The sequence below is a fragment of the Triturus cristatus genome, chromosome 7, assembly GCF_964204655.1.
Source record: "Triturus cristatus chromosome 7, aTriCri1.1, whole genome shotgun sequence".
NCBI lineage: Eukaryota > Metazoa > Chordata > Amphibia > Caudata > Salamandridae > Triturus > Triturus cristatus.
This window is the reverse complement of record NC_140590.1, coordinates 1,795,743,334-1,795,815,422: the sequence shown is the minus strand read 5'-3', so window position 1 is coordinate 1,795,815,422 and position 72,089 is coordinate 1,795,743,334. Positions and strand designations below refer to the sequence as shown.

At 43.5% G+C, this 72,089-nt stretch overlaps 1 protein-coding gene and 1 long non-coding RNA gene across 2 annotated transcripts; one reads left to right on the top strand and one right to left on the bottom strand.

Moving 5' to 3' along the window:
• Positions 1-23,711: 23,711 nt before the first annotated feature.
• LOC146813177 (olfactory receptor 8U9-like) lies at positions 23,712-24,638 on the bottom strand. The gene has a single exon (XM_085614729.1). It carries the CDS (start codon positions 24,636-24,638, stop codon positions 23,712-23,714), a length of 927 nt encoding a protein of 308 aa, XP_085470855.1.
• A 13,592-nt stretch (positions 24,639-38,230) lies between these two features.
• LOC146813176 (uncharacterized) lies at positions 38,231-51,435 on the top strand. The gene is made up of 4 exons (XR_014966018.1): positions 38,231-38,421; positions 50,173-50,334; positions 50,454-50,541; positions 51,159-51,435. It is a non-coding gene; the product is annotated as an uncharacterized LOC146813176 (long non-coding RNA).
• The last annotated feature ends 20,654 nt before the right edge of the window (positions 51,436-72,089 follow it).

The following is a 72,089-nucleotide window of genomic DNA, read 5'->3' as shown; positions in this document are numbered from 1 at the left end:
CCTTAAGGATAAAGTCAGGCAGAAACTCACCCCACTTTTTTCACGTCTAGAAGATATGGCTAACTAAATAACAGCTTTGAATAATCAGTTAAAAGAAGGGCAGATAACACATAAAGACATGAGATCCTGTTTAAATCAAATATCCCTCTTTGGTCAAAACAACTAGCAACCCTCTTCAATTTCACACTGAGGAGTTCAACTATAACTGATTCCTGGCGAGGTGCAATAATCCACCTAATTCATAAATCTGGCTCTCACCCGTCCCCAAATAATTACAGGTTGATAGACTTACTGGACAATGAGGCAAAGTACTCGATGAACTAAGCTCCTGGGCTGACCTGAAAGGTCAGATCCCAAAAAATCTAACCGGTTTCACTGCAAACTCGGGCACTATGTCTAATTTATTGGCATTATCAATACTCATCGATAAAGCACTAATCTCATCCAAGGTGTTTTTTTGTTGTTTTGTTGATTTTAAAGCTGCTTTAGACCGGGTCCCTAGGGCAGCACTTTGGGCGCTGCTAATGAAATGGGGAATCCTGATCAAACTTTTGGAGGCCATTGTCCAACTGCATACTAACACCTGGATACAAGTTAAGCTTGGCACCGGCTCACATCTGTCTCGAAAAATCAAGATGAAAAGAGTCAAACAGGGATGTGTGCTAGCTCCATTGCTCTTTAACTTGTTAATCGCTGATCTTTCAGTGGAACAAGATGTAATAAACATCCATCCCCCTAAGATTGGTGGTGTTCAGTTAAGCAACCTTCTGTACGCCGACAACCTTGTCCTATTCAGTCTCACTCGAGGAGGGCTGCAACGACTGTTAAATAAACTACACAGTTACACCATTACGAACAATTTAGAGGTTAATTTAAAGAAAACCCGAGTAGTCATATTCAGCTGAAAGCACTATGGAGGTGGTGGTTGGACGTATAACAACTCTGGACTCGTGATAGGAAAATCTTACAAATACCTGGGGATTAACTTCGACTCCGGGGGCAACCTTGCCAAACATCGCAGCGACATCTCAATGAAAGCTATGGCTCTCCATGTGAACCTTTTAAAACTTTCAAGCAAATTGACAGGCCAGAGCCGAACCCCAATTTTGGAAGTCATGAAAGCCAAATAAGCCCCACGTTGTCATATGGCATTGAAATATCCCGGGGTAAACTGAGTACAACATCAAACCAACATGTGACTAAGATCTATGAAAGAGTCTTTCAGATGCCAAAATCTGCTTCTGCTCCACAGATACAATTAGAACTGGGCCTTTTCAATCATGAAATGCTAAGCGCAGGTGCTTATTTAAAACGGTGTCACAAGTTAAGGCAGGCCAGAGCTGGGCCCCTTAAGTCACTGTTGTGTTCAGATATTAGCCTTAGTAATCCAGGTGGGTCCTATAGTCAGTTCTTCCATGAATGCATACAACAATTATCAGAAAGCGATCTCTGGAATCTTAACCCTAGTAATATAGTGTTTAAAACAAGTATCAGAAAGCGTATCCGTATGTGGTCTCATAACACCGACAAAGCTCTTTACGCCAAATGCATGATAAGTAATCAACTCTTACCAGCTGGCTTCTCTTCCACCATACCTGCCCTGCACATACCCCCTGTACTTAATTTTACGGTTTATGGTACTTAGATTGGGGGAATGGCATTTCCTGAAACATCTACCTCTTTGGCGCCGTCCATCAAATGAGCTACGGTGCAGGGGCTGCGGGGACTTAGTGGAGTCCTTGAAGCATGTTGTATGCCTCTCCCCTGCATTGCTGGCCCAGCGCAGATTAAAACTGAGGCCAGAGTGGAACAGATTGGGAGTAGGGTCCTGTAGGCAGGCAATTATTGCGGCATTGAATCCCGAGAATACTGCTTTAAACTTAAGCCTCACAATCTTTATTCACTGTGCATACCGTGCATATTGCAAACTCAACCAACAAATGGCAGGCCCGGTACCAACCTCGAGGAACGTGCACAGGTGACTAAAACAACAGCAAACCCATGAAGCACTATTCCAGTAAAACCTGTGTACTCTGCCTCTGCAATACTATGGAACGGAATAAACAGGGTTCAGATTTAGATTTGAGCCCTCAAAGGAGGAAAAAATGCAGGGGCTCAACTAGAGGCAAAACTAGATTCAAAACTAAAGTGAATTCTAAAATGGTAAAAATTCATAGGGAAGCCCTACAGGACCATCTTTCAGCAGCTATTTGTGGGCAGGAAACAGACACTGGGAGGGTATGTCAACCTATATCTGTAATTACGTCCAAAAACCCTGTGTTAGACCTGGCACCATTGGCGTGGGTCACCCTTCCATTTTTGTCTGTGCCTCAATGTGTTTTTGTGTTGGTGTTAGCTGCTCAGGGCGCTGTGCCACTGCCATCCAGTGCCACAGTGCAAGTGCTCCCTATGGTAAAATGTATTATGTGAATTGACTTCCACGTTTGGTTTATTTGGTTTACTATCAGTCCCTAGTAGAGTGCACCAGGGGTGCCAAGGGCTTGTACATCCAAATGCTGCTAGTGGGCTTGCAGCACTGGTTGTGCCACCCACCGAAGCAGCGGGGTAAAATGTGTCTAGGGTCTGCCACTGCAGACCCTGCGCGCGGTCTGGTACCGTCGCGCTGACTGAGCAAGTGTCCCCACTTACCAGTCCCTAAACCTTCCCTTAACTACATGTTAGTCACCCCTCTGGTAGGCCTGAGCGCAGGGTGCATTGTAGGTATAAGGTAGGACATGCCCTGATGGTGTGGCATGTCTTAATAGTGAATTACAGCCCTTTTCGTTTTTCACTATTGAAGGCTACCTGCTCTCCATAGGCCAGAATGGGCTGCTGGGATCGCTACACGCTGTGACCCCAGTGGACTCAGAGAGCATGGTAGAAAGTCATGTTTAGTATGCCTGAACTCAGGATAATAAAATACGTCTTTTAGTAAAGGTTATTTTAATATCCTGGGTTTGCAAATGCTACTTTTAGAAAGTTAGCCTTTGCGTGCCTAACCATCTCAGTCCGCCTCTGCTGTGTGTGTGTGTTCTGCCTAGCAACAGTACAGGAGCAGGGCTGGGGGATTCCAGGAGACAGGTTGGCTGCCAGGTGGTGGGTAGAGAGATTACACCAGGATGGGTGGGAGGAGTGCACCCTGACTCTTGAATAGACCTGTGCTCTGCCACCACAAAGCCGGCGCCGCCCCCTGTGGAGCGGCTGATGTCTCTGCCCTGCTGCTGAAAGGAACAAGCCGAGTCACCACAACAGAGTGCTCCAAAACTGGACTGAGCCAGGCCCCGGCCCCCTGGCGCTAAAGAACAAAAGAATCCCTGTATAAAAGTAGGAGCCTGGCTCCTAAGAAATCAGATCCAGATTGAACCACGAAGGAACTCTGCCTGACTAGAAGGACCTGGAAGAAGCTGAAGGAGGAGTAACTTTCCCTGACCTGAGGGACTGGCCTGCAGTAGGTGCCTTGCTAAGGAAGGAGAGGAAAAAGACTGAAAGAGACTTTTGCACTTTGTTCTTCAACTATCTCCAAGGGCTTGGGAAGAAGAGCTTGCCCCCTGAACTGAACCCCAGGACCAGTGGGTTCACCGTGTCTCCGCTCGTCTGAGAATTCGAGCCGTGTGCTTTCTCCCGCCGGAGTGCCCTGCGCACCTTCGCATCCCTCCTAGGGCCGTGACACCCAGAAGCCTGGCCGCCTCCACTCGCCGAGAGCCCCGCTCTACCTGAGTCGCTCTGGACCCATCGAGTCTGGCCGTCCCGCTTCCCTGTCACCTGCCTGCTACTGGAGCGCGCTTGGTGCCCTCTCGCCCTCCCGCCGGATTTCTAGTGGGGAAGTGAAATCCAGCCTCGGACGGCCGCCCGTACGTCGTAACGTATCCGGCCGCCCCGCTTCACCTCCCAGCCTGAGTCTGACCGTGCCGCCCTCCGCAGTGACCTCCCGCACAGTCCGTGTCGGAGGCCCTGGGCCGCACCTGTCTACCGAGAGCCGCCCGCTGAATTCTTGATCCGGAAGACCCATGAGGTGCAGAACCTGCATCTCTCCTGAAGACTCGTCCAAGCACATCGCACGTTCCCAGGTACAGTGAACTCTCTATCGGACTCGGGGTCCGCAACGTTCTGATTTCCCCGTATCACTGTACCCTGGGTGCACTGCGCATCATCGTGACTGGACCGACTCAACCGAGCCCTGTGAAGCGCTCGTGATCGAATAAGTTACCAAAGACAAGAACAGTGCCTAATTATCATCTTGTGGCTTCCATTTCGTAACCGTTATTGATGGTCTTGTACATGCCTGCGTAACAAAGAATCTTTTATATAAAGCATCCGTATTTTTGATACAACTTACGCCTGGTGTCCGTTTGTGGGGATCATTGTGGTTTACTGTGTGTGATCATAAATGCTTAACTGACTAGCGCCCTGAAGTTTAGCCCTGACTGCTCGCGCCACACTACCTATAGGGTGAGCAGGGGTTGTTCTGAAGGGGTAATTCCCTCGCCCTGAATAGAAGAAGGGACCGCTGCTTGTCACAAGTACCTACCTGTGCCAACCAGAGGTTCCCCATTCTAACATTGGTGGCAGCGGTGGGATTTCGAATTTGCATTTATGATTTACATACAGTGAATTATTGATCACCACGTAGAGCAGACCTATAACGCAGCCACAGATTGAGTGACAGTTGTTGCTAAAGAAAAATCTCCACCTTAAGAAACCATGCCTAGCTCAGTCAACGGAGGCGGAGCGCCCTCTGTATTCTCTGGAGTGGATGACATCGATTGGGAGCCCGAGGCACTGAGGAAGTGCACAAATGATGTCCTGAAGGGATATCTCTCCAAGTACAGAATCAAGCAAAGTGGACTAAGCAACAAGGATCAGTACGTGACAGCACTGAGAGCCTGGCACGAATCAAAGTTCCCAGAGAATGCCCGGGAGGTGATACCCCCCGAAGGTGTGTTTGAGCCTAGCAGAGGCCTGTCGCCAGAGGAGTTGGCCGACAGGAGTGCCGCCCGAGCACACGAGGTGGAGATGGCAAAACTGCAAATGGAGAGAGAAAGGCAGAAACTGGCCATGGAGCATGAGGTAAAAATGAGGGAGTTGGATCTCAAGGCCAGGAGTTTAGACAACTCACCCTCTGGTGGCAGCAATTCAACAGAGTCAAGGGTGCACATTCCTAAAGATGTAGTCAAAGAATATTATAAGCAGGATGATATTGGGCAGTGGTTTAGGGCCTATGAAGTAGCCATGTCCTCCCACCGGGTCCCTGAGAAGGATTGGGGAGCGGGGTTGTGGGGAAGGTTCCTGAGTGAGGGGCGGGACACACTGCTAGACCTCCCCTCTGATGTCCACACATCCTATCCACACATGAAGGAGGCTCTTATGACAAGGTATGGGTTGACTCCTGAATTGTACAGACAGAGATTTAGGGATTGCACCAAGAAACCTGGTACCACTTATGTAGAATATGTGACCTTTTTTTGCAGAGCGCTGGATGGTTGGGTGAAGGGTAGCAAGGTGGATGATTACCAAGGGCTGTTTGATTTAATCGCATGGGAGCACTTGTCGGATAATTGTTTTCCTGAGCTACGCCAACACCTGATCGATAGCAAGCTGTCCAACCCGAGGAAGCTTGCTGAGGAGGCGGACCGCTGGATCAGCACCAGGGTCCACAAGGGTCCCGTGGGAGGCCCCGCCAAGGGTGTTCAGGGTCCCCAGCAGAAGAGTGGGGGGGACAAGGGTAAACAGAGGGAGTTCTACAAAGGGCCCCAAAGTAATTCCCAAGGGAACCAGGGGAAAGGTTCTCAGCCACCCCCACCCCCGAAGCAGACCGGGGCCCCGACAGGTAACCCTGTTCAAAGAGGGCCCCTCAGATGTTACAAGTGTAACAACCTGGGGCACATTTCCGTGGATCCCAAGTGCCCCCTGTATGGTAAACCAGCACCCTCTGGTGCTCCACCCCCCAAGCAGGTGAATAGTGTAGCCTTGGGGAGGGAGATAGACGTCCAAGGGGCGGGGGATCCCGTACAGATGACCCTAGTCTCATTAGGAGACAGTGAGATGGTCACTGAGGCCCAGCTGCCCCCCAATACTCAAAAGTATGGGCAGTGGGTGACCATAAATGGCAAGAGGGTGGGGGCTCTTAGAGATACTGGAGCCAGTGTGACTGCTGTCAAGCAACACCTGGTGTCTCAAGAGCAGGTTGTCCCGCACGCATTCTGCCGTGTTGTCAACGCTGACAACACAGAGAGTCAGTGTCCAATGGCTCAGGTTCCCTTTGAGTGGGGGGGGGTCTCTGGTACTCTGCAAGTGGCTGTGAGAGAGGCCATGCCTGTTGATTGTCTCCTAGGTAACGATTTGGAGAGCTCCCCTTGGGAAAAGGTGGAGAAGACAACTCACCTGCGGATGGTGGGCTTGCCTGATTGGGCGTGCGTGACCACCCGGTCGAGGGCAGCCAGTAGGGGTGTTGAAGGAACCCTGGAGCCTGAGGGAGAGGCCCAGGAACCGGCCTTAGAGAGAGGGCAAGGGAGGCACGGGAATCCGGCTCCTGAAGTTCCCACGGCCCAGGAGGAAGCAGACCTTGAGGGGGATGCCCTGGAGCCTACCGGGGAACAGATAGCCGAACTGGGGGACCTGCCTGAGCTGACCCATTGGCAGCAAGAAGGAGGCCCCACCAGGGAGGAATTCTGCAGGGAGCAGAAAGAGTGCCCCTCTCTGGAGGGTATGCGGCAGCAGGCTGCAGCCCAGGCCAATGGTGATCAGTCCGGAACTCACTTGATCTACTGGGAGAACGACCTCCTATACTCCGAGCCTAAGGTTGCTGAACCTGGGTCAGCCCGTGCGCTGGTGGTACCCCAGAAGTTCAGAACCTTCCTACTGGGGTTGGCTCACGACGTACCGTTAGCAGGACATTTGGGGCAGGACAAGACCTTTGAGAGGCTTGTCACCCACTTTTATTGGCCCCAAATGCGCAGGAGCTCTGACACTCACTGCAGGACATGCCAGACTTGCCAGGCAAGTGGCAAGAGTGGAAGGAAGCTGAGAGCTCCACTCCAACCTTTCCCTGTGGTCAGTACCCCATTCCAGCGGGTGGGGATTGACATTGTGGGGCCACTGGACCCCAAGACAGCCATGGGCAACAGGTTTATCCTGGTCTTGGTGGACCATGCCACCCGGTACCCTGAAGCCATCCCTCTGAGGACAGTGACGGCCCCCGTGGTGGGACGGGCACTGATGGGAATTTTCTCACGAGTAGGATTCCCTCTAGAGGTGGTGTCTGACAGGGGGACCAACTTCATATCGAAATATATGAAGTCCCTTTGGCAAGAGTGTGGTGTAACCTACAAGTTCACCACACCTTACCATCCCCAAGGAAACGGGTTGGTTGAGCGCTTCAACCGAACCCTGAAGGGCATGATTATGGGTCTCGAGGAACCCATGAGGCGTAAGTGGGACGTCCTCTTACCATGCCTTCTCCTTGCGTACCGCGAGGTGCCACAAAAGTCTCTAGGGTTCAGTCCCTTTGAGCTTTTGTATGGCCACCCAGTACGAGGACCTCTTAGTCTGGTCAAGGAAGGCTGGGAGCAATCTCCCAGGAAACCTCCCCAGAATGTATACAGTTACATGCTGGCTTTCCGGAACCAGACTAGGCGTTTCAGGCAACTTGCTGAGGCAAACCTGGAAGCCAGCCAGGAGGAAATGAAGCGGTGGTACGACCAGAATGCCACTCTGGTTGAGCTTCAACCTGGCCAAAAAGTGTGGGTCCTGGCCCCTGTGGAGCCTTGTGCACTCCAGGACAAGTGGACAGGACCCTTTGAGATTGTGGAGCGCAAGAGTTCTGTCACCTACTTGGTGGACTTGCGGTCTCCTAGGAACCCCTTAAGGGTCCTACATGTCAATCGACTGAAGCCCCACTTGGAGAGGTCCGAAGTGGGCATGCTCTTGGCCACCGATGATGGGACGGAAGAGGAGTCCGAGCCTCTTCCTGACCTCTTGGTAGCCTCAGAGCGAGACGGGTCAGTGGATGGGGTAAACCTCTCCCCCACCCTGACCCCTGAGCAACAGGGTGACTGCCGCCAGCTGCTGGGGCAGTTTCCTGACCTGTTCTCCCTGGTTCCCGGTATCACAAATTGGTGCGTCCATGATGTGGATACGGGAGACAGCTTACCTGTGAAGCACAAGGCCTACCGGGTAACTGACAGGGTCAGGGCCTGCATCAAAGAGGAGGTCTCGAAGATGCTTGCCCTAGGGGTGGTTGAGTCCTCCAGCAGTCCTTGGGCCAGCCCAGTGGTCTTGGTCCCAAAGGCTGCAGCGCCGGGTGCCACGCCCGAACTCCGGTTCTGTGTGGACTACCGAGGACTCAACTCAGTCACGAAGACTGACGCGCACCCCATCCCCAGAGCTGATGAGCTCATCGATCGGTTAGGGGCTGCACGGTACCTCAGCACGTTTGACTTAACGTCTGGGTACTGGCAGATCGCCTTAACTGATGGGGCCAAAGAGAGGTCCGCATTCTCTACGCCAGATGGGCATTACCAGTTCCGGGTGATGCCCTTTGGGATGAAGAATGCCCCTGCCACCTTCCAGAGGTTGGTCAACCAGGTGTTGGCTGGGCTGACCGAGTTCAGCGCCGCCTACCTGGATGACATCGCAGTGTTCAGCGGCACATGGGAAGAACACCTGCAACACCTCTGGGAAGTGTTGATGGCGCTGCGCCGAGCAGGCCTCACGATCAAGGCAAGCAAGTGTCAGATCGGGCAGGGTTCAGTGGTGTACTTGGGACACCAAGTGGGGAGCGGCCAGGTGGCGCCCCTCCAACCCAAAGTTGAAACCATCCTGGCTTGGGAGCCCCCAAAGACCCAGACGGAGGTGAGGGCCTTCTTAGGACTCACCGGGTACTACAGGAGGTTTGTCAAGGGGTATGGCAGCATCGTTGCCCCCTTGACAGAGCTGACTTCGAAGAAGCAGCCCAGAAAAGTGATATGGACTGACACCTGTCAGAAAGCCTTCGACACCCTGAAAACTGCCATGTGCACGGCGCCCGTGCTCTTGGCTCCTGACTTCTCCAAAGAGTTCCTGGTGCAGACGGATGCATCAGAGCATGGTGTAGGGGCTGTTCTCTCACAGATCACTGAGGAGGGCTTTGACCAACCCGTAGCCTTTATTAGCAGGAGGCTACTTCCCCGGGAACAAAGGTGGAGTGCGATAGAACGAGAAGCATTTGCTGTGGTCTGGGCGCTGAAGAAGCTAAGACCCTACTTGTTTGGGTCTCACTTCCGGGTTCAGACCGACCACAGGCCCCTCAGATGGTTGATGCAAATGAGGGGTGAGAACCCAAAACTGTTGAGGTGGTCCATCTCCCTACAGGGTATGGACTTTACGGTGGAGCATCGCCCTGGCACAGATCACGCCAATGCTGACGGTCTGTCCAGGTTTTTCCGCCTTAGTGATGCAGAACTCCCTGGGGTAGGGTAGTTCTCCCCACTTTTCAGCTGGAGGGGACACGTGTTAGACCTGGCACCATTGGCGTGGGTCACCCTTCCATTTTTGTCTGTGCCTCAATGTGTTTTTGTGTTGGTGTTAGCTGCTCAGGGCGCTGTGCCACTGCCATCCAGTGCCACAGTGCAAGTGCTCCCTATGGTAAAATGTATTATGTGAATTGACTTCCACGTTTGGTTTATTTGGTTTACTATCAGTCCCTAGTAGAGTGCACCAGGGGTGCCAAGGGCTTGTATATCCAAATGCTGCTAGTGGGCTTGCAGCACTGGTTGTGCCACCCACCGAAGCAGCGGGGTAAAATGTGTCTAGGGTCTGCCACTGCAGACCCTGCGCGCGGTCTGGTACCGTCGCGCTGACTGAGCAAGTGTCCCCACTTACCAGTCCCTAAACCTTCCCTTAACTACATGTTAGTCACCCCTCTGGTAGGCCTGAGCGCAGGGTGCATTGTAGGTATAAGGTAGGACATGCCCTGATGGTGTGGCATGTCTTAATAGTGAATTACAGCCCTTTTCGTTTTTCACTATTGAAGGCTACCTGCTCTCCATAGGCCAGAATGGGCTGCTGGGATCGCTACACGCTGTGACCCCAGTGGACTCAGAGAGCATGGTAGAAAGTCATGTTTAGTATGCCTGAACTCAGGATAATAAAATACGTCTTTTAGTAAAGGTTATTTTAATATCCTGGGTTTGCAAATGCTACTTTTAGAAAGTTAGCCTTTGCGTGCCTAACCATCTCAGTCCGCCTCTGCTGTGTGTGTGTGTTCTGCCTAGCAACAGTACAGGAGCAGGGCTGGGGGATTCCAGGAGACAGGTTGGCTGCCAGGTGGTGGGTAGAGAGATTACACCAGGATGGGTGGGAGGAGTGCACCCTGACTCTTGAATAGACCTGTGCTCTGCCACCACAAAGCCGGCGCCGCCCCCTGTGGAGCGGCTGATGTCTCTGCCCTGCTGCTGAAAGGAACAAGCCGAGTCACCACAACAGAGTGCTCCAAAACTGGACTGAGCCAGGCCCCGGCCCCCTGGCGCTAAAGAACAAAAGAATCCCTGTATAAAAGTAGGAGCCTGGCTCCTAAGAAATCAGATCCAGATTGAACCACGAAGGAACTCTGCCTGACTAGAAGGACCTGGAAGAAGCTGAAGGAGGAGTAACTTTCCCTGACCTGAGGGACTGGCCTGCAGTAGGTGCCTTGCTAAGGAAGGAGAGGAAAAAGACTGAAAGAGACTTTTGCACTTTGTTCTTCAACTATCTCCAAGGGCTTGGGAAGAAGAGCTTGCCCCCTGAACTGAACCCCAGGACCAGTGGGTTCACCGTGTCTCCGCTCGTCTGAGAATTCGAGCCGTGTGCTTTCTCCCGCCGGAGTGCCCTGCGCACCTTCGCATCCCTCCTAGGGCCGTGACACCCAGAAGCCTGGCCGCCTCCACTCGCCGAGAGCCCCGCTCTACCTGAGTCGCTCTGGACCCATCGAGTCTGGCCGTCCCGCTTCCCTGTCACCTGCCTGCTACTGGAGCGCGCTTGGTGCCCTCTCGCCCTCCCGCCGGATTTCTAGTGGGGAAGTGAAATCCAGCCTCGGACGGCCGCCCGTACGTCGTAACATATCCGGCCGCCCCGCTTCACCTCCCAGCCTGAGTCTGACCGTGCCGCCCTCCGCAGTGACCTCCCGCACAGTCCGTGTCGGAGGCCCTGGGCCGCACCTGTCTACCGAGAGCCGCCCGCTGAATTCTTGATCCGGAAGACCCACGAGGTGCAGAACCTGCATCTCTCCTGAAGACTCGTCCAAGCACATCGCACGTTCCCAGGTACAGTGAACTCTCTATCGGACTCGGGGTCCGCAACGTTCTGATTTCCCCGTATCACTGTACCCTGGGTGCACTGCGCATCATCGTGACTGGACCGACTCAACCGAGCCCTGTGAAGCGCTCGTGATCGAATAAGTTACCAAAGACAAGAACAGTGCCTAATTATCATCTTGTGGCTTCCATTTCGTAACCGTTATTGATGGTCTTGTACATGCCTGCGTAACAAAGAATCTTTTATATAAAGCATCCGTATTTTTGATACAACTTACGCCTGGTGTCCGTTTGTGGGGATCATTGTGGTTTACTGTGTGTGATCATAAATGCTTAACTGACTAGCGCCCTGAAGTTTAGCCCTGACTGCTCGCGCCACACTACCTATAGGGTGAGCAGGGGTTGTTCTGAAGGGGTAATTCCCTCGCCCTGAATAGAAGAAGGGACCGCTGCTTGTCACAAGTACCTACCTGTGCCAACCAGAGGTTCCCCATTCTAACACCCTGCATCTAACCCGTTTCCCCAAACCCATTTTGATCCTTTTAGTGTTGAAGGAAAAGAACTCCTTAAGGATAAAGTCAGGCAGAAACTCACCCCACTTTTTTCACGTCTAGAAGATATGGCTAACTAACTATCACTGACTATCAACAGCTTCTTCACCGAACTGTTCTTATCTTTTGGGACAGTCTGCAACTCGGTGTCTTACTTGTAGTTTTTAGCAGAAACATTTATTTTCTATTTATATTATTAATTGTTTTTAATGATATGCTGCTGCTATGCGGTTCCATGTAAGTGATGGTTACTTTGCATTAGAAGAAACCCTATAACAATCACCTTACAACTTGAAGATAATCAATGTTTGTCATGTGTTTTTCACCTTTATATGCCATGAGGAGCTTGTTTTTCCTTAATCAAAGGTTCCATTAAACAAGGCCCACTATCACCCAGGCTCTCAGCTTGGTCCACTCTTTCTGCTACCTCCAACTAATTCCAGTCTGATCCAACCCTACTCTTACTTTCAACCAATTTGTTATCAAGGATTGTTTAGGCTGCAGGGAGTGTTTAAATACCCCCTGGTTGCCTCACATTAAAGATGTTTTGGAGGTTCTGGGGAAAGCTATACCATTCACAGTCCTAGCTAATATTTGTAAATAGATTATGCATAATTTAACGGCCCAGTTCTTGAACAAAAGATACTTCGAAAATGAAGCTGTGGACCTACTTAAACCACTCTTTAGACCTTATATCATCCTGCAGTTATGCTTAAGTACTGAATCTGATTCATCGATGGTGGCTGGGTGTGTGAATATGTCACTCCTTACGTATTGTCGGACTGGTATTATTCATTCCCAAACCTGCTTTCCACTGGGTTGGAATTACCACTTTGTGTGTTTGTTACTGTGATGGGGTCTCCGTTCAGGCATTTTTACTTTTTGACTCTTTCAACAAATTGTACTGTATTCATTCAAAAAGTTTTTTAACTCTTACATTCAAAAGATATAATTCTATTCAGCATGGAATAGCTCTTTGCTTTCTACCCTTGTTAAAGGGGGAGATTGTTTGGTTGGCTGTAAGCCTCTTTCAAAACCTCTCCTGACATGCCGAAAGATAATGTGGTTTTAAATTTCGCAGTCTTATCATATTTTGGTCATTTTAATCTCTCAGTTTTGTATATGTATGGTATGTATGTTTTGCTTTTATGATTATAATATTAATCAAATAAAGTACCAATACAATTGTGAAACAAGACATGAGAATTCCACCCCTATTAATGTCCCTGCAGAGGTAAACCATAAAAGGATAGAGGAACAGAGGAATCTTGAGGCCTAGAATAAAGGAAAACATCATCTACGTTCACAGCCTCCACATTTCGTACCAGTATGTAACAGCAATACAGCAGGGAAAAATAGATGGGAGGGATCAAAATTATGATAAAGGATACTCTCACCTCCCCCCTGAGTGTACCCCATATGCAAATATTTTTAAAGGATATGCCAACACTTTTAGAAGAGGGTAGGGAAGACTACCTTACTTTACAAAATAAAACTATGCTTTGGTTAAAATCAAATACGGGTTGGGTGGGGGACCTGGCGTGGGAGGTGATACACGTGAAGAGGACACCCTAAATAAACTACAGGTGATTGTTACCTTAAGAAGACTGCATATTGTTGCAAACCTATTTGATCATTTAGCACACAGACCTTCTGGGCAAAGTAAGATTGAAGCTCTTCCACTAGGATACTTCTAGAGACCTTTTAGGGAAAGCAGAATAAAAAATCTGGCTCCATGTTCTTTTGAAAGGACCTGTAATAGAACATTGGAAAATCAAGAGAGGTCACTCAGTTTCACTATGTTAGCATGTTGCCCCATTCACTAGTCTAATAGAGACTCCCCATTGTTACAATTAGATGACTAAGATTGACAGAAACAGATTGGACCGTTAGATAAGGGGACTGAAGGTCTCTTGTCCACTGAGCCATATCCACTAAAAGAGAGCGATCAAGGAGGAGTGGTATCTTCAGATGCCTTAAATCAACATCTAACTATCAATTGTTGGAATGTGTCAGATGTGAGAGCGAACTTAGAAAATCCGAATTGGTTAAAGCTTGTTACATCTGCTCAGAAAACATGTTTACAGGAGATCTGGAGCAAGGGGGACTTTTATATAAATGGCTTTTTATGCAATAATAACTCCAGCTACTCCTTCTGTAAATAGGCGATCTAAAGGAGGTTTGGCAATACTCATTTCTAATCAATTTCCTATCACTGTGAAGAAAACACTGATCACTTCCCCTTATTATCCAGTGATTCATCTTTGAATAGATAAAAGGTATGATTATTTAAATCAATTAGTGTAATACTATTTTGAATAATTCATGTGGCCAAATTATTAATAATTTGGGAAATTATTTGGTGGCCTTTTTACCCAGGATGGATGTGAATCATATTTTTCTTTGGGTAGGGGATTTTAATACTGGTAAAAGACAAGCTAAGTGTAGTACTGTATCTAGCTTTTTGGATTGTCTTGGAGCACAACAACCCCATTTAATACACAATTGTTATGGGGATGTCTTAAATGAACTTATATATATAAATTGAATCTTGAAATTATAGATCAGGAATTAGATGGAAACATCCTGGGTCTGCCGACCTTTTTTGGAAATGGTCTTTTGTCTACCAATGATAATTTTTGGGTATCAGTGAAGGACTTTCATTTGATTAATTCCTTCACAGTAATAAGCACTGTGCTGAGCGACCATGCGCGTTAACTCTTTTGCTGAATATTGTCCGCCACAAAAATCGTGAGCAAATGGAAGTTGTGCATCTAATGAACATCTGTTGGACAAATGGGTTCTCCCTTAAATGGGTAGGGGTAAACCAGTCCAAAATACTTAAGGCTATCATTATAGAGCAATGGAAATATTTTGTTACTTGTGTGGAATAGGGATGGACCACTATATGTTGGTTAATGCATTTTGCCTTACAGCATTGGCAATAGCATCACATTTACATAGATCAGTTAAAAGTGGGGGAAATAGAAGTTCTGTACAAGGGTAGTCTGATTCTCACTGGACCAAAGCTAATCAGGCCTCTCAAAGGGCTATACAATAATCACCTACAGATGGGACAAAAATAAAGAAATTAAAGAAGGATTATAGGAATATTTTAGACAGAGGAAAGAAGGAACTACAGGAGCAGGCCTTGGTAGAATTAGAACAGGCAGCTGAAACTGAGAATAATATTCTCTTGAAAACAATACATTTCCCCTTTCTTAAAGAGAGTACTTCCCCTACTATGGACTGGTCAGTTTTGCATGATGTCTGTATTATGTACTTTGGATGCATTTTTAACCCATGCAATCTATTTATTGGTTAGCAAGTGAGATGCACAAACATAATTAAGTATGGCCCTCAGGAAGTAGTAACATTAGAGGAGGTCAGTGAAGCTTTACAAGTGAGATCCCAAGGAGAAGCACCAGGGCCCGATGGGGTACCTGTGGATATTTATAAAACCCATTCTTCCTTATGGGTCCCAGTATTGACCCATATCTTTAATGCAGCAGCTCATGGCTATTTCCCAAAATCATGGAGTGAAAGTGTGCGTGATTGTCCCTATATTTTAAAAAGTTGATAGGGGTGATACTAGGTGGGTGCTACCACCATAGATCCCTCTTGGACTCCACCCTGAAAGTCATGGGGAGGGTGATTTTGGGAAGGCTGGAATCATGGGCCCAGGAAAAGAATATAATAATGGATTTCCAATACAGTTTCAGGAAGGAAATAGGGACAATAGAACAGGGAATCAACTTACACCTTATTGTTAGCAAGTGCACTAAGGCCACCGAAGGTCATGTTCATTTACATTTTGATGACTTGTCTAGTGCATTTGACTTGGTGAATCACGCCAAGCTATCGCAGGTGCTATTAGATATGGGCACTCTAATAAATATTGTAAGTCATCTATGCCGGCTGTATTCCTCCCCCCTCCCTGTGCGCTATGAGAAAGACAAGGAAAGAACAAGTGTTTTTCAGGTAACCCGGGGGGATTAGGCAGAGATTCATATTCACACCATTATTATTTTCATTGTATATAAATGGCGTTGAAGATTTGTGCAAAATATAAATGCCCCTAAGGCTGAAATCAGCCTACTTAAAATATATCAGGGTTATTTCGGCAATATCCAGCTTTACTAAAAAGTTGGGAGTAAACCTTTGACAGAGAACTAAACTTTATTGCTCTAAATGTCTCCCAGTGGTTTTTTATGACTCCCTAGTATGGGGTGGAGAAAAGACTAAACTTCTACAGGTGCAATAGAACAATTATTTACGTAGGCAATTGGCGGTGCCTAAATCAATGCCAGCATTTATTTTTCATAAAGAACTGGGATTAGAGTTTATGGAGGATACCATTGACCTTAATACGCTAACAAAATTGTATAGTATCTGGTCAAAACAGGGTGTTAAGTTCACAACGGATATTGTCAAGGATTGTTAGGAATTCCACAATTTTGAAAAAATGCCTTCAGAATATAAGATCTCTTTTGTTAGAGCAGGGTATAACGTTTAACCCCCTAGACCCCCAAACTATTCTGCAACTCAGTAAAAGAGAAATTAAATACATTTTGTTGAAAAAAAGGGCAGCCTTTGGGAACTAGAAGAAAAAATGAAAGCTACAGTTGCTAGATGCTGTGTGCATACAAATAATGAGGGTACACAGTTATTTGATTGAGGTGAAGAATATTTATGACAGATTCTTCTTGACGAGAATTTGTCTAGAGAGGATCCATCTCTTAGTGTTTTTTCCCAAGTCACATGCATGGCTAAAAATTTTTCCTAAGTGGCAATGTAGAGGACAGGCAAGACCGACAACTACGCATTTTTTATTGTATTGCAGATTTTGTAAGGATAACAGGTCATTGACATTGCGCCCCCTCTTTTTATCTCAAGGCATTATTCATTATGAGGTGGCACTTAGCATTATGAAAAACTTCTCAAACCTACACAAATGTAGTGCTATTCTTGATTACATCAAAAATGCCCTGCATATCCAGCACTCTTTATCCTATTTGGATGATTTGAGATTTGAGGAAATTCATGAGGATCTCTGAGAATGTTTTGCACTGTGTTTTTATGACCACAAATGTACAGGTTGAAATCAATGGGAATGTTGGGCAATTTCTGTAGAATGTTATAAAAGGAGATGGACATGTGAGTTTATTTATTTATTCTGAATTGTTGCTTTGCTAATCTACATCCTCCAATTCGTTTTTTTTCTTTGAATGTGTAATTAAGTATGTTTTTTAGATAAATAATGTGTATTTTATATTTTTATAGAATATTTAAAATTTATGAAATTATGATTAATTTATTACTGCTCTTTTATGGATTTGATTAGAAATGTGAATAAGGAATTGAATTGAATAATTAATAGTCTTTAAGAAGTCTAAAACATTTTGAGGTGAAAGAAACCATTCTTGAATGAAGAAACCAACTGAATGACAAGCATTGTTCTTCTGTAGTTGGAATGTAATGTTAGGTTAGACTAGAGGAGGGAGGGATAATATTCACCTCTGTGTTTTTAACAGAATCTAAATCTCCTATCAGTTTAGTGAGGGAGATAGCCATTTTATTACAAGACCGGAGGCTCGGTTATGACAAGTTTAAATCTTGCAATGACATTGCAAGAAACATGGTTGTTTTGTTAATAATAAAACAGTTTAAGGCAGATTCTATTGACCAGTCTCCTGCTTTAAGATTGTAATCTAAACATTATGCTGAAATATATGCTTTAGAGTCCCTCTAACTGAATAGGCACCAAACAAAGAAACATCTATACCTGCATCAACCATGATCCATCTCGCTAGGGTAGACGATGAAACAAGTCTCAAAGGATTATGGTAAGAAATTAACAACTGGAAAGTTTCATAACAACAAAGGAATGAAACAATGTACAACTTTTTACAATCTTGAAAGACGGGGAAAAAACTGAGAAATAATTAGGTTTAATGCATCTTTGTGGCATAGAAAGTAGCAGCCTGGGAAGAAAAAGATTTGTTATCAACATCTGAATACTTAAAATCAAAAACTCTTCTAAATCATAAAGGACACAAAAGGATATTCAATTTGGTTGACAATTGTTTTAATAAACGTAATTAGTTGTTTGGGCAAGATAAAATGAAATCTAATACCACATTTGCATCCTCAATTGCTGAATACTTTGGTGGAACTTTAAGTCGATAAATTGTGGCATATGCCACAATTGATTGCCATGGTTGAAGAAATCCACTTCTGGATCCAGTCTCCAGCTTACGAAGCGTGAAAGGTTGCTATTGAGACTTGAAGCAAAAAGATTAATTTGAAGAGGACTGTTTAGATGGATACTTGGAGTGGAGAGCCCAATCTCTGCTGTTTAGGAGAAAACTGGCTCCCCAATCTGCTACTGAATCAGAAAGACCTGGGAGATACTCTACTTGAAATAGACTTCCTCTGTGAAGACAATCGTGCCAAAGGTCTGGTGCTAAATGTGCCAATGCCAAATCTTACTGCTACTAATATATTTATATACCGAATGCCAGAAAAATCGCCAATTTGGTGTGAATACAAAAATACAACCATTTATTTTGGCTGGAGCTAAGCTTTTGACTGGGAAGGTACCTGCAAGCAGTTACAAGCAGTTTATGTGATACTAAGATTCCTCTCTGGACCATTTTTCCCCTACTACTATTTGATCACATCATGAACCCCATCACATTCTGCTGGTTCTGATTGAAACATGATAGCTGGGGCCCAGCCAAAAATGGATTTTCAATTCCAGGCTTCCATCTGGGAGAGAAACCACTTGAACTCTTCCTATCCCTCTAGTAAAAGTGAAATTATAGCTGAGTAAAGGAGACCTTTGGAGAGATGAAGGGCTTTTGGATTTTTTGACCCACTGTAGGGTACACCTCCATACACATGTGCCCCACCTTCATCATGCCTACATGTCCATTTTAACATTTATGTGACCTAAAATAGCTCACAGTACGTCTGGTTACATATGGGTCTGCAAGGCTGGTAAAGTCATAGTTACCATCCCTAGACTATGATAAGAAATAAGGCGCACATGCATCAAAATAGTCAATAGCGATTCTTTAATTGTGATTTTTAAGGAATTGCAATTAAAGAATAGCTATTGCCTATGCATCTAGGAATCTCAAACAAAATTGCGATTCCTACACATTCCTTAATTGTGACTCGCAAACTGTGAGTCGCAATTAAGGAATTGCTTCCCATTCATTCCTATGGACTTAGAGGCCCATAGGAATGAATGGGAATTGCAAGCGCAATTTGCAAGCACCCAATAGGTACTCGCAAATTGTGCATGCAATTTCAAGGGTGCTAAAAGGATACCCCTGAAATTTCAATGTATCGACATGATGCGCACACACATGCCCCAAGGGCATATGTGTGTGTAAGATGGGACTTTAAAAAATGCACTTTAGTGCATTTTTCAAAGAAATCGCAAATTACCATGAACTTGTGATTGACGGTAATTTGTGATTCCATTTTGCGAAATTGCTAAATTTTACTGGTTAATGCATTGCATTTAAGGAATCACAATTTGCCATTACTTAAAAGTAATTGCAAATTTAGCGATTACTTAAATTGTGATTTTTGCATTTGGAATGATGCATCCCAAATGCAAAAATACCCATCGCAAAAGGGCAGATTCTGCGAATCTGCCTGTTTGCAACTGTTTTTTTCCTTGATGCATGTGGCCGAAAGTGCTTTCTTGGAGATTTGCTATCTGGGGGGTCCACAGAGTTGTATGTATTGCATTTCTGGCCCTCTGATGCAAGGACTCATTTCAATGTACACACATTGAATTAGCGAGCAGTTTGGACAGCAGCACTGAAACAAGCCCACAGCTTTATCTTGTGCAAGCTGTGTCAGGCCACTGTCAGTCCCTCTAGATGAGTTGGGGAACACAGTGGTAATCCAAACAATCTTTTGTTTATGAATAACACAACCAAAGATAGCATTGAGAAATGGTGATATGTAGTTTAAAATTTTTATTTTAAAATCCTCAGTCTAGTACATGAAATATACACTGTACACAAACAAAATGCAAATATAAAAGCAGTTACGCATGTAATGGTAAAAAAAAACAAGCTGCATATCTGTGACATTGTTAGTGATTTTCTGACATAATAACATCCCAAAGCTATTTCTGAACGATATGCTACATTTTAGATAAAACGTTAACTAAGAAGCTTGCCTTTATATTTATATATTCTATGTTGGTGGTTGGCTTTATTTACTTTAACGCCTCTCTCTTTTGCTAAATGAAATGCTGTTTTGTTAAAATATGGTATTATGTTTCCCAAGATATAACTGTAATGAATTGTTAATTTTTGTGCAAAAAATAAAATAATAAAAAAAAAAAAAAGAAGCTTGCCTTTGAATTTCTAGTTTATTATGGTTTATCACACAGCATACATTTAAATAGCAGATTTCTCAGCTGTGCTTTCAGAGGACACCTCCTGCACAACTTCTAGAACCAGCCCTCCGATTGAGAGGAGCACTCTCAGCAATCTGGTGTGATCTCTGGTGATCATTCTAGGTCAACAGCCTCTCCTAACCAATTGTCAATCCCTAGGGATTATTGACCCTTTGACCACTGGTTTCCTCTCATGTTTTTAAAACAAATCAGGATTTGGAGACAGCAAAGCTACTTTAGGATTGCGCTAACATGGCACAAAATGTGTCCGCTCCATCCACATTTTGACATTTTCCTCCTTCCTTGTAAACAATAGGCTCACACTGTAAGGGTCCCTCTTCTAATGGCTTCTAGTATTAATGTATTAAGGCTGATTATTTGGCCTTAAGAACCAGATACGATGACCTGTAAAAGCTGAGTGTAAAAACAGACATTGCAGTCTGCAAACCTGGAACAAACAGTACTGTAAGGGTGAGTGTGGGGAAGAGCCTGCCCCTTCCACAAGGAATCTGCATGCACCCTTTACCATGGTGGACCTCCACTTAGTCATAACAAGTACCTGTTCATCTCCTTCAGAAGCTTGCACTGCAGAGCGTCATCAGTGAACCAATCCACAGTGCATACTCGGGAATGATTATTACAATATGTAAACATAGGCAATAACTATAAATAGGCATGAGTTCTAGGACTGGTAGACAACGTTTGCATACAGGATGAAATGTAAAGCAATGCATAAAAAATGCTGGCTTGTAATCTCTTAAAAACCAAAGGCACTTAAAAATGAAAATGAAAGCCTTTGGTACGCAACACATGCGTGCAAGACATACCATAATTTGATGTAACCATCATCTTTCCTTTGCCAGTGTGGTCGGTGAACTGAAGTACAGCCCTGTTTTAAAGCATTTTCAATGCCTTTTACAGCATGGCATACTGCTCAGCTGCAAAGGCTAGCGCGTGAACCCCAGGGAAATACTATCCTAAGGAATACATCCCAAAATGACCCTGCAATATTGCATCAGAAGGGTCACCTCTCAGACAACCACAGTCCAGTACCAGCAGGAAATACTAATTGATGTTGACATTGTAAATACATTATGAAAAAGAGATATAAGACTGTGCAGCTTTGCTATATGATGGAAAAAGAAACTAACATGTTGATGTGTGACCTTATACCCTAAAACACCCCTCGATTCCAAGCACCCAACATTTTTGGAGAAGGACAGACACTGTAACAGTACCAAATAAATAATTGCATCACCAGGTTTCATGTACAGTACTACATTTATATATATAGTTAATTTTCTTTTTGTTTTGCTATTTTTCTAAAGCATACTTAACCTCTTGGAGTGCGTCCATTGTACATTTAAATGAAATAATGCACAACACAGCATAACACAGCATAGCATTTTCCACAGAATAACTATTACCTGTCAACACACACTGAGGACCCCTGGAATCACTGTGACAGCAGGGAAAGGGATAGAGAAGGCACAATGGAGAGTGTGGAGAGTAACTAAAGGGAGGAATAAGGGGAACAGAAGGTGTGGTTGGAAGATGTACTCAATATTCAAATAATCATTTTACTACAGATGAGGTTTCAGCCGATATGTATATCACCACATTGCTTTTGAACTACCTACATGCATTCATGAGTACATACATACATTCATTCATGGATATTTCCAGGAGAAATTTATCACTTGGAAAATACCAAATACATGTGGATTCTGGGAAATCACAAAAAAAATCTTAGACATCCAAAAGGAAAATTCATTGCAAAATCATTGCCACAGTAAAATGTGTTTAGAGAAAATGGGTATATGCATTAGAGATAGTTTATGTAATTTTATTGTCCTGTTTACAATATTCATATATTATTGATGTAGTGGTAAACTGAACACAAATCTAGTTATAGGCAGAAAACAGAGAATGAACATAATAAAAGTTGGTGAAATTGGAAGAGGTGTAGTGAGTTGTATTTTTAGAAGAATGTTAAATGTTATTCAAAACAATATAAATGTCATAATATTAATACAATGCTAAACAAAATACATACACAAATTGCCTTAATGTTAGCACATATACCAATGGATACCCTAATATTTAATTGTGTAGCAATGTAAATGCTTGCAGATTTTCAACTGACGACGTGTGTGCTACATTTTGTCAACTAGTATTTCTTTGTCTTATTTACAATTTTGTATGATTTACTTTCCTTTTTTGATATGATACAATACGAATGCTCGCAAAAAGAACAATTGATGGACAGAATGCAGAACAATGTCATACATTCACCCCAGTACGGAGAACCAGGCCTAAATCCATCGTTTTTTTGCTCACCATGCCATTCCAGTTTTGACCCAGCCATATGCAAATCAGTCTTGACCCGGCGCCCAATGGAAACAGTCCAGCCTGAACTGCCAGGCCAGGTCATCCCTGAACTGGAGACAAGCATCCTAGGACCGGTTTCGGGGTTTCAGCCCTCATCAGCCAGGATAACTTGACTCCAGTGGCATGGAGTGGGATGGGTGTGCCCAGAGGTGGGTCCCTTGCTCACTGTGCCACTGGATTCAATCTAGCCTGGCTGATGAAGGGTAATACCCAGAAACCGGTCCCAGGATGCTTGTTTCTGTTCCAGGGAGGACCTGGCTTGGCAGTTGGGTCTGGACTGTTCCCAGGAGGCACAGTGTCAAGGCTGATTTGCATATGGCTGGGTCTAAACTTGGGTGGCATGGTGAGCAAACGAACAATGGATTTAACCCAGATCTCTTGACTGGGGAAGAATGTATGATTTATTCAGCATTCCGTCCATCATTTGTTTGTATAACAATAAGAACCCTCAGCACAATTTCAATCGTTTCAGGAATGAAACATTCGAAATTATTGTATCACTAAGAAATAAAAGTCAATATTCACAATCAAAATAATCTTTTGGAGCAAATAGCAATCATGCAAATAAGATTGCACAATGATTGCGGCAAGACCAGTATCGATCCCTGGCCACTATAACAGGGGTTTCCCTTTTTACATGTGGAGGAGTGTGGCTCAATGGTTAGAGCGGCAGACCCTGAAGCAGAGTTCTGGCCAGGGACCAGGGTTCGTTTCCCGCCTCGGCGGGGCTCGGGCTCAATTTCCTCGGACCTGTCTATTCTCGCCTCGGTGCCTATTCTAATCATGGGCCCCACGCTGCAACTCTGGGCAATAGCTTGCTTAGTCTCCACACCGGCCCCAACAGCGCTAAGGATGCCTGGCTTCACCCTGGGGGGTGCCCAGGAGTGGACACTTCACAGGGAAAGCCAGGAGGGGTTCCGCAGCGGTATGAGTATCAGCGCCAGGACACCACAAAGGCAACACCGCAAGGTGTCCGTCTGGTGACAGTGCACTCCATAAGTACCTTGACATTTACATTTACATGAAACAATGGCTGGCCAGCCCAAAACAGTAAGTGAGCTCTTCTCCCAGAGTCTACAGTGTATTTGTTGTTTTTCTCAGAGCATTTTTAAACTCGGTGTTTTTCAGGCTATATATGATGGGGTTACAAAGTGGAGTAAGAGCGATATAGGACAAAGAAGAAATCTTGGTGTCTCTCATTAAGTATGTTGATGTGGGCCGCAAGTAGGTACCAAAGAGAGAACCAAAGAATATGACAACTACAGTGATGTGTGATGCACACGTTGAGAAGGCCTTGTGCCTACCACCTTTAGTTTTAATTCTAAGTATGGATGAGGCAATGTTGACATAAGAAATAATGATTAAGTTAAAGCAAAAGAGTGCCACTATAGCACCCATAATGTAGGTAAGTGTCTCTATACTGTGAGTGTTGCTGCAGGAAATCTTCATGAGAGCTGTGATATCACAGAAAAAGTGGTTTATTGTCTGGGATTTGCAGTAGGAGAGCTGAGACAGTAACACAGCATGTGGTAGTGGTACCAGGAAACTTACTGCCCATGTTCCCACTGCCATCCGGAAGCAAACAGCCTTATTCATGATAACCATGTAGCGTAACGGATTGCAGATGGCAACATACCGATCAAGAGCCATTACTGAGAGGAGAATATATTCTACCACCACCACAAACATGAAAAAGTACACCTGTAGGAGACAGGCAATAAAAGAAACCTGTGTACCATCCATAAAGAAGTTGGCCAGCATATGCGGGAAAATGACTGAAGTGTAACAGATGTCATTAAAGGAAAGATTTGTGAGGAAGAAATACATTGGTGTGTGTAGATGTGAGTTGAAATAAATGGTCGCCATGATCAAGAGGTTTCCTACAAGAGTCAAGAGATATATTATTGAAAATGCAGCACAAAGGGGAACTTGTAGTTGAGGAAGATCAGAAAATCCTACAATCAGGAAATCCTTCAGCACGCTCTGATTTTCTTCCTTCATTTGCCAAACAAAGCAGCGAACATTGAGTTTCTAGACAGGCTGAAAACAAACACACAAGAATGTTAATGTATTAATTAGGAACCAAAAGCTGAGGACAGATGCCTATTCAAAAATATATTTTGTGATGTCATTACTTCTTTATCTGTTTTCAGAGCTTCCATCTAAACCTTGTTAATATTGAATCCTCCACAAGGAATTAACCTAGAAACTTGTCAAGTTAAAGCAGAGTTCAATAAATCAAACATGGAGTCTACCTTCTGATAGTTATGGCAAAAAATAGATAATCTTAACCTAGGAAAATGTGTAAAGTAGATATGTGAAAATTGTGTAGAGTAAAGTGGCACAAAGAGACAAAAATTCAATAGGATAACCAAATATATGAATTGTTGAAGCGGTAAGGTAAAAAGCATCAAGAGAATGTAATGCTGCAGTAGAAGAAAAATGTTTTATTTTACATCATCACCCCTATTTGTTTTACTGATGCTGTTTTTGTTTCACTCTGTGCTTTAGGACTTCTAACTTGGCCCTATTGAATGTGTTTTGACCCCTAAACATGTCAGAATTGTCTATACTCCCAAATTATGTTAGACCTGACAGCCTTAAGGTGATCTTCCCCAAAACATTTTGCCTGCTTATTTCCAATTTTTGCTGCATTCTATTTTTGGCCTTAGGACTCTGAGCACTTTATTACTGCCAACAAGTGGTAAAGTGCATGTGCTTCTCTCCTAAACATGGTTTCATTTACTTATCCACAATTGCCATATTAAATGTATCATATGTCCCTAGTTGATTACATCATCTGTGCCCAGGGCCTGTGAATTAAATGCTACTAGTGGGCCTGCAGCACTGATTGTGCCACCAACACAAGTAGCACTTTAAAAATATATCATGCCTGCCACTGCAGAGCCTGTGTGCAGTTCACACTGCCATGTTGACTTGGCATTTAAAACTCCTAGACAAGCCTTGAACTCTCCTGTTATTACATATGAGTCACCCCTAAGGTAGGCCGTGGGTAGCCCATAGGACAGGGTGCCGTGCAAATAAAAGGTAGGGAATGTACTATTAAGTTTTACATGTCCTGGTGGTCACAAACACCATAATTCATTTTTCACTAAGTGAGACCTACCCCTCTCATAGGTTACCATTGGGAGTGCCTTACTACACTTACAGGAGGGAGGTGCTAACACTTACAACTGAATAGACAGTGTCCTCTCTCCACACAAAGGGCTACGTACACCCCATTGTGAGTCTGGATCCAGGGCAGGGAGGACCTCTGTGCACTTCAAAGCCCCTTTTTGAAGTCACCTCCACTTTGAAGGCACAACTCGGAAAAAGTACTTGATCTACAACCGCACCAAATCAGTCACTACTTGACCTGTGTAAAACTCTGCCAGGAGGAAGGACTTCTGTGCTGTTACAAGAACTGCCACTCCCCTGGACTGCTGTTCTGGAAGAACTGCTTCTGCAGCCTGCTACCCTCTGCCCTGCTGAGGAAGGACTGAACTCTTGCTTGAACCCAGAGTGATCTCCAAGAGCATGCCGGCTTGCCTCCACTTCTAAGACTCATGGATATTAAAGTCTTACCCCCGCTCCTGTACCTGGTCCAATGGAGGGGCACCCTGGTGCTTGCTCCAGTGGAGCCAACATGTTCTCTGCTGCGCGATGCAGAACCAACGCATCACTGCTGTTGTAGGAACAGAACCAATACATCACACTTGGAACCAGTACATCGCCATCTGAAACCATGCATCAGAACAACATCGCCGCTGCTGCAGTGAGAGAGGATCAACACATCCCCTCGACTGCATGGAGTAAACCGGTGCATCAGCTTCAGAACCAACGCATCTAGGACCCATTGCTTTTTCTTCGTAACCAGCGCATTGCTATTGTTGCATGGAGGAAATCAATGCATCACCTCAACTGCAGGACCAAGACCGAAGCATTGCTCTGCTGCACCCCACATCTCTCTGTTGTGCCCAGGATCAAAGTACTTTTGTTTATTGGGCCTTGTGTGGCTACAGTCCTCTGCCCATGCTCTATCGCAGTCAGCCTGAACTCTTGACTTTGCCCCTGTACAGTGCGACCAGATAACCACCATACGCACTTATTGCTACTAAGAAATATGCTCTTTATTATTCTTTAAAAAAATCATATCTTGACTTCTACTTATTGGATTTTTGTCATTATAGTCATCATCTATTTTTCTAAACAGGTGTGGAGTCTTTTTGTGGTGTTTTCATTGTGTTACTGTTTGAAGTGTTGCACACATACTTTACACATTGCCTCTTAAATTAAGCCTGGGTGAGCACAAGTTAATTTAAAGAGTGTATCTCACTTACCCTGACTAGGATTGTGTTTCCTGCTTAGACAGGGTGTATACCTCTGCCAACCAGAAACCTAATTTCTTACAATTTGTATGTGTAACTTACCTGTAAGCCCCTAGTATATGGCACAAAGTGTTCTCAGGGCATGTAAGTTAAATGTCACTACTGAACAGCAGCAGAAGTATTGTCACCACTAGAGTTATGGTTCAAAACATGGCTGCAGATCTACTACTGTAACCTGTCTGTTCAGTTTTAAAGCTGAAAAAGTTACCACTAAGGAGGCCTTCATGCCCCATAAGGCCACATGCTTGGTATTTAGAAGTAGGACATGTGAAGTTTTAATGTAAAACATTTCCTTATAGCCATAAGGCCCAAAAAGCTATTTTCAATGTAGCGGGGTTAGCTGTCCCATGGGAAAGTTTTGGAATATAATATTAAAAGCTACAACCTTCATTTCTGTCATAGTCTGCCTACTAAAGCCTGTAGAAGCCCTTTGCATGACCATGCAACTCTCACCCAGGAGTTGAATACCCCCTTTGGTGAAGTGGAACTTACTGCCAGTGCTGAGACAATCACCTTTGGTGTGAGGATGTGTTCTGTTCCCTTGAAAATATGACCATATGTTCCCAGGAACCTATTTATCTTCAACAAAGGCCTATGCTGTCACATGCAGATGTAGCTAAACCATGGGCCTCCCCTTTGGAGGCACCAAGCCCAGCAGATGAGAAGCTTCTCCCAGAACTGGTTTTCAAGTGACCACAGAGGAGGTGTTGCTCATTTGTCTGATCAGACCTCTAGGGAAGGTAAAGAAAGATTCTGCCATGTTGCATTTAGGTAGAAAAGTGTACTGTGGGATTGTGTGAAGTGTGGTACATAGGAGCTGCTCGAAAAGTGGGTATGGTTACCCCTTGGAACCTTTGCTCTATTGGTTAGGAGGGACTCACCCCTGACCCGACAGGCCAGTGCCAGGCATTAATATAGAACCCCTGGGCACCTTCTTAATAACACTATTAAAACTGTGGAAGATAGAATACATACTGCATTTTCAGTGGGAGACAAAAAAGGCTGAACCTGCTCACATTTGTACCCAGGACAAAAAAGTATACTCCAAGGGTCAGCTGGCTAACATCCTCTTAAGCCACAGGGACTCAAAAAGCTGCTAGAAGCCCTTTTTCTGAATATCCCAGTTCACAAGTTCAAACTGGATATGACCTGTACTGACTTCTGCTGGAGAAAGTCTTGTCCCCCAATGCTGTTCCTGAGGACCCTTCACTTTGTCAAAATGCACTTCTACTAACACCATGAAAAACATGGGACTTAGAAACATTTTGGCTCTAACATGCTGGAGTGAAGATTAAGGTTGCTCATGCTCTGAGCTTTTCTGTAGCAACAAATCCATTTCAGTGGGAAATTGGGGAGAGGCCATTCAACACTGTGGATCCTTTTTCAGCTAAGTTACAGCTTTCAGCCATCCAGCCTTGCCCCACTTGAGGAGTCTGAGCTCCAAAAAAGATCCAAAAAAGTCTCAAGGTAGAAATATTCACAAAGCAAAAGCACAAAAAGTATCCTGCCAATAAGGGACCTTCCTTGGTTATGAATTGTGAATTGTTCCTACCAAAAGTAAATGACTTCACTGAGACCTTGTCCAAAGGACTATTCGGCTTTAAAGAGCCCTTTTTGGCCACAGCCTGCTGCCTTGCACCTCTGAGGATATTGGACTTCCAATTCAGAGACTGGGTGCCAGATTTAGTTCTCGGCGGACAGGTTACTCCGTCACAATGGTGACAGACATCCAATCCACCAAAATATGAATCACATTATATCCTATGGGATTTATATTTCGGCCGAGATCTAAATCAGGTCCTAAGTCAGAAGGTAAAACTTCCAACTGGGATAAACCTGGTTTTTGTGCCCGATCTATGCACCATTGTGATCAGCCTTAAATCGTGCCTAGGTCCGAGTCAAATGCAACCAGATGACCGCATTAGGTGCTTAGTGCTTTTTAGCTCTATTTTCATTTAAACATTTAAAAAATCATATCTCAGGTTCCCTTATCCAATTTTTGTCATTTTGGAACCTTTTTGTTCATTAAATTATTGCTTATGTTTATAAATTGAAGTACTTGTCTGCTCTGTGTCATAGCTAGCAGGGGTTGCACTCAGGTTTAAATTATTAGAAATGCTACTGGACCTAACAAGAATAGCTCAACTATTACTTGTGGTGTAATACCATCCACTTATGATCAAGAGAATAGGGAGCTAGAAGAAGTAGTCATCCATTCTTCTTCCTAAGCATGTATCACGAATCAAAAGGGAATGGATCACTTGTAACTAGAAGTAGGGGTTCTTAAAACATTGTTTGAACCTTTAACACCTGAATAGGCATTATGAGAACCCTCAATCACGTATTTAAGGTGGTATGGGCGGTTTATCTTGGTTCTCCGCCTTCTGAATACGTGTCAGCATTATCATTGGGTCTCTTGTGTACAATGCTTCCTCCACCTGGAGGGAACCACTACTTCTCAGTAGTGACCAGTAATATTTGTGCAAAATAGTGATAGTGACGTTAAAAGTGTCTTTCCCACACTGCCTTCAAAAAAATATTTATTCTGTTAGGTGTGTAGGAAGACTATTAAAAAATAAAGATAGTGGTGCAATAGGTTAGATAATGTAACCAAAGCACATTTTGTGTCCATATCAATAAAAGGTCGACATGTTTCTGCCCTTCTAGTGCCCCAGGAGGGGGTCGTTGGGCATTCTTCAGGACCTAGTGGTTGTGAGAGCCGGTGATGCCCAGTTCTAAGATTAGGTTTACAACTGTCTTGTGCTGACGCTGGCTTGCAGGGCTCGTACTGCCGTGCAAGCCAGCGTCAGCACAAGTTGTGCTCAGTCCGCAAAGGAGGCGAGACGCTTACGGTGGCAAGGCAGAAGCCGAAATACGGAAGCGCTCCAAGGTAACAAAAACCTTGAGATACTGCTAGCTCTCATATTTTATGAAGACAGTTGTAAACCTAATCTTAGAACTGGGCATCACCGGCTCTCACAACCACTAGGTCTTGAAGAATGCCCAACGAACCCCTCCTGGGGCACTAGAAGGGCAGAAACATGTCGACCTTTTTTTGAAGTGGACACAAAATGTGCTTTGGTTACATTATCTAACCTATTGCACCACTATCTTTATTTTTTAATAGTCTTCCTACGCACCTAACAGAATAAATATTTTTTTGAAGGCAGTGTGGGAAAGACACTTTTAACGTCACTATCACTATTTTGCACAAATATTACTGATCACTACTGAGAAGTAGTGGTTCCCTCCAGGTGGAGGAAGCATTGTACACAAGAGACCCAATGATAATGCTGACACGTATTCAGAAGGCGGAGAACCAAGATAAACCGCCCATACCACCTTAAATACGTGATTGAGGGTTCTCATAATGCCTATTCAGGTGTTAAAGGTTCAAACAATGTTTTAAGAACCCCTACTTCTAGTTACAAGTGATCCATTCCCTTTTGATTTGTGGTAATACCATCCACCCCAACTAATAATCCACTTTGTCAGACAAAATGGTTTTGGTGAGAAACGCTCTGAGAGGGAGAAATCTAAATTTCGCAGAGGCCAAAAATCTGGGGTGGATAGGTTTGACAAATTTGCAAGATAAATATTTCCTTCTTCTGAATTAGAGCCTCATCTATAAGAAAATTACCCAGCGCTGCACCACAAGCTATTTAGCAGTGCAGTGCTGCTTCATTTTCAAAGCACAGGGATGCATCATATTAACAATAATACAACACATCCATGTGCTTGCCCCTACGCTGGTGCACAATTGACTGCCGTGCACCTGTGCAGGCACCCTTGCGTCATTTTGCAAGGCTGCCTGCGCTGCAGCGATGATTGTTTTTGTGCAGAAAGGAACACCTTCCTGCACAAAAACAATCATTATTGCAATTTTTCTCTTTCTAGGTGTGCTGCAGAGTGCAGCATGCATAGAAAGAGGAAATAACAAGGAGAAATAAAAGTATTGCTCCTTGTTGCACCATTCCTACACCTCCCCTGGGGAGGATTAGGATTCTGACGCATACCCAGTTACACAAATGTTGTAAATCTGAGAAGGTATCAAGTTCCAAAGATGTTGCATGGGAACACCCAGAGCAACACCCATGGAACACCCCTTTCATGCAGAGTAAAGCGTGAAAGGGGCCAATATTTATAAGGTCATGAAAGGTCATGCAGAGTGACTTTTTGTGGCCTTGTAAATATGGGCAAGCACGTTGTGCTGCAGGTGCATCAAAAAAAGTGAAGCATCGGTGGCACAATGGGCTTGAAAAAAAGCCCCTTAGTCTTTTTCATAGAGCTCAAAATCCTCCTGGGGCAGACCTGAAGCTGTACCTGCCTTTGTCCCTTCCACTGATGCTCTGAATGTCTTGGAAGTCCAACATCTTCATGTTTTTTCTAACAGCTACTCCAACTTCTAAGGGTCCCATGAACTCAAGCACAGCACGTGTGCGGCTGCACTCTCACCATTAGAGGCCACCGACAGAGTCCAGTTCATCCACACATGTCTTCAACAGCAAGTCCAATGATTTTCTGATCATGTTATACTTTTCCTGTGAATGCAATGTTCATATTAAACATTTAGTAAACACACTGGAACAACAATGACTTAGCATGAGAGGCTGTTTGTTTTGTTTTGGGGGTTTTGTGCCCTATTTTTTCTAGCACAAAAGTTGTTGTCACATCTAAAGTGGAGGCTATACGTACGGGTACATTTCATGCTAAAATAGAGCAGCAAATGCCAGTTTTCCATTTGCATAATTATGCATAACTTTGTTTAATCTTGCCAAAATTTCAATTTGTAATGCAAAAGTATATTACATGAATTTTGCACGCCACTATACTCAGTGGACGGGGGACTCCTGGACACTCCCTAACCAATTATATTCCCTCTTTTGCTGCATATTTCGTTTGCCTTATTACCATCTGTCCCACAGCACGCTATTCTAAGGTAAATCCAAAATGGCACACACGTTCTGCCCTTCGGGTGGCTTGTGTGCAAGCTGGGGCTATATTTAGGAAAATGTGACGTTCTCTCCTCCTTAGCTGAACCAAAGTGAGTTTGGAACTAGCTCCCCCTCCCACATGACTGGTGTCAAGGTGGGTACAGGTGGCCGTGAGAACAAGCCTTCTTTCCCAGCTCTGCCTTTATAATTGACTATGACTGAGCAGGCCTCGTATGGGAACCTTCCAATTTAATAAAGCTTCTCAACCCTCCCCGTTTGCCCTTCCTGAACTGATTTGTGTCACATACCTCACATCCAGGTATTCCTGTTCAAAAGTCCCAAGCCACGGTTTCTGCTCTGGGAGCAGTTTTCATACCTCATTAAAGGAAAAGGCAGGCTAATGCTAACTAGCGTACTGTGGGTTAAAGCAGACAAAGTCAAACTTTTTAAATGTTACTATTCCTAAATTGTTATCAAAAATACCACTGCACCACTAAATTGGATGTTTAATAAACATTCACGTTGTGTTTGAAGAATTCTTGTAAGATCTCCCGGACCACAGATAGTTATGATTTTCTTTTGATTTTCTTTTTTCTCATAGGACTGTTACAGCCTTTTATAGTGAAAATGGCCTTTAGGAGCTCGTCACTGAAGGTATGTGGCAACAAGCTTTTAGCGGCTCATCACTGTCGAGAAATGCCAAAATTACATTCTTACATATATCACTTTTAAATACCAGGCATTTTACATTGTGGGATAAATGGCCTACTTCAGTAGGTTTAATTACATAAGAAAGGGGTTATTTTGACAGAATTCCCTGCAGATTTTAAAACTGCAAGAGTAAGGCCATAAAAGTAGCCCTAAAGTCCTGTGTGTTTGTCACTCTAGTGGGCTGCACGATAAGCGCTGCCGTTCATAGGTGCCATTGGTTTACTTTGCTGCACCACATACTATGAACCTTCTGTAAATTTAAATACGGCAGTTAGGGATTAGCCAATTTTGCCATGGTTTGGGGTCACAGCACATGTACGGGGTCCTAGATACCAGTACCCCAGAACGCAGAGTTTAAAAACCATCAATAACAGTCAGCAAATTAGGGTGACAAGAGAACATGTTTAATTGAAGCCCGAGTCGAAATGTTGAGAACCCACCCAATCTGTATAACCCATCTAAAAAAATGGCATTAGCAACTTGTCGTCACATTGGATTCTGACCTAACATACGACCAATGTGAGGTCCCATAGAAATTTAATTCCACATAACATCAAAATATAGCGAGTCTTGACTGGATATAAAGGTTCCTGGTCAATGCAGTAATATGACCTGATAACTATTGAGGCCGTCATATATCTGTTCATTCTCAGGAATCATACACATAAACGCATGAAAGAACTCGACCCATGGCTATTCACATTTTAGAACTTGTTTGGCAGACAGTCCTTCTCATGTATTTTGTTCTCAACGTTTTACTAATTGTACTGTACCTCCTGGTTCCACTCATCAAAGGTAGTAACAATCCCAAGACTTTAATAGACATTCATTTTAGATTAATTAAAACCATTGCATTGCATTACATTTTTAAAATACAAAATGAGTTCACAAAATCGATAATTACATGAAATTTATAAAGTTATTTCAAATACAATTGAGATTGTCTTGTAGAGATCTGGGGGCATATCAACAAGGCGGCGATAAAAAATTATCACCGTTTTCGGCCGAAAAGCAGTGATAATTTTATCGCTATATCAGCAAGGTCCCACTATCGCGTGAATCCTTACCTTAGCGCCCTTTCCCATAACGCCCAACTTTGCATCTCTAATGAGATGCAAAGTGGGCGTTTCAGCTCAAAATAACTGGAGAAATGTCTCTAACCGACATTTCTCCAATTATCAATGTGCACGATAACAAGCATAGCGATAAGAAAAGTAGCGCTAACCTTGGTTATCGTTACTTTCCTTACGCCTGCTTTTAGTTTGACTTAGCCATGATATCCAATGGAAGGTGGATATCATGGCTGAGTCTGCCTTGCCCTATCAGCAAGCTATCGCCAAACATTGTGCGATTATCGCTGTATTTCCAGCGATAATCGCACAATTGGCAGCTTGCGCCTGGAATTTAATCGCTTTTGAGATAAGCTTTGCTAATAGCATTCTATCTCAACGATAACATTTGGCAATAGCCGGCGATAATTATCCTAGCGCTAAGTGCGCTTAGCGGTAATTATTGCCGGTTGTTGCTGATATGCGCATATATTGGTTGAAGTCAATCTTTTCTGGAAATATAACTCTACTCTTGAGTCAAATAAGGGTGTACTGAAGCAGGCTGAAGCCTCTCATTTATAATGGTCACTGTCGTCATGTATGGAGAAATTAAAAACTGAAGCACTGTAGATGTATTGAAAAATATAATCAATCACTTTTTTTGAACTAGCATTTCCAAATGTTTTGTGGGTGCTATTATTATGCGGACATTTCCCATGTACAGTTTGCTAATAACATTTCAGACACATGTGGATTCAGTTTTTGTGCTCTTTGGGTATTTTCTCACAATGATCCCAGTGCATCCGCCATTTTTCTGAGAAAGCAACAAAGTCCCCGAAACGTATTTTTATAACGAGTTCTCCTTCCAGGCAGATCATTGTATCAGGCAAAGTTTTCCAAAATTCAGACAGATTAACATTTAATTGTTGCTTGGAATTCCCACTTCTCAATGGAAATCAATTAGGTCTGTCAAGCCCCATTATTAATTTCATTTTTAATTGAATACAATGTGTGGCAACAGCAGTGGATAACAAAATAATGGCCTTCCCTCCCTCTGATGACATTCCAACATTTTCTTTATTTGCTAATGAGTAGAACAATGAAAACCCCTCAAATACCTCATTACATTTTCACCAAGTATCTTGTCCAAGAACTCTATCATATTGAAATAAAAATGCGGTTACATTTATATTAGAAATTTCACCTGCACATGTATGTTATAAAACAAAAAGGATTTTTACCACATTGGTTAGTTCTTCGTTCCTAATATGTGTGCTTGGTGAATCAAAAAAGTGATCCTCCAGTTACTTTCAAGAAATAACACTCACTGAATATTGAATAATATCCTTGAATTATGAATGCAGTTATATAGAGTGCAGGAATTCCATAAATGGAGCAATATTCCCATCTCTGCAGATCCTGCTCTGGCATTGAACCCCAACATCTCATGGCCTCACCCAGCAGGTAAACAAATAGCGCCTAATCGAAATGTAGCTCCCATTTCTCAACTGTGGAGGATGAGAAGCATATAAGTACATTTTTCACTGAGTAGAGGAAATACTTTTAATGAGTTAAGCACCTTTATTACGGTAAGAGTGAAACCTGTAATTCATAGAGCTCAGAAATTTAAAAGTTTAGAAGTGATAGCAGCGCTTAGAAACTTTAGAAATGAGATATGAAACGCCATATTATAAAGTTGTTTGATTATAAAGTTGTTGTTATATATTTGTATTAGACTGGGCTGTTTTCCACTCCACCCTCAATGTATCCAACAATCACGTTTTCTTTGAGCAATTTTAAGCCTGCTTTCCGTACAAATGTGCCCTTTGCCCATGCCAACCAATGTATAACATAATTGACGGCTGTTTTGATATTGACGCGTTATATACAATGTGATTTTCACCAGCAGATCACTGACAGTGTTCGGGGTAATGTTAGTTTCAATTCTCTGTTGATGTGCTATGTGCTATAAATGAGCAAGTCGCCACATTTAATGATGTTTGATCAAAAGCTATTAATAATCGCAGACTCAAGCACACGGTTAGTGATCATTGGCATTTAATAAAAGTTCTATTTTATGTGAAGGACTTTGTAAGAATGAAACACAATGCAATTCGACTGATTAAATTATAAATATCTACATAAGGGCAAAAAGTCAATAAGCTGGTATCACAACACTGTTGAAGAAATATATGTGAAAATATGGTGCCACATTTAAAAAAAATTAAGATATTTTCTAAACTTTGACAGTAAACAACTCTACACCTCACATTTTGTATTCATAATCAGTTTCCTACAAATTTAATCACAAACATTTCACACATCCTCTAACACAGGTCAGTCCTACTGATTTGTTTATAGGGCTTTGATTACAATGAAAGCTATGAGTACTTAAGAAGAAACTTTGTAAAAAAAACAATAGTTTTGTTTGGCAGGACATAGCTGTTATGAACTTGAAGTGGTCATATAGTGTTAGATGACATGTAAACGTTAAGCCTGGCAATGATGAAAGAGCTGTGTGTGTTTGTGTCAGCCTTCTCTGAGGTTGTGTATCAGAACATTTGGTCGAACATAAAAATCCATTCTAACTATCATTTACAAAGATATTCTCCCCCCGAGAGTAGAATAACTATGTTCAAATAGTTTTTGAGAAAGCCTTTAGAGTACAATATTTATATCAACAAATATTGTAACATCAACATTCTGCTAGCACACCTTTCCAGAAGGGATGTTCAGCTGTAGTATTGTGTCCTGGTGAAGCCCCTTGCACAGCACACCCACCGACGTGTAGTCACAATTATTAGGAAGGTGATTTGCTTTTAATGGCAGTGGGGCAGTCCTAGTGGCCTCAAACCATAAGAGTAGCAGACCCTTCAGGCCACCTCATGACACAATATCACTTTGAAGTCCTAAAAAAGAATCTTGAAATCACAGAAACATATGCATCGACCATTAGTGGCATGAATCCAACTCTCTCTGGATTTTGGGAAGTTCACTGTGTTACAAAGGTTGGTTTCAATATTTCACATTAATGTGGTTCCCACTTTCTCCTTTACTGTCACGTGCTCTGAGTCACCGAGTTGTGGCAGTCTTGAACCCTGGGGCTGCTTCCTTCTTCCTGAGAGAGGCGCATGGAGGCAGAGCTCTTATGCCAGAGACCCGGTTGGACTAAATGTGTCTAGCAGATTGTGACCATCCAGATCCCCAGCTTACCCCTGGTATGAGAGGGTGCTCTGTCTGTGTGCTTTGAAGCCTCAACTGTGTGCAGCGTTTGCTTTGGGAAACTAGAAAACAAGAAAAATACAAGGGATATTTCTGACACCTACACTCAATGGTGTGTCGTCTCATCTGTGTGTGTGTGCCTGTGTGTGTGTGTGTGTGTGTTTAAGAACACCAAAGTCTTGTGCCTGGATGTATCAGTTTCTGCCAGGTGGCAGCGACATGTTGCCAATGAAGTCTGTGCTGCAGTGTGACCTCCATTGGAAGGAAAGAGCGAAAAGGATGCATCGCCATGACAGAGGAGTGACTCTGGTGTTCTCTGACTTCAGCACCAACTCCAGACGCACCTTTTGTTAAAAAACTTGCACGCCTCAAACTACAAAGTCCAGCATGCATCTTCCTGGAATTGAGGCTGTGATCCCTGTCACGACAGGGTTAAACTGCTTCGTGCGTCGCCTCTTTGTAATTCCAAGTCTACCACAAAGTAAGTCCTGACCGGCAGCAGGCTGAGGAAGGACCCCTTGGCGAGTCTTTGCACTCCCCACGGAGGGTCCCTCCGGCCAGGCCAGGTCGGATGATCTCATCCAGAGCACAGAAACTCACTTTCATTCTCGGTGACGCCGTGAACTTTCATCCCATCACTCGGGGTCCCTGCGAGCGTTGGGTTAGCCCTGGACTTTACCCCGTATTGATGCCTCTTCTCTCAGAGCTCTAATCTGCACCCCTAATTCTGAGTGTGTCTGGCTACAGATCTGAGTCTGCATCGACTCTGTTTGCATGGATTGTGTGTATTATTCAATGGTGCCCGGCGGCCTCTCCCGTGTAATAGAAACGCGGCACACCTCAGCAGAGAAATGAACCTGGTGTGCTAACGCACGGAACAGGTGAGGTGGCCGCCACGTGTGACGGTTGTGGTGTTTGTGTAGCCGCTTTCTGTGCACTAGAAACACTTCACTGTGGCGTCTGATCACTTCAATCACATTAAGAAAGGTTTCTTTATGCCTCAGACGCGGTGAATGTCAACTTCCACACTCGGTGGATCTGCACAAAAACCAAGGGTCGCACCACGAGCGTTCAACGAGCCCCTGATACTTAACATAATGTGGAAAGTTCATTTCAAAGTAGTGAACTCGTCTGAAGGGAATGCACGGGGCGCACTGTGAGCGGGAGCCGTGCTGCCCGGAAGCAATGCACAGCCACGCCCACTCTGTGCCCCATTGCAGTCCTGGCACCGTCACGAGTAGCTGTTCTCACCTGACCCTCTGACCCCAAGTGCCCCCTTCATTGGATCTCTGGGACACTAGTCTCGAGCCCTGTCTTTCCAGCACGAGCCTTGATACCTCGCCCCCAGCACTGGCATAAAAATGAATCACTCCTCGAGGGATTGAATCACGTCCATGTCGAGGAACCCACAGGTAGCGGCAGAATCACGACGGACAGACGGATGGAAATGCAAGCTAAATATAGGGTGCACCGCGGTGGAGTGAGTAATCCACCTGTGATACAACATATATATCTATACATGAATGGTGTGTGTGATCTGCGGAATCACACCATTATATGTCTCTCTGCTAGCACAGGACCCAATGAATGCAGCTGAATGCTGGACACGCCCCTGCCTCTGGGGCCGGGGAGGCTGTGAAGGGACAGCTCACAGCAGCAATCTACACAGGGTATCCTGCTGGCCTGAGCCTTGTGTTTGGTGTATTGTGAGTGAACCTACGGCTTGCCAGGCAGGATCTGGGATTTTACGGTAGGCAGGGAGATGAGCACAGGGTTCGGTGAGAGCCACCCGAGGCTGTGCATCTATCGTGGTATTTAGGGATTGTACTCACCTCGGACCATAAGAACAGTGCACTGCATTGAAGGACCCACACTTGGAAACAGACTCCACACACACTGGCTGTGTTAACGGCTTCAGAAGTGGACGTAAGGAGTACAAGAGAGAGGTGTCCCCAAACCGAGAAAAAATAATCTACATATCAAATATCCAAATGCACTGGGAGAGCGAGCATTTCAAGAGAGTAGACCCCTTCCGTAGCGTCCTTGTGTGCTGAGGCTCATATAGGCAGGCGGCAGGGTGTGGAGAGCCTGCTGGGACCGCACCACAGAGCTGCAGGAAGGGCCTGGGGAACAAGATGCAGAACTTAAGGGAATTCTCTGCCATTGCCATTAAAGGGTCTGTGTTTTCTCTGCAGGGACCTTGTTATTGAAGTACTTGTTTGTGTAATAGTGTCCAACAGCGAACACGGTGGACATTACTGGGTGATATCCATGGGGGGGGGGGGGAGTTATTGAGTCTATTGTTTGCCTGCTCTACTGTGACCAAAGCTGCCTTTGAAGCTTGACAGGTGTGTCTGCATGTCTTCCTGCTGGCTTCATGTCTAAAGTCCATAGGCTGGGAGTTCAGACCAGCAGACGAATCAGCAGGCTCAGGAAGGAACAGCACATTGTCTTCCAGGTGAAGGGGCAGTGGCGGCCCGTGTGGTCCCTTGAGATTGGGCTGGGACTGGAGGAGCACAGGCCTCATCTTCAGAAAAGCTGCTTCCTCGTTGCCTCTAAGCCTGTTTCAGGAAATTCACTGAACTCCAATGTGCATGGCATCCTTTTGTGGAAAGATACAAAAAACACACAAAAACAACAGCCCATGGTGTGGGCGTGAATAAAAAAATAGTTGATTACAACAAGGTTGTGGAAGGGCCAGTCACAGTGGCTTGCATAGAATTACAAGGTTTCAATACAATCAGAAATGAATAAGAATTTAGTCAAGTGCTACATACACATTGACAACTATGGTTGGTCATTAAGAATCTGGAATCATATAAGATAGTAGAGGTGACAGTTAAAGCATGTCCCCATTCAGTCCGAGTCCTGTCTTTCCTTCAGTAAAACAATGTCAAAGAGTGCCTGCCAAATATCTCTAGGCCGGGTTGTTCGGGCAAGGCAGTTTGGGCTGGTCTATTCCCATGAGGCACAGGGTCAAAACTGATTTGCATATAGCTGGGTCTAAACTGGGGTAGCAAAGTGAGCTAAAGAACAATGATAGGTTCAACCCAGATCTGTGACTGGGGATGAGTGTCTGAAAAGTTTCAGCGCTCCACCCATCATCTCCTTGTGTTTGCTTTGTTTGCCTTGGGTTGGCAAGGTATGCCCAGATGTGGGTCCCTTGCTCACTTTGCCACTGGATTCAAGCTAGCCTGGCTGATGAGGGGTGTTACCCCAAAACCGATCCCAGGATGCTTGTTTCCAGTCCAGGTAAGACCTGGCTTGGCAATTCGAGCTGGACTGTTCCCATGAGGCACAGGTTCAAGCCTGATTTGTATATAGCTGGGTCTGAACTGGGTGGCAAAGTGAGCTAAAGAACAATGATGGATTCAACCAGATCTGCGAATGGGGGTGAGTGCCTGAAAGGTTTCAGTGCTCTGTCCATCATCTCCTTGTGTTTGCTTTGTTTGCCCTAAATTGGTAGGGTATGCAGAGACATGGGTCCCTTGCTCACTTTGCCACTGGATTCAAGCTAGCCTAGCTGATATGGGGTGTTACCCCGAAAATGGTTCCCAGGATGTTTGTTTCTGGTCTAAGGAAGACCTGGCTTGGCCGTTTGGACTGAACTGTTCCCATGAGGCGCAGGGTCAAGACTGATTTGCATATAGCTGAGTCTGAACTGTGGAGGCAAAGTGAGCGAAAGAACGATGATGGGTTCAACCCAGATCTGTGACTAGTGGTGAGTGTCTGACAAGTTTCAGTGCTCCGTCCATCATCTTCTTGTGTTTGGCGAGGTTGCTGTGAGGCATAGATATCACTGGTGGTGTCACAGTATGGCATGATTTTCAACCAGTTGGGAATAGACGGGCAACATTGGCTTCCCAAGTCCAGAACAATCTCATGCTTCGCTATCAGCAGTGCTATAGCTGTAAATCTGCTGACGCCATGTGGTAAATTTGCCACATATCCCAGCAATGCTAAAAGTGGGTCGGGCACCAGGTCAGCCTCGATCATTAGTGAGAGTTGAACTAAGATTACCAGTTGACCAGATAAAATGTGCAAAATCGGCATCAACAGCCTGGCACTACAGGCAGTTGGAGGGCCTGGATGGGTCAATGTTTGCCAGGGCACTGGGTGTAATGTATGTATAAGTTTATGTCTGTGGTTGGGTTGTATGAGCTTGGTTTGATTGTGGCAGTAATACCAGAATTTGTCTGGAAGGGCTCTACTCAGTTCACACTCCCAGACCACCTGAAGTTTCGCATCATGGGCTGGCAGCAATTCTACACAAGCAAGGTATAGCTTGGACGCCAGACGACCACCGTCAAGGTTGATAATTATCATCGACAATTTGAACTCTTTGGGGGCCAGTGGGTATGATGGGGTTTGCATGCGCAGAGCACTGTGGATGTGTTGAAATATGAAATGATCCATGGGGGAGACATTGGCAAACTAATTGTCATCTGCATGCAAGATGACATGGCCATCCGGGAAGAGCCGCCGAATGTGTGTAATGTGTGGCGGTATAGTGTTAGTGGGGCCAACCTCTCACATGTGGGGTGCAGCCACTGGTTATCAGCTAGTGAAGTGGCAGGGCAGGGGATTAGAGCAGGCTACCCCAAACCAGGCGCAGGAGCTTCTTCCATTCCCACCTTGTGCTAGAGAGTGTCTGTATGTCAGTAGGTTCAAACAGGATACCCTGCGGAAGAATGGACATGAGAGGTGTCAGTGCCGGCTAGTCGCATTCTGGTATGACACACGGGAGTCGAACATCATGGTGGTACCAGTGATATGCGAAATGGCATTAACCAGCCAAATAGTAACATTGAAAGTGTGGTACATTGAACCCCCTGCGATTGAAGGGAGTACCAAGGTTTCCCAGCTCACACTGGGCCTACAACCGTCCCCGATTAGCCACAGGAGCAGACTCTGCAGCGTAGGGAAAAATGCATTAGTGAGGGTATCAGAATGTTTGTAAAAGATACAGAATGTTAGGAAGAACCACCATTTTGATAAAGACTATATGGTCCACCATGGATAGAAGGAGCCGGTACCGCCCTTTGAATTGTGTCATCAAGTTGTTTATGGCTGGGCTGTAATTCAGGTAAATAACCTGCTCCTTGTCCTGATGTGTCCAAGTGCCAAGATATCGAACAGGGCCCTCGTACCATTTCAAGGGGGATGTGCATGTTATTGGTGAGGTAGCCACGGTGAGTGTGAATAGCTTGTTGTATTCCAATTTATGGAAAGGCCATATAATTTGCTGAAGTGAAGCACCTCCTGAACTATAGGGTCCAGATTATCAGCTCGGTCGTGCATAAACAGTAATATGTTGTCTGCATATAGGGACATGAGTAATTGGCCAGGCTTAAAGTGCAATCCGTGGTAGAGGTGCTTTTCCTCAAGATGTTAGACCAAGGGGTCCATGGCTATGATAAATAGGAGGGGGATAGGGGGCAGCCCTGTTTGGTTACTGTAGTGATGTCAGAAGTGGCTGTAAGAGAGCCATTGGTCCATATGCAATCCTGGGGATGTGACTATAAAAACATGAAAAGAGCAATGAACCCTCGGGCTGTCCTAGTTTCTGCGACGTTGCCAGTAGGAAAGGCGCTCTGGAGAATTGAACATCTTCTTGGTATCCAGAAGAGCAACCGCTGGTGGCACCGTGGAGGAGATCCTGTTCAGTAGTGAGAATACCGTATGCAGGTGCTAGAGCATCGATAGCCAGAATGATCTCATCACTTGTGATAGGTTCACTGAAGAACTGCCGATGGGTTTCTTTGCTCCAAACCATGGCTATCTAAGCCAAGTAGTCTGCCCTGAGTCTTTGCTAGAAGTGTGGGTAAAGTATAGGGATGAGTAATATCTGACCAGCTCTCCCAGTATGTCAGCATTATCAGGAACTCTGGTCCTATCGGGTCGTAGCAGTTCAGGATGTATGCACTGCACCTAGGTGGGCGAAGCAGACAAACCAAGGTGCGACCAGAGAAATGTGACCTCCTGCTCGGCTAGGTCTCACAATGTTACAATCTGTGCCATCCAGTGCAACAGTTTTCAGCCATGTCATTTTTAAGTGTCTGTGCTATCAATGTTGCATAATGCAATGTTGATGGGAGCCAGTGCATTGTTGAAGTCACGCAACACACCTGAGTGAAATGGTGATCCCCTAATGTAGGCATTGAATGTCTCCCATAGGGTGGCCCCTGTGGAGACTGAACCTTCATTTAATTCAAAATATTCAACAATAGAAGTGTGAAGCTCGGAACAAAATACTTTGTCATGCAGGGAATTGGATGGGAAGCACCAGTGCCTCTCCACCCCTCCCCCATATGGCATTAACATCAACATCTGGACTGGGGGGTGGTCACAAAGAGTATGTTGGAGGTGGCTCATGCTGCCTAGCCAATGGAGTGTCAGTAGCTGAGAGTAACTAAAAATCTATGTGAGTCAATGTATTATTGCGAAGAGTAACATGTATAGTCTGGGGTTTCAGCATGTATAAGGTGCCAGTCGTCCTTTTGCATGGTCAAATCGCGGAGGGCATGGAGGACCTGTAAAGATCTTGGTTTGCTACTAGGGTCGCAGATGTAGAGTCAAGGGGGTGACTTAGATGAGATTTAAGCCTCCCACCAATATGATGTGATCCGCGTCAACGCGCCCCAGTAGTGATGTCAGGGCCTGGAAAAAGTCCAGGGTGTCCTTGTTTGGGGTGTAAATATTAATCAGCAGTATGCGTTGGCCTGTCAGTGTGCCTACAACCACAGCTTATCTATCCTTGTCATCGGTGTGGTGAGCTACGGGATGAAACAGAATGGACTTGTGAATCAGAACGCATACACCACGGGAATAAGTGCTGTAGCTGGAGAAATAGTTGTGCGAAACCCAGCATGAGGCACCGTTGTGTAAGTCCTGTGGGGAGGAGGGTCTCCTGTAAGCATGCAATCTTTATTCCATGGTGCATGACATATTGCAGCACCTGTTTATCCTTGTGGGGATTGTTGATAAATCTAATTTTCCAGGATATGAATGGGAGCTCTACTACAGAACCTTGACTGTCATGTGACACCATCATGTGATGACATGTAATGGGATACAGCACTTCACTTCCAAAGGGAAGGGACAATTCTAAGATAACAAGCATAAACTGAACTCCCATAACCCTCCACCCTTCACCCCCCACCCACACTGGGCACTGGCATACCTAGCAAATCCCAGAGAACATTACCAATAACTGAAAAACAAAGCCCCAATAGTCTGCATAGTGGTGTACACCTCAGGGGGAAAAAACCATGTGGCGACTGAGCCCCATTCTGTAATGAGAACAGCAGGGTCAGAATTGGTCAAATGGCACAGAAGGGGGGGTGGGCTCAAATGGCTGAGGCAATAAAGTGGTTCCCCACTGTGGCTGTCGCATCCTGAAAAATTAAGTAGAAGGCAATTTAAGGCAATCTATAGAACTGACCAGTCAGGTGGGAACAAGTCCATGTTGGCAGAGACATACGGGTCTGGCAGTGAGAGTGTGTGTAGGGCTGCATGATGGTGGTTTTTCCTTTTTGTTTTGCTTGCAGAAGGCAAGAACATCTGCAGGGGTGTGGTCTTTGCTGTGTTCATTCACCCATAAGAGGGCCAGGTGGAGCATGGCGTATGTCACTCCCAACTTCTGTAGCATGGTCCTAACCGCAGCATACTTATGACGTGCATCTTGCACTGCCATGGGGAAGTCAGGGAAGAAAGGTAGGTGGGAGCCCTGGTGTTGTACTTGCCCCATCTCACATGCTAGATGGAGTGCAGTGTTCTGACCCCAAACGTTGAAGAGGTGGGCGATGATATGGCGCGGCGGGGCACCATGGGGAGGCCACGAACTAGTGAGTGATGGGCGTGCTCCACTACAAATTTGGATGTGAAATTCTGGAGAGCGAACAAGTCTGACAGACGCGCTCAACAATGAGATCCAGTTGTCCCCTCGCCATGATTTTCACAGCCCCCAAGATGCAGGTTGTTGCAGCGGGATTTGGCCACGGACTTAAGACTCCGTTGGACTTTCTCTATCCATTTCTTCATGGTCAATTAAAAATCCTCTAAGGTTGAGATGCGCTACTCAGCACAATACAATCAGGCACACTGGCGGTCCAGGCGTTCCCCATGCAGTCAATGTGGCTTTTGAGGGTGTGTCAAATTGGGCAACCATGGAGCAGAACCCCATGTCGTCCACACAGCGGTCTCCCGGCTCTCTCAAAGTAGGTCTCAACTTGAGTGTAGTCTCTGACGGAGTGACCTCAAATCGACTGTGGACAGGAGCAGCAGGCATCAGATATGCAACAGGGAGGTGGGCATAGGAGAACCAGTGGGGCTCAGCAGCCAGCAGCCTCAGGCCCACCCACGGCCCCATGTTGTCGCCAATCCCCGAGGCAGGAGTTGGGCCGCAATCCCCTTGGTTCAAGTCAGTGCCCACCCTGCTGCAAAATAATTCACGGTAGCTCTATTCATGTTGCGCACTATGCAAAGATCATGCCGACCCCAACAAAGGCCTTAGATGAGAAGTAAAGCCAGTTCTGGTGGTATTACGGAGATTACAGGCACCAGAGCTTCACTGCCGTGTAGCCATCTTGGTCATCGGCGTGGCCACCCTTCCCAATATGCATGGTATACTACACAGTTCTACAAACTCAAACAGTTCTTGAGTGAAGTCATCAATGGTGTTATAATTCAACATTACTTTTTTATGTTTTTTCACATTTCAAAGGAATTTACAGTAGCTGTCATTAGTCCATATCATGTTTCATAAATGCTAAAAAAAACAAGTAGCTGAGATGCTGCAAAATGCTCTTTACCCTCACCAAATGGCACCCAGGATCAGGTATAGAAGACCAGACCAGACAGGCACCATGCCCATAACACAGCTGTCATGTGTAGGGGAACACATGCCAGCACCGAGCAATGGGGGACAGAACTAGCTGGATCATTGGTCGTAATATGTGGATTGCACTCACTTGTTTGCAGGAATCCATCAGGGGAGAAACACGAGGTTGTGCTAATTCTCACACAACTCGTAATTCCAATCAAAGGGGCATATTAACAAGGCGGCGATATGAAATTATCGCCGCTTTTGCGTCCGTTTTCGGGCGAAAAGCGGTGATAATTTCATCGCCTTATCAGCAAAGACACGCTATCGTGTATTTTGCTGACTTAGCGCCCGTTTGCAGCACGCCTCCAATCGCATCGCTAATGAGATGCAAAGGAGGCGTGCCTGACAAGACTCCCTTGGGAAAATATCGCGATATTAACAAGGGAGGGTAGCGATTTTCAAAATCGCGTTGAGTATGCCTTAACGCAGGAATTTAACATCTGTTAAATTCCTGACTAAGGCATACTGAACATGGGGGGTGGATTTTGTGGCTAAGACCACAGGCCCTATCATCTAGGATATCGCCGTTTTCCACCATGGAAAACGGCGATATCCCATCTATCTCTGGAATTTTTATCGTCTCGTCGATGCTCGTTGTTAATAATGCGCAAACCGGGCGGTAAATTCCAGAGATAGCCGGCGATAAATATGCAAGCGCTAAGCGTGCTTTGCGATATTTATCGCCGGCCCTTGTTAATATGCCCCAAAATGTTTTGCATGAACTGTGAAACTGATCTGTGCCCACACAATTCCCACTCAGATGACCAAAGAAATATATTATGTGAAATACATGCTGTTTCTAACAAAATTATAGGTAGTGCATAATGAAATACGTCCATAATGTTGGTTGCCTCTAAGAGTCAAGTGGTGTTCCATACTACTAATCATATTGCAAAGATCAATAGATCTAACACAATATTGAACGCTTCTTCCCAAGGTTTGAAGTGTATGCTCTTCTCGGCCCCCTCTCTTCCTCCAAGATCATCTTTGCAATTCAAATACAATGTCTTTCTTCAGAAGCATCAATCTACAGTCACAAAGTTCAGGGCATTGTTTCCTTTCACCAAAACAGTTGCTAACCCAGACTTATTCGGTGTCATCTAAGTGTTCATGAAAGTATTCTTGTCTAACAGACCACAGGTCTTATGTTTGAACTGGTTTATGCCCAAATGTGGTGTACATTTGCAACTATCTTTTAAATATAAAAGGATTCCCCATCAATACGAAATAGATGTCATTCTTTTTTCGTTCTGTGTTTTTTTCAAAAGTATACGCTTAATCACGTTTAAATAGATAGCCAGGTATATTTAAAAACTGAAACTTCTTTTTCTGCACACTGAAAATATTTTTTTTTCCCTCAAAAACCCCAACATTGCAACAGATTTCTGGAGCTGTCCCTCCTCATTAACATACTGGATAGTGGGCTTTGGATTATAATCAAATCTTTTTTTTTAAAGTATTTGCCCCGGGATTGGAATTATGAGTTGAGTATAATTATCACACTCTCACAGTTTTCCTCTGATACACTGATACATTCCAGCAGGTCAAATATGCTAAAAGTTCCCACAGGAGAAGCTCCATACAAAGGCAAAACATTCAGAATTCATTGTGTTAATTACCATTTTTCAATGTTATGCCTCATTTTAAAAACTGGGAACAGTATGTATTTATGAAATGTGGCAAGCAGTTCCCTTTTGCTTTCTCTCTGCCAATCAATACATCAGTAGTGAGCTGAGACAGGTAATTGGCTGTGTCTCCAAAATATCCCATTGGCACTACAATATCTCCATTAATGAATGGGAGCTTTACGCTCATGCTTGGGTTATTGGTGATAATGTCTTTGATGGTGGACTTGGTAGAGTGAGCTGGAGAGAGAAGGAGAGCGAGAGAGACCGAGACAGAGAGGGGGGATGGCGTCCCTAGAAGTGTTTTAGGAGCGGCACAGTGGACCAATTATATGGCTGGTGAGGCCACGTGCAATGGGCAATAGGGTAACATTTGTGCATGTCTGTGTGTGCATATATACATTGATAGGCATGTACATATATACATATACCAATATAGCTAAATAAGCACAATAGGCAAGCATACAGCACACACTCGTTACAAGAATGAAGTCACAAATATTTTAAACACATATGTAGAGTCATCTCCTGCCTGAAACCATCACGGTTTTTCAGCAAAAGGTACTTGGACATAGTAATGTATATTTCAAGGTGCAGTATTTTTTATTTCACCACCTAGCACACAGTATCAATCATTGGCTGTGGTTACAGACCCATGGGGGGAGAAGGACAAATGGATCAGAGGCCAGGTCCCATAAACCCTACCCTCCCCGCCCCAAAGGTGCCAGTGGAGAGGTAATGTGAGAAATAGAGACAGATATGTATGAGAGAGATCACACAGACACACGAGAGAGAGGAGATACATAAGGCAAAGGAGAGCGAGCAATAGAATTGTTGGAGGGCATATCTGCTCTTCTGTCAGGTAGTCCCAGACTGTGGCATTCTCATCTGAAGAGGAAATGATTGCTTGCAAAGACAACTGAAAGGTGCTTTAGTCAAGTGGGCTGGGTTATTTGTAGCCTGATTTGCCACAGCCTGAGATGGTGCTTCTTGGCCTACTTGAACAGATATAGAAGGACCTGATGAGGCACCTAACTCTGCACTTCTCTGCATCTCTGCTCAAGCTAAACATTGGGGATGCTTTGCCCTTAAGTGCTACAGAATCCCCATTGTTCCCATATTTTACAGTTTCCTGTTGCCTCTGCTAAATTCCTTATGGCACAATTTGCACTTCACGTGCTTTGCAGAGACTTTGTTCCCTCCAGATGCCATCTTAAAGAATTGCCATGCAATAGAATCCTTTGGTGGCTTAGGAGATGCAGCTGGTACAGGTGGTGCATGTTCATCACTATCAGATGAAGGTAGGTTTTCGTCTCACCAAAGTTCTGCAGAAATAGAAGAGAAGAGCCTCCTAGAACTCTTCAGATATTTCCACATCAAAGAGCGGCTCCTAAATGAGGAAAGAAGGCTGACCACACCCTTCAATAATTCATGGCAACATGATTAACCCATCAAATTTTTTTAGCTGGGTAAGTCGCTACTTTCAAAAAATGCATGCGAGCCTCTCGATTCACTTTTGTATTCTAGAGAGAGGTAATTCCTTAGTAGAAAGTGCAGTTAAAGCAAAGTTTGAGGAAGGGTGTGATTGGTATTTCTGCTTTGTTTTTATTTTCATTTTAATATCGTCAACAGCTCTTGTGCAGTCCAAGGGGGCAGAACTTCCTGCCTTACTCTTCCGGAACCAGACTTTCGTAATGGAGTTTTTAATAGTATATAATAGAAACAAGGAAGGAACTTTATAATACTGTTTATATATAGAGACATCAATAAAGCACTTAAGAGCATATTAGAAACCTGTAATAATCTTTTCTACATGTTTACAATCTCACAATCATCTTTTGAGATTCTTGCAAGAAGTCCAGAGAGCAGTGACGATCCATATCACACATTTGATAGGTCAATTGTAATCTCTTACCTTCCTTTATGATGTGTAGACTCTACTTTCCTCGTTAGGTAAATATGTTATAGTTATTAAGATATAGTGCTGGTTTTCATATGCTATTTTATTACTTACAAGATTGTTTTTGTCCTAGAAACACTGAATCAAGGAATTCTTGTAAGGAAATTCTGCTTGCACAACACTACGAGAAAACACTGCCTGCTAAAACATCTCTATACAGCTATATGAGACAATATTAGTTTAACATCTTTCCACATAGGGTGGGTGTACATAGTTCAATGTCAACAAGTGCTTGCAGTGTAGAAAGCAATTTGCCTGTCTACAAACTGCTCACTGTTAACAAATAGCTGTGTATTTTAGATTGTTGACACGGACTGCTTTCTATGGTAAGGCCTTTCAGTTCGATGAATGGTGTGTGTTGTGCTGGTAAGAAAAAGATTCATCTTTACACTCTTGGGTTTCTACCCACTACTGAGGACTATGCCAGTTGTTCTAGGACTTGACCCACTGTTAAATACCTGAATCCACACAATTTACTATAATAAACAAATACCTTTTTTTGAAATAGTATAAACTGAGGCAAAACATCTGTGAGTATATTAAAAGTTAGCACCACAATGTGTTGTGAATGTTAAAACGATATACAAAATCACAAACATTTGAATTTTGTAAACACACAATGTGTACCATTATCTACAAGCTGTTCATTATTTCATTGTAGGCAGGTACTCTCCTCTGCAGTAAAGCCTTTTATTTTGGTGGTGGGCATGCATAGTAGGGTATTGGAAGACACCTATCTGTTTTTTCTCTCGTTTATAGTGAAATACTGAGAACTATATGAGTTATTGTAAGAGCTCAACTGGTGTTTTTCCTGTGAGCGACCAAAAAAGAGAAAGCTACCTGCCAAAGTAATTCAACAAGGCCCTGAATAGCGCAGCCTCTGTTCTGGAAAAAGATCACTTGCTTCATCGGCTGGCGCTGGTAGGTTTTTCTCCTTTTCTCCTTTTTTTATTTCTATTTTAGTTTTATCTCTCATTAGATCGTTGTTTTGTTGTCCTACTATCAAGCTTTTTCCTTCATTATACATTTTTTCTGGATAGATATTTGACAGGCTCCTCGATCGCCCTTTGAGTACACTGCATTGCGGAACTGTTGTAGCTTTACCTCGGAATAATACACGACCATTAGGTACCCTGCGACTCCTCACTATATAAGCCCTCTATTTATATATCGCAACGATGGGCTATAAGGGTGCCTCTTAGATTTTCTTAACTTGATCCTTTCTTTAAATTCCTTTTATCTGATTTTTAGCATCATGATTACTTTTTTATTTATCGCTTACTTTATATCCCATCACTTTTCATCTTTTATCGTATTTTATTTATTTTTCTCCTTATATTGTCGATCTCTCTATGTGTCTAAACTTGTGGTGATGTATATTGTCTGGAGGAGCCCCTCTGGCTCATTGATCTATACACAATTGTTTTCTCATCTTTACACAGGAAGAATTTTTGTATTGTGTAATTTTCCTCACTTCTTCTCTTTCTCTGTTTCTATCCTGTCTTTGCACTTTATTCCTAATTTTAAATGATCATACTCATCATCTAATTTCACCACCGTGGTATACCTGAACTGACTAAACTTCGTTAATTTCCCAAAAAATGTATAAAATGTATTGATAAAAATATAATGAAACCAAAAGTTAGTTAACTCTTCTTGAGGAATGCATTGTTTGTTGTGATTTGAACCCTCTCTGTGCCCTGTAAAATGTTTATCCCTCCCTTCTGTTTTGTCTTTGATCACAGGTGTGTTTGTCCCACACTACCTTTTTATCTTCGCCCTGATGAAGGTGTAGCCCCGGCTGGGGCTTGACACCGAAACGCGCGTTGGCGCTTCTTAGATTTCTGGGTAGCTGAAACGTCACTACCCGTCCCCGGTGGATGGCAACCACCAAACTGCTATTTAATCATCCTGTGGCAGTTTTACGATCCTAATGTGTGTTTTTACCTATGTGGAAAAAAACGTATACTTTACATGTTTTTGGTATGTATGTCAGTATGATTGCGGTTTGTGAATGAGATATGTGGGACTTTGCTACTTTTTGTCTGTGAATTCTGAAATGTTTATCTATCAATTCGAGTAAAAAGTTCGATCACACGAAAGAAATTAATAAAATTGAGTGTGATTCAAAGACATTTCTGTTCTCCTGAAGTTTGTCTTGGTTGTCCACGGTGGTTGTCTTTTTATTTCTGGACCCTATTCAGGGCCTTGTTGAATTACTTTGGCAGGTAGCTTTCTCTTTTTTGGTCTCTCTCATTTCCCCTGCTCTACCTGCCTTTATCGGATCTCAGGGGTCCCCCCTTTTTGAGTGATTTTTCCTGTGAGCCTCAGATAAAGGCCTATAAGAAAGGAGAGGGCTTTTGGTATATACTATACTTCAAGGCAGAACAGCTGCAGAGCTACACATATACTATACCTCAAGACAGAACAGCTGCAGAGCTACACATGTTATTTGTTGATAATTTATAATAGGATTTCTGAAAGGGTACTATCCTGAAGTACACTATCTCATGAATATAGTACAGTATGCAGAAATAGCAATATCTCTTTTTACTTTAACGATTGCATCAATTACAATTCTGTTAGTTATTTCTATTTCTGTTGAAAACTGCCTGTTCAATCATAAAAGTGCATAGAAGAATATCTCCCCAGTATATTGGACATATGTGGAAGGATGTACACAGACATACATTTGTCCATGGCACCTACTCTCAATTTGAAGAGTATCTGTACTAGTGAGCGTAGCGTCGGTACGTTCTCTTCTAAGATAATTCCTTATGCCTGAATAATTGTATAATGCAGTAGCATTGATTGTAATAGTAAAATATAAATTATTAATGATGTCTGTCTAGGTGGACTGTTGGCTGAGTAGTGTATGTAGGACAGTCTGATAAATGAGTGCACTATATACTTATACTGTTCTTTTGTTTTTGCTTGTCAATTGCACAGTGATCAGGCAAAATGTTCTCTCAAGTGAGACTTCTGAAGATGTTGAATAGGATGTGGAAGGGCTCTGACATTTTTCATGACAGTTGTTATCTTGATAGGAAAAAAAACATGTTAATTTATTTTTCAGTATATTTATGTTATTTTTGGAATGTAAATATTTAATTTATTCAACTTTGTTCAAAAACATTATTTTTACTTTTGTTCTCTGAAATTGCATATACACTGAATAAGTCAGGATATGATATATACAATTAATATACACCAGAATACTAAGAGTGTGTATAGTTTGATTAATTGATTAAAAGTAATCCATCATGGAACTGTGGGGAAAAATATCAATTAGATAAATATATATATATACTGGGGCCCACTGGAGGGTTTAATTTTTGTGAAATAGACTGCTACGGCCTCAGTATCCACTGGAGGATTGCACTACCAATCCCAGAATGCTTTAAATTGGAAAATACTCACCTGAGAGGAATAATCAAACATTAAAGGCATATTATTGGGATTAGTCTACTGAGACTGCGCAGAACACAGCCTATGAAGAAGGGACATGCTGTCCCGAAACGCGTTGGCAGATTGTACTTGGTGTGACATGCCGAGTTGTTGCAATAAAAGGATTGCTATCCCACCTTCACGGAGTGCGTTTTCAATTTCAGGGCAACACTCGAAGGATATATATATTTATATATATATATATATATATATTCACTGAAAAAACCATAGGTTTCACACACGTTATAGTTAGGAATTAACATTTAAAAAACCTTGCAAATTCACTTAAAAAACCATAGGTTTCACACATGTTATAGTTAGCTGGGCATTTCCCTCGTAAAAAAACAATGAAATTCCCCCGTTATAGTTAGTGCAGGCAACTATAACTCACGCGACCGCAATCCGCTGCTGATGACGTCAGATATTACATCACTGATGACATATGTGTCTTTCTGAAAAAAAAAAAAATGAAATATATGTATAGCTAAAGATGAATGGAAGAAGACATGGGTAAATAAGTGTCTAAATACAGTGATGTAATATCTGACGTCATCAGCAGCGGATTGCGGTCGCGTGAGTTATAGTTGCCTGCACTAACTATAACGGGGGAATTTCATTGTTTTTTTACGAGGGAAATGCCCAGCTAACTATAACATGTGTGAAACCTATGGTTTTTTAAGTGAATTTGCAAGGTTTTTTAAATGCTAATTCCTAACTATAACGTGTGTGAAACCTATGGCTTTTTCAGTGAATATATATATATATATATATATATGTATATATATATATATATTATCTACTGGCGGTCGCCAGTAGATAGTTATAGTTAGGACCCTGTTTCCATAGGAAATCCGCAACATTCTATTTGGAATAACTTTGGCGCCGGTCGATGAATCCTCGCGAAATTTTCAAAATAGGTGGGGCGCTACGCTCCGCTCCTACCCTGAAAGTCTCGGGGGGATTCGTCAAGCGGGGGCTGAGAAAAAAGGGGGGTCCCAAAACGCGTTTTTCCCATGCATTTTTCCATAGGACCTTTAGACACAGCTACAGCCCGAACGGCTGAACAGAGTTACTTGAAATTTGGCAGAGAGGTAGTCCTCAGGTCAAGGAAGTGCCTTTTGTAGGTCTGGTGTAAATCTGTTCAGTAGTTCCTGAGAAAATAGCATTTAAATCAATATATATATGTGGGGGGAGCCTAACCACACATCTCATCCTGAGATCTGATTGGCTGTCAGCACTTCATCCAAGAAGTGTTGGCAGCCATCTTGGGACCAATATACATGATAGCACCTCATTAAAAAGCATTGTAGTTAATAGAAGGTTTTAAGGCTTTAGTTACATTATAAATCATTTGTTGATGGTACCATACTCATTTTAGGAATTGTGGTATGTTCTAAGGTGATTTCACCATGTGAAAAAGCCTTCTGCTGGGATATCATGATTGAGAGAAAAATATTTTCTCATGCTTTTACCACAGAGGTTTGGAAGGTGATCTATAAGCTAAACTGAGAGCTTATTTTCTGTAAATTCACATTATCTTTCTCAGTCATGTGAGAATGAAGTCTGACATTCTCAGTAAAACATGTACATCCAACAAGGGCAGAGACTGTCAGTTGATTCCTTTGTGTTCTACTGCAGCTTTCCAGAGTGTTCCAAAGAACTACTAGAGCGCTAACCGTCCTACTTATGATAAATGTATGGCACACCTGAAGCCATCTTGCTTGGATTAAAGTGGTAACTCTTAAAACATTTAATTTAAAAAGGAACAAAATGAGGTGGTTCATTTTTCCATAAAAAGTATGATTAGTGCTGCATAAAGAAAAATTAGGGCACATTTTGAGTGACTTCTCAAATCCTGGCATGCAGACTGAAACATGCACTTTCAATACCAGCAGCAGTTTTCCCTGGTGAGCAGTAGCTTTACTACAGTGATCTAATGAGCAAAAAGAGTGCTAACATTCTGATGTTATGGCAAATGTGTGACACATTTGAATGCCTTCTTGATGGAATCAAAGTAAAAAACTGAAAGTATTTCCTACTGAGGAGACTGCAGTAAATGAGGAAATTAGGAAACTTCATAACAAATAAGTCTCCCAAGATGGCCACCAGAGACAAAAGAGCCCAAATGTAGCCCAAATATCACCCAGATGTAGCCCAAGTATAGCCCAATGACAGAATGTCCAAGAATGTTCTTAAAAACAACTAGAGCACTTACTGTCTTCATTATGACAAAAGTATGGCACACCTGAAGCCATCTTGATTGGAATAAACTGGTAACACTTAAAACATTTAATTTAAAAAGGAACACAATTAGGGGGTTCATTTTGCCATAGAAATTATGATTAATGCTGAAGAAAGAAAATGAGGGCACATTTTGAGTGACTTCTCAAATCCTCTTCTATTTCATTAAAAAATTCTGACATGCAGACTGAAACATGCACTTTTAATACCAGGAGCAGACTTCCATGGTGAGCAGTAGTTTTACTACAGTGATCTAATGAGCAACTAGAGTGCTAACATTCAGAATTCATGGCAAATGTGTGACATATCTGAATACCTTCATGATGGAATCAAAGTAAAAAACTGAAAGCATTTCCGACTGAGGAGACTGCAGTACATGAGGAAATTAGGAAACTTCATAACAAATAAATCTCCCAAGATGGCCACCGGAGACAAAAGAGCCCAAATTTAGCCCAAAATCACCCAGATATAGCCCAATGACAGAAGTGTGCAAAACACTTATTATTTTGTGTTTTTGCAGTGTTATATAGTGCAGACTTGTCAGGTATTGGAGTGCTTTACATGAGCATTGGTTACATCACACAAGAACAAATTTATTTTGGTTGTAGACATGGGGAGACTAAGTGATTTGACCAGAATCACAGAATGTCGAGCTGAAGCAGAAACTTCAACCTGGTTCCCCAGTTGCAAAGTCTGCAGTTCTGGAAGTAACACCACATCCTCTCCCCTAAGTGCAACATTTAATCAAGTGGTCAACTGGATAAAAAAACATAAAGATAACAAATAATTTAAAAGTGCTTTGTCGCTATTTGAAAACTCAGAAAATATGTCCTTATTTTAGTCTTTTAGAGCACTAACCATAATTTTGATGCCAATAAGACCCTCTCATATATGTAATTTCTAAAGGAATGCTCTAGGTATTACAGTTTTGATTACATCAAGATGATGTCAGGCGCTCCACACTTTTGTAATAAATATAGAATGTTAGCAATCTAGTTGTTCATTAGGATACTGTTGAGAGGCAGAGGCCAGGGGCACGGACTCTGAAAATTGAAGGCAGGTAGGAGGGTGCAAAGGCAACAATTTAACCACACTGAGCAGGCAGGAAGGGCCGTGGAAGCACAACAGACTATGGAGGGCAGTGGAAAGGGGGGCAGGGGCAACAAACCAACAATACAGGACTTGCAAGAGAGGCTGTTGGAGGGAAGATCTATTACGGGTCAAGGAAGCTAGGGGCGGTCCCCAGAGCCCCGGGAGCCACCACAGAACTGAGCAGGAGAGTGAGTCAGGGACAAAAGGGGCACCTTAATTTGAGCCGGGGTGCCTAGGAACGCTTGCTCCAAAAATGAAGAAAACAGACATATGAGACATGGAATTGGAGGCAGAATACAATGGCAGTTTAATGAGAAGATGCAACTTCAAAGAAACCGCAGAATAGAGACCTAAAGTACAAAATACAGAATCCAGATAATCATACAGCTGTCATGATATTCTCTGTATCTCAATTAATGGACTGACAGAGAGAGAGAGAAAACACATCTATAAATGCATCATGAGAAACAAGTTACACCAAGGAAAATGTTACCTAGGGACACTCACATTTACTCTTAGAGCAAGCATTCCTGCAATTACAATACAACATCTTTTAAATGCAAAAGTAAAGAGAACAATGGTTAAACATAACATGACATTTCATATAGGTAAAATAGAATAAGAAACTTCAAGCAAAGCCGAGCAAGACATTTTAAGCAAAGGAAGACAAGAGCTCCCAGTTCTTGGGGAAAACCTGCACAGCCTGTTAACCTACATACAGACGGCGAGGTTGTCCGTCGATATCTGTGGGTGCTCCCTTTTTATATCATTTTGTGGGCTCCTTTGCACGCTACATCTACCTACGTATGCTACCCAAAAGCTTCGTCTGCAGATTTTACCAGACATTTCGTCATTTACCCACTTAATGCTGACAATGGACTGGGTGAAAAGGTCAGTCTCTCAGGCCAATCGCTTATCGTAAGTTCCATAGAGCAAGCAGAAAATAATGGGTATTGTACAGGAATTCAATATATTCATGTATAAAATCTCCTCAGTTCTCCTAACTTGACGCTCTGCGGTTGCCACTTCCTTAAAAGCGGGAAACCTGCCCAGGAAGCAAGTACCAGTCCAGGATGCAGCCTACTGTATGTCGACAGCTTCAGGGGGATGTTGAACTTTGATACCGAGCACGGAGCACTCGGGTAGGGTGGGGGCTACTAGTTTGGAGCAGAAGGCCTCGCAGACCTGCCTTCAGACTGCTATACACTAAAATTGCAGAGCTATGGTCAATTTAACAAAGAGGCCTACATATTGAACAGAAGGGCCTACACAGGCGTTTTATGCTGGCTGAGTGGTAAGGATGTCTCAGGATAATTATATAGCAACACAGGACCCGCTGGTCAATTTAATACGGCCTACAAATGCGGCTGGCAGGGCAAGGACAAGGGTCTCATACTTCAGGTGTGGACAGAACGGGCCAGGGGCCCCCTGTGATACAAAATCTACCCTCCTTCAAGGCTGTGGCAATGTAATAGACCATTGTGGGCAGAAGGAAGAGGCAATGGTAGTACAACCATACATGCCAACAGACCCGATTCAGCCAGGAAACGTCCAATGTTTTTAAGCTCAAATGGGCTTTATTTGATCTGTCTCCTGTCTACAATATCCTCTTTTTCAATGTAACTCAAAGGGGAAAATCAATACCCCAGTTTTTTTTCAAAATCTCCCTCTTACCAAGTTCAAAATGTTCGCAAGTATGGTACATTGGATCATGGAAGGAAATGGGATAGGGACATGGACTTGGATAACAGAGGACAGGAGAGACATGGAGAGGTGCACCAAACTGACCCTGCAGGGCAGGCATCAGGGTTTGCAGCAGCACAATACACCACACAGGGCATGCAGGACGGGAGTGCAGCACAACAATCCATAGAAAGCAAGAGGGAGGGGACAGGACCATGCACATGGACAACAGAGAACAGAGGGGCAAGAGGCAATGGTAGCTAGCTGACCATAATGGACAGACAGGAGAGAAGGCTGCAGCATAACAGACCATAAAGGGCAGGAGGGACGGATCAGGGGCATTACAATGGAACAGACAAGCCAGGAGGGAGGGAGTAGGGGTCTGCACATGTAAACAGAGGGCTGGGGGCAAGGGGGCAGGGCAGGAGCAGCAAGATGGCCATGGAGGTCAGGCAGGATGGGCACTAGAAGCAAGACACAACATGAAGAGCAACAGTGAGACTGTGATGGCATACACACAGACCATGGAGGGAAGGTGGGAGGGGGTCAGGGGCAGCTAACTGACCACACAGGGAAGGTGGGAGGGGCCATGGCAGCACAGAATACCATGCATGGCAAGTGGGAGGGTTAGTGGCAGCACAATGGCTATGATGGGCAAGAAGGAGGGTGCAGGGGCATGCACAAAGGACGATGGAGGATAGAAGGGAGGGTCAGGACCTGTGCACAGACAAGAAAGTTCAGGGGAAGGGGCCTCACAACAGACCACACGGGGCAGGCAGGAGGAGCAGTTGCAGCACAACAGACCAGGGAGGGCAGAAGGGTGTGGCAGTACAATGGACCATGTAGGACAGGAGGAAGAGGATAGAGGCATGGCATGTGGACAGGCAGGGTGGAGGTGGCAGGGACAGGTTACAGTCATCTGACAATGCTAGGCAGGTGGGAGGGGAGTGGTAGCTCAACAGAACACTCAGAGTAGATAGGAGTGGCAGGTCCATGGGACATGGTGGGCAAAAAGGATGGAGCAGGGGCATGCACAAAGACATCGGAGGGCAGGGGGAAGGAGAATAGGGGCAGCAAGCTAAGCACAGAGTTTAAGCAGGAGGTCAATGATGGGGCATAGAATTGGGCAATGGAGGGCAGGAGGAGTGGACTGGTACATCATACTAAATTGAGGGCAGTGGCAGCACATCAGACCATGCATGGCAGGAGGGAGGAGGCTAGTCCATGGATTCACACAACAGAGGATAGGGAGGAGGGGGATGGGGCAGCAAGCTAACTGTTCAGAGAAGGCGGGTATTAGAAACTTTATTGTTTTTAAAACATTTTGTCTGTGCAAACTACTTAAAATATGAACAAGTATGCAGCATAATCTCACTTTTATTCAGGAAGAAGAAGACGTTAGTGACTGTGACTCCGGGCTCACTTGGCAAAAACACCCCCTGACCCTCCACCCCCTATCGCAAAATGTAATGCCCGTGAAAAGGGTAGGTGAACACAGTGTTATATAGAACATAGTCCTGAGAGCACGATTGAAAATGAAAACTAGATATAGTGTATGGTATAAACTATGCACCAAAAAGTGTGATATAAGATGAACCAGGCGTGAAATATAATATGCAATACATTGTGCGCAATGACAGATTCATTGGAGAGCGCGAGATAGCACAGGCACTAGCGTGTGCTATGCGATATGCGCCTTGGAGTGTAATATGCACAGGGCAGTGTTGTGTAACCTAACTAGTCTCTAAAGTTGTAATATAAAATATGTGCTGGGGAGTGTAACGTTGCATATGCACTGTGACAAAGATATGGATCCCAAATTGTAATATGTATGGCATAGCACTGTGCGTTATAACATAGGCATCGAGGAAGGCACGTTAGATGGGGCAATATAACCCGTGCGAAGACAAGTGTGGCATGACATTTTCACGGGGTGGTGTTACAGTGCACATGGGCTAGAGAGTGTCATAGCATATGCACTAGCTAGTGGAATACAATACAGAGGTGTGTGGCACTCGGCAGGCAATGGTGGGTGTAACACAGCATTGGGCTCTGTCAGGAGCGCGCTGTGACTCGCAAGTGATGTTCGTCCCCTTTCCAGAGAGTAAAATAAAAAGTATTACACATCCGGCAGTGGATGTGTGTTTTATTAACTGTGAGGGGGGTTTCTTGCATAGTTTTGGTCGAATTTTTGTCGAATCCCCTTTGAATGGCTTGGTGTGCATGTGTATTAAATGTGCCCGTCAATAGCTACCCATGTTTGTATAAATAAACGACAAGGGTGTCTACCGGGATTAGGCACGGTAGAGCATCAGACATGTCAGAGCTTCACTAGTGGTGTAAATACATTCCACGTGGATTAATTGCATGCATAGTCGCCTTTTAATGAATATCACGCAAATCGTCATGGTGATAGGTACGTACGGTTTGTCCAGCATGTCCTAGGTGTGTCTATAAATATATATTTTTTAAAAATAATAAAAAACAGTGGCCGGCTCTGGGGATTGGGGTCAAAAAAATATAATTAGGAGACAGGCCCTGGGGGATGGGGTCATCAGGGCCAATAAATTAGAAGAAGAAGGGGAACCACACAGCCCCCCTTCTTAAAAAATTAAAATAAATAAAAGACTGGCATCGTGCCGGAGGCCATGCCCCCTCCATGCAGCACTCTGCAAACGCGCCCCCAACAGGCATCTCCAGTATGCGCCAGGGAGCTGCGCTGCAGACAGGTGTTCTGAGGCCAAGCCCCTTTTTACACCTCTCTGCAACGCAGCTCTGTGGCGCTTACTGGAGGTACCTAGTGGTCTAGTGTGACCCTAGGGACCCTTAGGATTCAAGGGGACTTAATCTCTCAACTTAGAACAGCCACAGGGCGCGTTTACACAGTGGTGAAGGGAGGGGACGGGGCCTGAGGTGACGTGTGCAAACACGCACCATGGCACGTTTTAAATTGGGGATATAATTTCCCTTCAATACTGAGGGCCCCTGGGGGCTAACTAGCCCACCAAGTGCTTCCAGTAAGCGCCACTGAGCTGCATTGCAGAGAGGTGGTCCAGGCCGTGCCACTTTTTACACCTCTCTGCAACGCAGCTCTGTGGCACTTACTGGAGGTACCTAGTGGGCTAGTTGGACCCTAGGGACCCTCAGGACTCAAATGAACTTAATCTCCCAACTAAAAACGGACACAGGGCGTGTTTACACAATGGTGAAAGGAGGGGACGGGGCCTGAGTTAACGTGTGCAAAAACGCCCTGTGGCCTGTTTTAAGAGGTAGTTTTAATCCCCATGCCCTATTATATACTAGGGGCTTATAGAGGAGGTAAGGCTAATCACAGGGGGACCCCAACGCATAATGTTCCCTAGTGTATGTAGGTGTTTTCACTGTATTCTAAGTGTCTTTTAACATAGCACTGGCTCTAGGACTGGTTAGTCAGACTCAGTTACCACCAGTATCCGTCTGAAAAAGTTGAGGGTACAGGATGATTTTGCAACAAGGCTTCTTTCTGCTCTTCTTTTTGTTCTTTCTGCACTTTATCCTTCTTCCTGCACTTATCTTCGTATTTGAGGACTTCTGTTGCTTCTTTCTGCACTTCTTTTGTTTCTTTCTGTGCATTTTTTATTCTTTCTTCACATGTCCTATCTCTGTAGGCATAGTTAGAAATTAGCATTTAAAAAACCTTTGAAATTAACAGAAAAAACCATAGGTTTCAGGCACGTTATAGTTAGGAATTAGCATTTAAAAAACCTCAGAAATTCACTGAAAAAACCATAGGTTTCAGGGGTGTTATAGTTAGCTGGACTTTTCACTTGTACAAAACCATTGAAATTCCCCCGTTATAGTTAGTTCAGCTAACTATAACTCGCGCGCCCGCAATGCACTGCTGATGACGTCACATATTACATCACTCATGACATGGTCAGTGACATCACTCATGACATCACTGATGACATCTCAAATGACATCACTGATGACATCACTGATGACATCATCCTTGTGATAGAGTGGCAGACCTCCTCTCACCCTAATATAACCTTTGATACACACATTCAAAAATAGAGACTAAAATTTTCAAAACAATGGACATACCAATACCAGTTACAACAACCTCTTCAGTAATTCTAAGATCCACATACACATCCACTCATTCACCAACAGTCCAATACAGTCACTCATACATGTACTCACTCATCATATGTATTCATACACCTATACATCCTGTTACACAATGCCACTCATCCATAGTTACTCACACACATAGTCACTCATGCTAATAAAGAATCAAACATACATTTACTTGCATATACAGTTATACACACACCACCACACTTACTTCTACGGAAACTTACACATACTTAGTCTTTTAAACAATCACTTATAGAAACACATACTTATTCATACAGGAACTCTTTCAATCTCTCACTCTCACATATACTCACATATATACACCAATAGTCACATATACTAGTTTAAAACATATGTAGTTACTCATAAAGACACTATTGAGACAGTCATTCACTCACTAACACACCCATACACACACTCATCCACCCATACAGTCCTGCACACATACTGTGTTCAACACATACAAACAGTGAGTCACTCATTCATGCACCTATGCACTACGTAATACCCCCACCGAACCATGCAGACACTCAGACTGATACTCAAAAAACCAACTAATAACCTAAATAGACACCCATGTAGCTACTCACCAACCCATGCAGCCACTTATACACAAAGTGAGAGACTGATACAGATATTTACATATTTAAACATTACTCACTAAGCCATGTATTCACTATGATACACTTAATCAGTCAGTTACACAATCAATTTTTCAAAAACAAATCCATTTAGACACTTATATACCCATTTATTCTTCCATCGACCTTGAGATATACATATATAAAACATATTTAATTTTCAGAATAACACACATTCACTGGATGATGTCATCAGTGATGTCATCAGTGATGTCATTTGAGATGTCATCAGTGATGTCATGAGTGATGTCACTGACCATGTCATGAGTGATGTAATATGTGACATCATCAGCAGTGCATTGCGGGCGCGCGAGTTATAGTTAGCTGAACTAACTATAACGGGGGAATTTCAATGGTTTTGTACAAGTGAAAAGTCCAGCTAACTATAACACCCCTGAAACCTATGGTTTTTTCAGTGAATATATATATATATATATATATATATATATATTTCACAAAATCCCAAGTACGTACACTCTCAGCCTAACAAATGACAAATCCAAATGTGATCGTGACCAGGTTTATTCCACAACGCGTTTCGACTGCGTCCGCAGCCTTGCTCACGTGAAAACAGTGCAAATACAAAACACCGTGCACCTATATGCAACGGACATGACATCTGACACAACAGAGTCGAAACAGGACTGCGTATGTAAATACAGCCGCCATCTTGTGAGTACCAGCACGTAATGATACAAATGGAGATAACATAGTGAAACACAGGAGCAGTATAAGTCAGCCTGGAGACAGAGTGCTTCTTTACAAATAAAAAGTAAAATACCTATATACATAGCAAAGCAAGCTGATAATTACAGTGTTTGAAGGCAAGATTCCAATCCACAGAAAAAAGTAAGAAACATATATACATAGCACAATGGCTAATGATTGAAGTATTATCTCCCTGAAAACGTTGCTGGCGCATGACGTAATTGGATGTGCTTATATAGGCATCAAAATGACAGTAGCGCAAAATTATTCTAATGTCAATGTATATGGGTCAGTGCAAATGCAGCGCATGAACTAATGACCATGCTCCCACAATATAAAACTGCCAATCTAATGCGTTAATCTCGAGAATTAGAAAGACCTAAATGTGTATCTGCAGTTATAGCTCAACCTGATAAACAAGCATGAATTGTCACAAAGGACATGTTGGAAAGGTATAGGCATAGTGCTCAATGTGAACCAGTTACAACATACAAACTGTAAAGAAAATTAAGAATCAATATGTTCACTAATAGCGGACAACCAACAGCACACTTATCCTGTTACTCTCTGTTCCCAATCTCAAAGGTGTCCAGTCGCATATTAAGTGCCCAAAGATATCATAGTGGTGATAGAGTGACATCGAAGAAAAGGTTAGGCGACCTGTGTAGTGGGTGGGTACCTTCCTTCTCTCCTGCAAAAGAAACATAATACATAAAATTAGAATTTTAAAACGAATAACAATTTCCAATACAGCTAATGATTGAGGAAAGACTTATCAACATTTGAATTAAAACTATTCAAGAGCATATCAAGGGTCAAAGTGTACTACAGAAAATCTAAGCATTCGAACAGAAAACTAGACATTCTAACAGGAAATGAGAGGGGAACCTCACAAGAGAGTTACTAGATCTCTTGTCTCAAGTGCTATTCTTTTTTCAAATGTATTGAGAGTTCCTCATCTTGATTCATTCCCCCAGGTGCCTTGGTTTGTAAATCAACAATATATTTGGACTCTCTTTGTCTCAGTTCGAGTGTCCTGTTGCCCCCTCCATGGTCAATCTAGACCTGTTCCAAAATGAAATATTTCAGTAGAGAGGAATCTGAATAATGTTTCTCATGAAAATGACACGCCACAGGGTACTTGGGGTCTTTGTTGGTGATGGCCCGCTTGTGTTCTAGTATCCTTTTCTTGGCCATCAAGGTGGTACTGCCTATATAGTATAGCCCACACGGACATTCTATCGCATATATGGCGAAAGTGGTACTGCATGTAAGAAATTGGGTTATTTCTCTACGGTTAAAGCCTTGTTTGTATTCCTTGCGAAATGTGCTAGCAGAGCACGCTTTGCAATGACCGCATGGAAAGAATCCCTTGAGGTTCTGATTACCTCTATCTTGTGTCAATGTGATATCGCTATGTACCAGTATATCTCTTAAGTTTCTTCCTCGTCTATAGGTGATATTAGGTCTGTCCTTGAAAGTGTGGCCTATACTGTTATCATTCTTGAGAGTGTTCCAATTTTTGGAAAGAATGTGTCTGATACTATCGGATTCAGAGTTATAGGTCATAATCACCCTGGTTTCTGCATCGTTGATTTCCTCTGTGTTAGTTGTTCTCTCCCTGAGTGTATCTTTTCTGTCTACAGATTCTGCTCTGCCAATGGCTTTCTTGAGGACCCAAGTAGAGTATCCCCTAAGCTTGAATCTTGCGATCATCTCCGCACTTTCTTTGTCATATGCTGCGGTACTGCTGCAATTCCTTTTTGCCCTCAGCAGTTCACCAAATGGAATACTCCATTTGAGAGTATCTGGATGACTGCTGAGGGCATGTAGGATGCTGTTGCCCGCCGTGAGTTTGCGGAACAAAGAAGTATGTAACCTATTAGACCTGACCTCAACCTTCACGTCTAGATATTCGACCATGTTGTCACTGATGTCTCCTGTGAGGTGTATGTTGCGATCATTACTATTCAGTTCCTCAATGAATTATTGGGCCTCTATGCGACTACCTTTCCATATAATGAAAAGGTCGTCTATGTACCTGAGCCAAAGTTCTACCTTACTGAGGTTCCTAATGGTGATTTTATCAGAGAATATCTCTTCCTCCCAAAGGCCCATAAAAAGATTCGCAAAACTTGGGGCCAGACACAAACCCATCGCGGTTCCGATCAGCTGTTTGTAGATGGTGCCATTGAAAATAAAGATGTTATTGGTGAGACAGAATTCTGTCATTTCAATGATCATGCAGTTATGTTCCCAGTATTTTATGTGTCTTTGTTTGAGAAAATGGGTACAAGCGGCTAGTCCCTGCTGGTGGTCAATTATGGTGTACAGCGAGTGTACATCCAAAGTAATCAAAAGAAAGTCATTTTCCCATTCAATCGTTTCCAGTTTGCCAAGAAAATCCTTAGTATCCCTAACATAGCTGGGGAGTTTGGTGACGTATTCTCTGAGAAAATGGTCCACATATTTGGATATGTGTTCCGCTACACTACCTATAGACTACACTATGGGGCGACCTTTCCAACATGTCCTCTGTGACAATACATGCTTGTTTATCAGGTTGAGCTATAACTGCAGATACACATTTAGGTCTTTCTAATTCTCGAGATTAACGCATTAGATTGGCAGTTTTATATTGTGGGAGCATGGTCATTAGTTCATGCGCTGCATTTGCACTGACCCATATACATTGACATTAGAATTATTTTGCGCTACTGTCATGTTGATGCCTATATAAGCACATCCAATTACGTCATGCGCCAGCAACGTTTTCAGGGAGATAATACTTCTATCATTAGCCATTGTGCTATGTATATATGTTTCTTACTTTTTTCTGTGGATTGGAATCTTGCCTTCAAACACTGTAATTATCAGCTTGCTTTGCTATGTATATAGGTATTTTACTTTTTATTTGTAGAGAAGCACTCTGTCTCCAGGCTGACTTATACTGCTCCTGTGTTTCACTATGTTATCTCCATTTGTATCATTACGTGCTGGTACTCACAAGATGGCGGCTGTATTCACATACGCAGTCCTGTTTCGACTCTGTTGTGTCAGATGTCATGTCCGTTGCATATAGGTGCACGGTGTTTTGTATTTGCACGGTTTTCACGTGAGCAAGGCTGAGGACGCAGTCGAAACGCGTTGTGGAATAAACCTGGTCACGATCACATTTGGATTTGTCGTTTGTTAGCCTGAGAGCGTACGTACTTGGGATTTTGTGAATTATTGATTGCCAGCCGCGCCGCTAGCGTGTACGCCACTTTCCAAGGGGCCAGCTGTCCAGAAGGAGCTGTTGTTATTGGGATTAAATTGAGGACAGCGCTGTACCGGCCGTGGACTCTTGTGGAGACAGCAGTTCGTACCACGCTTCAAGACGAGCATTGTATTTGGACAACATAGCAAAGGTAAGCTCGTGTGTTTGTTTTCCGTCCCTAGGGCAGATTAGATTTAACGCGCATCGGTGGATGCGTGAGACTCCTTCTCTTACCGGGCAGCAGGACCTTTCAGTGGGCAGTTACCACTGAATTATGCACTGAATATGGACATTATCAGCATAGCAGTGCGTAACATATGAGAGGGACTTTTATTTTTCCCCAATACATTTTCTTCGCGCATTCCGCATTTTCTGTGTGGATATTTTAAGAATTACAACATTGCCGTCTTTCCTAATCATAAGACTGACTGTGATGATACTTATACTCCAAAACCCGGCAGAAAGAACCCTTTACTGTGTACAAGGGGGGCAACAAACGCACTTCTAGATTTTTGCAAATTAAGTGACCAGGCTAGTGCATTATGGAGGATGAGGCCGATAGAAGAGCGGCTGCTCTTACTTTATTTACAAGAAAGCCGGGACTAAGGAACCAGAAAGAGAACACCAATTCTGTAACTCGATCGACAGAAGATAAACTAAGGAAATTGGAGAAAATAAAGAGGGCAGAGATATCAAAATGGTGGGATGCCATCTCACTAGAAAAACTATGTCGATCAAGAGATGGCACTGAGAGATTTGAGGATTTTCATCACTCCCTCGTACGAGAAACCGAACCCCAAAATGTTGGAAGAATGGTCCCAGAACTCGGCACTCAGCTCCAGACGTATGCTGGAAATATTGATAAAATATGCTTGGATTGACCGCGATTTGTTATTAAAAGAAATTAAAGACTTACAAGAAGATCTTTCAAAAACTATGGATATTGAGGCATACAACAAAGCGATACAGAACATGAAAGAAAGTCTGTTGAAACATGAGGAGGATATCAAAGGGCGCAAACAAAGAAAACTCAACAGGGATTATGCATATTATGACAGTGGAAGAATACTAACTTTCAATCGCAAATACGATCACCTCTACAAGGACAAAGAGACCTTAACGACAGAGAAAATCAATACTGTCGAAGAAGAACCATCAGATGTATCCACAGCCAGTGAAACAGAGTCTGATGTATCCAAGGGGGAAACTTCAGGGGAAGAACGAGGTACTCGAGCTATTACTTTTTTAGACAAGTACAGGACAATGCGCCAAACGTGACAAACTACGAGGGACACAGCAACATCGAGATGGAGGAGCCAGAGAGGACGGGGTCGAGGCAGAGGTCGAGGGGACGGAGAAACAGACGGCAGCGAACCAGACAGCAGTGGCAGAATAGGCAGAGGAAGGGGCCGCATGGGAAGCAACAAGACGTGCTCCAAACGAACATACTAATGGATATGAACATGGTTAATAAGACTATCATTAATCTTTCTAAAAGACAATTGAACGATGTGGAGAAACACATATTATGTTTAGGCTTATCATTCTGTCCCTCATCCAATTTCAACTATTTTGAAACTAGGATAGACCTTTTTAAGTATGTGAGGAAATTAAAACTAAGAAAATGGCACATACTACATCGCCAACGACCCAGAGGAGAAACCAACACAGTTACACAGGGAGAGTATAGAGATAACCTGGCAATAGGAGACATAGATACGCTGACTACCTTATTTGAACTAAACAATGACACCGATAACGATACCCTGACTACGGAATAAGCAGGCATTTTAGAGGAAATGGGCATCACTCACAACTCAGCCACATCAACAGGCCTTAGACCTCCTTCGACATTTTACCCATTTTACCACATGATGGAATAGATACATTCCATGATAATGTTACCAAGGCCCTTATTGACTTAAGACACAAATCACACGATAAAAATAAATCCAACAACAACCTGTCTTTTAATCAAAGACAGATTTTGAAATCACTAGCTGAAGACAAAGACATTATCATTCGACCTGCAGATAAGGGCGGGAATGTAGTCATTCAAGACAGGGATCAATACATCAATGAGGCCCTTAGACAATTAGGAGATACCAATTCCTACATGAAAATCACTAGAGAAATCTACAATGACAGTGTCATCACTATATGGGACAAACTTACCACTTGGAGGGACAAGGGCATCCTTGAGTGGGAGGAGTACTGCTAACTGAAAAAGGATTTTCCTAAGATACCAGTGCTATACCTTCTACCCAAGGTCCACAAAAATGCAGAGATACCACCAGGACGCCCCATAGTGTCGTCTATAGGTAGTGTAGCGGAACACATTTCCAAATATGTGGACCATTTTCTCAGAGAATACGTCACCAAACTCCCCAGCTATGTTAGGGATACTAAGGATTTTCTTGGCAAACTGGAAACGATTGAATGGGAAAATGACTTCCTTTTGATTACTTTGGATGTACACTCGCTGTACACCATAATTGACCACCAGCAGGGACTAGCCGCTTGTAACCATTTTCTCAAACAAAGACACATAAAATACTGGGAACATAACTGCATGATCATTGAAATGACAGAATTCTGTCTCACCAATAACATCTTTATTTTCAATGGCACCATCTACAAACAGCTGATCGGAACCGCAATTGGTTCGTGTCTGGCCCAAAGTTTTGCGAATCTTTTTATGATCCTTCGGGAGGAAGAGATATTCTCTGATAAAATCACCATTAGGAACCTCAGTAAAGTAGAACTTTGGCTCAGGTACATAGACGACCTTTTCATTATATGGAAAGGTAGTCGCATAGAGGCCCAAGAATTCATTGAGGAACTGAATAGTAATGATCACAACATACACCTCACAGGAGACATCAGTGACAACATGGTTGAATATCTAGACGTGAAGGTTGAGGTCAGGTCTAATAGGTTACATACTTCTTTGTTCCACAAACTCACGGCAGGCAACAGCATCCTACATGCCCTCAGCAGTCATCCGGATACTCTCAAATGGAGTATTCCATTTGGTGAACTGCTGAGGGCAAAAAGGAATTGCAGCAGTACCGCAGCATAACGTGTGTATGTTTTTGATTAACGGACACAAAACAATAGAAGGAGTTAGATGAAGAAATTGCACATGAAATTGGGTTAATATTACCTTTGAAATGATATGTTAATAACATATATGGCTTGAGGACTACAAGGACCAGAAGTCCAGGCGAATAGATGAGTGACATCAATAATCACATGATTGGCATCAATTGTTTTTATTGGGTGATTCAAATGCACAATATTAACTGTGATCAAGTTATCTGTTGATAGCGAAACGCGTTGGTATTTCCTCGAGACTGGATGCTATAGAACAAATAAAGGAAATTGGGATAAACGAAGAAATCTGTGAGTGCGTACTATTTGGTTTCCTGAGAAGGAAACTGTTGGTGTATTAATGACGGCATGGCTCTGCTGCAGTTTCGCACCGGATAAAGAATCGCCAGGGGTCCACTGAATGGAGCCGAGTTGTGGAGATATATATATATATATCTATATATATATAAATATATATATATATATTCACTGAAAAAACCATAGGTTTCACACACGTTATAGTTAGGAATTAGCATTTAAAAAACCTTGCAAATTCACTGAAAAAACCATAGGTTTCACACATGTTATAGTTAGCGGAAATTTTACTGATAAAAAACCAATGAAATTCCCCCGTTATAGTTAGTGCAGGCAACTATAACTCACGCGACTGCAATCCTCTGCTGATGCTAATACTGTATTTAGACACTTATTTGCCCATGTCTTCTTCCATAAATTTTTAGCTATACATATATTACAAATATGTTTTTTTCATAAAGACACATATGTCATCAGCAGAAGATTGCGGTCGCGTGAGTTATAGTTGCCTGCACTAACTATAAAGGGGGAATTTCATTGGTTTTTTATCAGTAAAATTTCCGCTAACTATAACATGTGTGAAACCTATGGTTTTTTCAGTGAATTTGCAAGGTTTTTTAAATGCTAATTCCTAACTATAACGTGTGTGAAACCTATGGTTTTTTCAGTGAATTTGTACGGTTTTTTAAATGCTAAGTTACTTTACGCCATTCGTGGCGTGCGCGCCCACTTAACGCAGTTCGTTCCGTGCGCGCACGGTGCGCTTCGCGCACCGCGCGCCCACTTTACGCAGTTAGTGCCGTGCACGCACGGTGGGCACGCGGTGCGCTACGCGCACCGCCTGCCCACGTTAAGCTAGATGGGCCATGTACGCACGATGCGCTTCGCGCACCGTGCGCACATGGAGGACATATGATGCACTTCGTTTTGAAAGGTAATATTTTACTTTTTCTCAACAATTTATAAGCCATGCACAAATGGGGTCCTTCGGGCACCATTTGCACACGGGGTGGGGAGAGTGTGGATAATTTTTTTAAAAAAATATTTTTACACTGTACGCGTACGGTAAGCGTAATCGGCGAAATTAGCGAAAAAATAAAAATTCAGTTTTTGCCCTTGGGGGATCTTTGGGGACTCCCTTAACATGGCTAGGTGCTTTGGAGCTGTCCAAACAGCCCCTTTACATGTTTTTGTGCTTTGTTTTATAATCCACACTCTCAGTGCGAGAGAGAAAATGGCGGCCGCCGCTTCCTGGTTTCGGCCGATTCGAATGTTTACTAAGATCTAAGAGCCAATCAGAATCGCGCTCGCGCACGTCAGCGTATGCGTACGGTAAGCGTACCGTAAGCGCACCGTAAGCTGGCTCAGATATATATATTGATTTAAAGGCTATTTTCTCAGAATCTACTGAACAGATTTACACCAAACCTACAAAAGGCACTTCCTTGACCTGAGGACTACCTCTCTGCCAAATTTCAAGTAATTCTGTTCAGCCGTTCGGGCTGTAGCTGTGTCTAAAGGTCCTATGGAAAAATGCATGGGAAAAACGCGTTTTGGGACCCCCTTTTATCTCAGCCCCCGCTTGACGAATCCCCCCGAGACTTTCAGGGTAGGAGCGGAGCGTAGCACCCCACCTATTTTGAAAAATTCGCGAGGATTCGTCGACCGGCGCAAAAGTTATTCAAAATAGTATGTTGCGGATTTCCTATGGAAACGTGGTCCTAACTATAACCACCTACTGGCGACCGCCAGTAGGTAATATATATATATATATATATATATATATATATATATATATATATATATATATATATATAATGTGTATGAAATCATCATTGGTACATAGTACACATTGACACTCATTTATTTATTTGAACTCAATTTTTTATTATTAAAAAAAAAGTTCAATAATTATATAGTTGTTATCCTAGGTATGCTGCATAACTACAATGAAAATAAACATTAATGCATTTTGTCTATTTATATCCTCATAGACATTTCTAAACATTTTTTCCTCTAGAGCTTTGTTTCTAGAAATCTAAGATAGGAATTTGGAAGTTTCCAGGGTAAACTAT

Excerpts from the sequence above, each read along its gene's own strand:
- LOC146813177 (XM_085614729.1), bottom strand. The coding sequence starts at position 24,638 with ATGAAGGAAGAAAATCAGAGCGTGCTGAAGGATTTCCTGATTGTAGGA.